Here is a 72,089-nt window from a genome sequence, read left to right on the forward strand (position 1 = left end):
CTGATATTTATTTTTTTAGCACCAATAATTTGAAAAGGGGTTGGCAGCACCAGTGATCCTGCTTCCTTCACTTTAGAAATAATTAACAGAAATCTAAAAGAGAGGAAAAAAAAAAAGGAGCTATTATAGGTAGCTGGTAATTATAGCTCACATTTCTGTTTTGCTAGGCAAACAAAAAAATCAATTATAAGGCAAATTAATTGAGTAGTAAACATTTTTGCTCTTTTATATCAGCTAAGGTTTTTGTTCATCTGTGTTTGAGCATTAATTCATTAATTGTTTTAAACATCACTTCATCAGCAGTAAACTCAAAGCAGCTGACAGTTGTGTTTTGTTTATATATTTGATCAATACAACCAGCTGAAAACTTTCAGATCATTGATCATGTCATGTTCTGCTGAGTAATTGGCCAGTAAAACTGGGTGTTTGCAAACTGATGACTTAGTGGTTCAAAGGTCAGTTCACCAAGAAGCTAAAGCTGGCTAAAACAGACTTTCTTTTCTTCTTTGTCTTCCTCTTTTGCAGGTGGGTCTTCTGGATGATCTGTGAACTCATCTCTAACATTCATGATACTTTTCCTCTTTTTTAAGACAGATTTTAAGACATATTGTTGTTCCATTGATCACCTTAGTCTTCTGTGCATTGTAAAAGTCTAGCAATGTTATTCCAGATGGAGAACATAGTGACATTTATAGGGTTTTTAAATGTTTCTTTTCTGTCCTTTTCAGCTATTTATGACTTTGTCAAGCTTTCACCTTCACAGCTGAAATTTCTCAGATATGATCATTGACCAAAGGTCAATTTTATCCTAGTTCACTTATTAAGTTTGAGGGGGAAAAAAAATATCATCCAGTTTTGTGATCTTAAGTCATATAACAGTTTGCTTTTCCTTACATGAAGGGTTGTGGATTTTTTTCTTACAGAGCTTTAAACAAGACTCATACTTGAAGGCTTTTAAATTTATCTCACAGAACACTTAGTATAGACATGTTCTTTTCAGTGCTTTTTTTACCAGTCTGTTCCTATTCGATAGACTTATACAAATTAAAACCGTCTTTCTTTTTAAATAGTACGGACCTTGCGTGGAAAGAAACAGGGCTTTAAGAAGCAAATGAAATTATGAAATTGTCAATGTTTGGAAAATTGAATTATTTCCTCCCTTCTTGGTGTGTTTCTGTCTCAGAATAGGTACATATAAGCATTTATCTCACTAAATGATGCAGAAACATCATATGGGAGACAAGCACCCGGGAGAGATAACACCATGGTCAAGAAATCATAAAGAGACACAGTGCCTGCCTGAGCAGAATGAGCAAACTCATGGGTGGTTACAAGTATCAAATGCTGTGTGTGGGATTATGGCATTACCCCATAGAATTCCCTGAATCAAGATCAAATGACCAAACTTTTTTTTTGCTTTTTCTAGCCTTAAACAAAAGTTTTCTTAATTTATCTTAGTGATGAATAACTATTCAAACATATTTTTCAAGCTTTAATGATTGTTAAGAGGATAAATTTTAAAGTGCTGTAGGTAGGCAGCAACAGAGATAAGCTACAATGGAAAAGCATAGCACTTTTTTGATGCTGTCCAATGGTAAAGCTATTGTTTTCAGATAGGTTTGTCACTTCTGTTAAAATTCTAGTCCCATAGTCAAATACTTATCCATCATTTTAGTAGATTGTGATCACAACTCTCTTAAAAAAGCAGCTATAATTATGTCTTTTATAAAATCACCTCGTTCCCTTGTAGAGTCACAGGAAGATTTTGAATGATAAAAAGGTAATCTCTAATGTCGTTACAGTGTTCGTATTTTAGTTGGTTGTGTACTGAACACATGCCTTTAATATTTTCTTCTCCACAGAAGCTGAGATTCTATAGCATTGGCTTTATTAGGCAAACGTTCAACTTTTAAACTTTCAAGGTACAAAGTAAATTTAGCACAGGAAACCTGCTATTGCAGAGTTATGGATGGAAATATATATTTCAGCATCCACTAAGCAGTACATACAGGTTACTGCAGAGAAGGGCAGAGCTGAGATATGAAATTTTGTGTTTCAGGTCTTGTTTCTGACATTTTAACATTTCAGTTACAAAGCTCTGTTAATGTCAGTTTTTGAAGGAATATACGAAGTGCCAAATTCTGCTGTGCATTCCAGCAGACATGCTTGCGAGAGCAAAGCAGAACTCTGTATTTGTTTTCAGTGTATACCTCAATATGAAAGACAATTAAAGCTAGCAAAAAACTTTGTTTTCCATGTTTATAGTTATATATTGTAAAGTAAACATCTATCTGCATCTTTCCTTAGTTTTCAGAAATGTGCTCAGTGCCAGATAATTCTGCAGTAGATGTGAGTAGGTACAGATATGTATTGTCCTCTGGAAAGAGCATGTGCCTGATGAAAGATCTAAATGTTTTCCTAATCCTGATATTGATCTTTTGTGTGGCTTTTGAGAAATCATTTCTCTTTTCATTAGGGGCTCTTTTCTCCTGTGTAATGTCTTTCCAGGGACAGAGAAAGATCTGTGCATAACAGCATTATAATCTTTTTGCACTGAATGCTTCCAGTATTGTGGCAGGGAACAAATTGGTATGAACATACTTCTTTGTTTGTTTGTTTTTCATTCTTTGTTTTTTGGCAGTATTATTCCCCATGTATTGTGTTCTCATTCACTGTTTCATCCATGAGCACTTTTCATTTGAAAACTCAGCACATTCAAGGGAAAAAACTGAAAAAGTTTCAAATTAATATCACCATATTTTTAAATAGAGAACAAACCAGTGCCTAGAGAAATTAATGGCTATAAAGTATTCCAGGGTAATAAACAGGCATAGTGATAAACAGAAATTATAAGAATCACAAGATCTTCTCTTAAGAAAGTGTTCCCAGCTTGCTCTGTTATGCTGACATTCTCACTCAACTATTGTAGGAGAACAAAGATATTGTTCATTTTAAACCTTCTTCTTGAATAGCAAAGGTGTGGTTAAGGCACTAATCCAGCTGGATAACAATTACAAGTTCTATAACTAATAGCACATGACAGAAAACATGATGAAAGATTCATATCTTGGATCTGTTTTTGGCATCAATCCAGGGCTGTGTTCTATAACTGCAGGAAAAATACTGAACCTGCAGCCTTTAGGAAACCCTTAGAAATCTTATATATAGCATGAGGACTTGAATAGGAGGAGGAGAGTGAAATAAAAAATCCAAATCCTTCTTGCAATACCTATTAACATCCCATGATATAGATAGTGGCAGTTCAGCCATGTTGAAAGAAGACTGCAAAAGTAGCTTTAAAACTATCAGTTACAGTCAAATGAAAAAAAAAAAATTTGATGGACAAAAAAATTTTATATTATTCATATGTTATTTTCTCCCCTTTTTATTTTATTCCAGTTCATTAAATATTTTGTTTTGGTGAAAGCTAAGACTTGATCCAATTGTCAGTGACTAATGGAAAGCTTTTGCTGATTTTGTTAGTAGAGCCTGTGTCCATATAGGATCCAAAATGGAAACCTTTGGGTATTCTACTTGTGGAAGTGTGTTAGAATTTGCATTTCTTCCACTGTACTCTGGGGAATTGCAGACTAAGATGTTTAAAAGGAGGAAAACAGTGAGCATGGAGAGATGAAGTCTAAAAAGAAATTACTATGGCTTCTAATTTTTTTTCCTTACTGTTGAAAACTGAGATTTAGAACCACGATATTTTGTCAGAATGTGGCATTATGATACATTATTTTTTTATCAAAAAATACCCAGGATGCCAAGAAAAAGAAAAAAAAAAAGAAATTTTGGGTTCAGCACAGGATAACCAATACATGCTGCTTAAGACACTCATCTGGTTATTGAGAAATGCATATTCTAACCTGTCTCAGGCTAAACAAGAACTGGAGCCTTGCACATAATTCATTTAAAGACATCTAATAACCACTTCAGATATTCTTCATTGTTTCAGGCCACAAGTCTGGCTGCCTTTTTCCTTTCAGTCTCAAAGTTATATAGGTGGTATGGATCAGAGGTGTCTAAAGCATAAGATTTCTGCAGAAAGGAAAAAAACTAGCTTTAGCACTCTAGGCACTGACTGAGGAGTGAACCAAAATTGGGACACCAATGACACATGCTTGTCAACTTACTTCTCGTGCACTATTAAGCTTCCATAAGTTTGAACCCAGTGTAAGCCTTGGAGAAGAAATACACGTTACATAAGCTCAGTGGAGAACTTGTTAATGTTTGGTTGTATAATCTGCCAAAGATTCTGTCTGCTTTAAGAACGCCTCAGCCCACATCATCTTTTCATTAACTGGATTGGACTGCTCTTACAGAGCTGGAGCAGGCTCCATGCTAGAATTTGGAGGCCCAACAAAAGTTCCCCTGTCATTCTGCTACTGCCAAAGGCTGTGTTTTAAAAAAGTGCAAAAGACAAACCAAAACAAAACTGAGGCTAAGATCATGAATACAGGCCAGAAAAAGAGTACAGAATAATTGGTAATCAGTAGAGCACAGTCTGCTGGGGAACTTGGAACTCAACATAAAGTTACTCACTCTTTGGCAAGGAAACAACTGCAACCAATGGCAAGGTCCACATGAAAGGTAACAGCTTTCTATTGCTAGAACTTCTAGCCTTGGCTCAGACAGAGAGGAGAGTGATGTGGGTAGTAGCACCATCATTGGACAGATTTTAAATACATTTAATAAGCTGCTATATGTATTCTGCTAGATAGTGGTAATTCACAAAATCTGCTTTTCAAAGGCTAGAAAATAAAAAGTTGCCTTTGTCCCCCTACTCCAATCTATGCCATAGATCATAATATAGTTTTTTAATTACAAAAACACTTTTTTTTTTCTACAGACCTCCGGGAATGTGAGGAACCAGAAATTTTCTAAGAGCTCAGTGTGGATATCTGCCAAATATCCACATCCTCTGAGCTCTAACTGTTGCCTCCTATGGGATATTGATCACTCAGCATCCAAGAGCCTTCGTACAACAACCATTACTAGGTCTATTCACCAGTTTAGTCTGAAGGGCAATTAAGAGAGAATCAAAGGAACCTGCTCTAAACATAGACTTGCTTGCCTGTAAACTTCACTTTTTTTTGTTGTGTGATTATAAAATTCTGAAGTATTTCGTCAGAAGAGGAAAAACATGTATGATTTCATCTACACGATGTCGTAGTTCAGTTTACTCTGCACCAAGCTAAAATATGAGGGAAGATACAAAGAGCTCAAATTGAATGAGACACAGTATTTATCCATGTGGCTTCTTTATTAAGGAAACAACTTCTGTGATGGTAAAAAGGTCAGTGCTGCTTCATTATGCCTACTGTATCCTTTAATTTTTTTTTTTTTTTTCATTTTATGTGTTGAAATCAAGAAATAGAAAGCTATGTTAAATAGTCCTATTGATTCCCCCCCCCCCCCCCCCCCCCCCCCATTTTATTCTATTAGATTAACTTCAGGGTCAGGTATGTGTTTTGTGATATTTCCAGAATAACAGAGTCCTGAGATATCACTGCACGTCTGTAATACTGTTTGGAAGACTATACATGTGTGTGTATATATGTGTGTGAATGTATGTGTAAAACTCAAGTTGTTGGAAAAATAACCTATGTTTACTGAATTTCAAATAGGTATTTGAATTACTTTGTCAAATGAAAGTACAGTTGTACATCTCCTTTTCCAGGTGCAAACAATAGTGCTCATTACTATTTTGCAGGATGAAAAGGAGTACAATGGATAGTGTTTCTTGCTAAAGGAAAAAATATTTACGGGATAATGGTGTAGCACAAATCTTTTGAAAAGTAATATCAACTACTGTCTCTTAGAGTGTGCTGCCATTTAATAGTAGATGGTTCTATATTGCTGATACAGGGAAGTGACTTTTATGTAAATGCACTAATATAATGGGATTTCTTAATCCTGACGTGTGGAAGATGCTTTTCAAGCATATTTGCTCAAGTCATAGTCAATGTCATTAGTCATAGTCAGTGACTTGAGAAACGTCATCTCTGGAAGAAAAAGAAAATGAAAGATACAGTTTCAGTGCTGTATAAACTACTTGCACTATTCCAAGCTAATTCGGAAAACAAATAGTGGGACTCAGCAGGATTTTATACATATTACAAATGTTGAAATAATTTGGTTTTGTCAATATATCCCCAACATAAAATTGGTCTGCGTAGAATCCTTTCCTGATTTAGTCTATGATTGTGTTAAAATAAATAAAAAATATTTTTAAAAAACCCTGAAACAAAGAAACAAAACAAACAAACAAAAAAAAGGCAGTAAAAATTGTTAAGAAATTTTAGGTTATTAGTGTTTAGGTGAGAAAACCTGCATATAAATGATTTTTTTCTGTGATAATTCAGTTTTAAAAACAGGTTTATCTGATGGTGTTGATTTTTGCTTTTTTGTGGTCTTATGGATGTTTCTTAAAGCATTTCCCTTAGTACCAGCATGTGTAATGTCTCCTTCAAGTATATTCTCTGGTGCCTGGTATGTGCACCAGCTTTTCAGGCTTTCCATCTTGTTGCAGCACCAATATTTATTTAGCTATGTATTCTCACAAATATCAGTTTTCTATCAAATTTGTTTGGTTCTGGTTAGTGATTTCCATGGACATTGCGCCTATAAGCATTCAAATATCTCAGCAATGTTTTCATGCTCCCCACCATGTGATGTGATGTCAGCACATGTCTTGTTGATGGCATGTGGGGTCAGAAGAAAGAAAAAACATTCCTGTGCTAGGAAGTATGTAAGTTGTGCTTGTTAGAATGGGAGAATAGTATAGACATCATGTATATAATCTTTCAGCAATAAAAACCAAGTAATACAACAAGTTTCTAAGGGTAATTATGATTTACCTATTAAGAAGGGAAAAGTTTCAGAAACAGCAAAACAGATACTGGACCTATCTTTTCAAATGAGGCAAATTTGACTTCTTGTTATGGGCACTCAAATTATGCTCCAGATGATAAGTTTCTGGGATTTTGAATTGTACCTAGTGTAAAAAATGAGACATGTTGATTTTAAAGCCGAACTAAGTATGTGCAGTGAAGATTCTATGTACATGATTTTGAAGATTTAACTGTGGAGCAAAACAGCCTACAGATTCATGGCATAAATAGGGAAATTGTGCCACTTTCAAACGTGTAAGATTTTGCCTTCTATTTTTAAAATGTTAGCAAGCTTAGCTAAAATCATTCAGATGTGTCTTTACAACCAGTTGCAGCCAAACTGATAAGTAGCAACAGATATTTTCCTGCAAAAGCATATTAAGCATGTGTGCTGGCTTGAAGGCAAAACCAGCGAGAGACTCCAAGTCAGAAAAAACAATTTAATAGGAGAGGAAAAAAAAGTAGAATAAAATAAAACACATGCAATGGTACAAAAGATCACTGACAGAGTCAGAATACAACCTGAAACCGTGGTGGTAGCAGTCCAGATGAAGTGAACTTGTTGAAGCAGTGTTCCCACAGAAAGGTCTAGTAGCTCTTGTCCTCTGGGAATCCAGTGGGTAAGGCTGCCTGTGCTGTCCCAAAGGCCAGATTATATCCAGGTGGGAATGCTTGGCTCCTCCCACTGGGTGGAGCATCTCACAATGGACTGATATCATTTTATCAGTCTTGCAATGGGTCCTTGATTGCCTATTAAACAGAGATAGCTCCTGGGGAGAGTTATCTATGAGTCATGCAGGATGGCATTGATGGGCCATTGACAGAAGATAGTCTGGAGGGAGGGGGCACGGGAAACAGTGGTGCACAACTTAGTTTCAACAGCTCATTAGATGGTGATAGAATACATACTTTGGGCACATTTTACATTGTAACCTAGGACAGCATGTTTGCCAGTTGGTATCCCTGCATACATCTTGAAACTCTCAGTTTCTGGAAAATTTAGACAGCTCTCCCTGAAACACCAGTGAAAGGGTGCTGTCTCAGCAAATAGAGTGCATTCACAAGGGACCAGGGGGCCTGCCTCTACTTCTGGTATTTTTTGTGATGTTTTTCATATATGTTTTTTATGCTTTCATATATGTTTTTTATCCTGATATTTTTGCATGATGGCTCGTTGTTTTTAAGCTTGTTCACCTAAAAGACAGTGATTCAGAAGTATGGAACAACAGGACATGGCAAGATATAAATGATTAGAGCATGGTTTTACATGAAAGGGCTTCTGCCAGGTTTTCTACTGAAGCGTGCAAATTTAAAGCTGTGGATCAACGCCCTGCTCTGCACACTCAGTGTCGTGTCACGATGCAGTGACAGTGACAAACTCCTGAGCAGACAAGCCCACTTAAATCTACTGTATGGAGGCACTCAGCAATAAAGGACAATTGCCTTCAACATCCAAGAACTATCAAGGACTTCTGAAGACTGATGGCCAATATGGAATATCAGTTTACAAACTTACTATACATCCTAATACTGTTGCTGTGCTGAATTGCTGAGGCTTTTTCTGGTTCAGGGAGCGATGTAACACTAGTTTGGCCCTCCACTATAGTTTGTGTCGAGTTATTCCCAGCAAGATTAATTTGTGTGAACTCCCCAAATGCAGCTAACTTGCTCATGACTAGCTTTAGGTCTCCAAGATATTGTGCACATATATCTGGTATTGGAAAGCTCTTAGCAGCTGGCAATCCATCGGCAGTTTCCTCAAGAATATCAAAAAATTCAAGCTGCATGATGCAATTACCAGAAGCAGTGGGAGTCTATTTTATTTCTTCAGTCTTGGCTTTTTTTTTTTTTTTTTTTTTAGCCAGTGGCTCACTGTTATGTCATTCACTTTATGAAGGACAACACTGTTATATGACTGGCTTACTTTTAAATTTTCTTCCAGGAGAATGTCCCATAGCTGTAAAATCTCTAACCATCTGACTGATAGTCTGTTTTCCAGTGCCCATGCTATATACAGAAGAGAACTGATGGTTGTAGATCTGCTTTAAGATGACTCATTACTTGTTTACTTATTCTTTAATAGTTTTGCCCAAATTTCACAGTTTATATGTGCTGCTCAGTTACAGATTTCTGCCTAGTTTTCCTGATGTTCTTAATTTTAAATCTCTTCCAGCATTACAGCTCTCCAGATTTTTACCTGTTACCATCTGTTGATTTTTTACCAAAATATTATTCATCTGTTTTCTAAATGGAATCTCATTGCAGTATTCTGCCTGTGTTTCTAATCTTCCCAAGAACCCTTGAATTATTTCTCCATTTTCAGCAGTGTGCTCAGCTCCTCCTAGTTTAATAGATCTGCAGATTTCATTAATGTACCATTTACTCCCTCTTCTAGCTCATTATCGAAGCTATTAAATGAGATCAGAAGTAATACTAATCTTTGTGTACTGCACTAAATGCCTCCCTGCAAAGTTATTGTTTATCGTTACCCTTCATTGTTTGTCATCACCCTTCATTTCAGTCAACATGATAGTTCATTTCCAATTTGATTTAAGTTTGGGAGCAGAATTTTGACACATTGGTGATGGGAGAAGAAAGGCTAATCAACAATCCAGGAGAGGCTTCTAATTAAGGCTGAATTTAGAGAATCAAGTTTTGAGTTCTCTACTGCAGTCGCGGTGTAAGAGGGTATGGTTTCTCCATAACTTAATTGAGAACACCTTAAGTTAAGTGGTAAACTATCTTATATAAAACAGTATATGGCTAAAAATAAGACATATGACAGTATATCTTCTGCTCTCTATTCATTGATTTTATATTACTATTAAAAAAAATCAAGTTTGTCTGGCAGACTTCAAAGTGTTCTAGTAAATTTGTTTCTCAGTAGCTGCTCTATTATGTTGCCAGAAAGAGAAGCTAAATTTGTGAGTAGCAATTACGAAGAGAGCTCACAGAAGAGATGAACTTCTATCTTTGGCCGTTTCAGAGACATAGAGTCGTGCTTCCAAAGAAGGTATATCTTTCTAGTGGTCCATGCATGGTGTAAAATTTCAGGAACGAGATTTTAATTTTCACCACCCCTTCAAAACTGAATTTCTAAACTGTATAGTAAATACTATTAATAATTGGAATAGGATATATATAATAGGAAACATCAGTCAGGAAAATCTCCTTTTAACAATGTACTATTCCTCTGATAATGATTAACCCCACATGACCTGAAGTCTAACACCAAAATCTATTCTTCTTTCACCTTAATAAAATATCTTGCATTTTGTAAAGTTAGTTGCTAACCTGTGTTGTCAGGGCCGATTACTCCTGCTTTTTATTAACTTGACAAAAAAATCTTTGTCCAAGTACATTTAGATACGGCTTGGTTTTTCTTATATAAATATTTGGCTTGAGCTCATTTGGTTACATATGCACAAATGTAAGGGTCTTAAATGTAGTCTGGAAAAATATTGCCTCTAGATAGGGCTTAGTAGTTCTCTTAAAGTTTTATACCTGTACGTGTTGAACAAAACAGTGGGACAGTGAAATACTGAAATTTATGTTGGGACCAGATTATTTATTAGATGTAGGGAAAATTATCAGAGTAAGAAGCCATGCAAAAGGTCTAGTGAAGATGTAATTTCAAGTCACACCAATGCAGTGAGGAGTGGGTTATGAATCCAGAAACACAAACCAGAAGTGGGATCATGAATGTAAAGACTGGGCTGCCAGAAAAGTTTGGTCTTAGTTGCTATCAGCACAGCTTCTCTGAATTTTGAAGCCCTGCATCTTTCAGATTCTGCCTACTTATCTGACATAACCTGGTATCTCATTACCGTGAATCTGTCTTAACCTCTGAGGCAAATTTTATTCACTCTCCCCCAGATTGCTTATGGAATGTTTTCCTCCTACTCAATCTCTCTCAAAATGCATTTCTGTTGATTCCTGATAGGGAATCAGCAGTGACACTTTTTAGCCTTGTTTCTATGCTTAAGCATTTTTATAAAACTTTTTACTGGATTTTTATTGTTACTATATCCTGTCTGCCCCTGTCCACCTATTATTGAGTTACATATTTATTACATATCCTGTGAAATTGGATTGTGTTATTCTCAGGGAAAAGATTTAACATTACTTACATTTTCAAAGGTGCCTACCAGTAACATTTAATGACTTACAAAATCAGTATTATTACTCTGGTCCACTAACATTTTTTAATCATGATTTAAGGTGGTCTTGGTGAGTTTTACTGTTAACTGTCCTTATCTTGCAGATGAAAGCCTGAGGATGCTGTATCAACAAGAGAACATTGACAAGTTAATTTTATCAATTTTTTGATCATCCGTATAATACACGTGAAGGATATGTATGTTTGCCTAGACCATGTGTCAGCATGTGTTTTGGGAACAAATTAGTATGTTGTGCCTCATTTCCCCCTTTGTTCCTTTGTATTCAAGGGGCTTTTACCTTTCATCTGAAAGACATTTGAGGAAATACATGCCTGCTGTGAAAGCCCAATTTATTTTGCATTGCATCTGCACTGTCTGGTTCTGCAATATTCGTTTTGGAATTAAATCAGCTTCCCTGTGTCTTTACAAAGGAGTTTATTTTTTTCTAAGAAGTTGATTCTTTCATTGTGTGCATTCTTGGCAAAAGTATGTGCATTGACTGTATTAGTGGCTTTCCTCTGTATAGTAAGGTTTCTTATTTTCATTATCAAAGAAAATGTCAGTTATATGTATAATGCTTTGCAGAAGTAGATCGTCACCCAGAAAGATTTTAAAATCAAGTGAGCATAAGTGGAATAAAGAAGAATATATTAATATATTCTTCATATATTACAGTGGTCCAATTTGTGCCAATACTGACCTCAGAAAAAGCAGTGTGGATGTAGTGTTATAATAAATGGGGGGAAAGCACCAGAAAGGTGGTGTTTTTTGTGGGGTTTTTTTGGTTGTTGTTGGTTTTGTTGTTGTTGTTTGGGGTTTGTTTTTTTGGGTTTTTTTGGGTTTTTTTTGTTTGTTTGGTTTCGTTTGGTTTGGTTTGGTTGTTTTGTTTAAAAAAAAAAAAAATAAAAATTGCAGTAGTGCCATCTAGTGTGCCAGGTGTTGCAGTTTTCTGGAGAGGGACAGTAAACTACTTTCAGCCCATCCCACTTGTTACCTGACTCTCCTCCTGCTGCTGCTCCCTTTTCAGTCTGCTGACAGGAGAGCAGTAACAGCATTGACAGAAGGTAGAGGAAGAGACCTGAGGGCTGTTTTGCAGATGCTGATTCTGGCACACATGCCATAAGGTTGTCATTGCTGCTCTAAAAAAATGAGCATCCACGGGGTTTTAAAGGAGAAAGATAGCTGTTCTGTCTGTACTCCCATACAAATCTTGCTCATCTACTCTTTGGCTTCCGCTGCAAAACGTATAATGGCAAAAATATACTTTTTCAGCTACTACAGGAAAGTTTTTTGGTGTTGGAAGAGAAAAAAAAATAGTTTTTTTGCCAGAAAAGAAGAGGGGCTGCTGGTTTTTGAAGCTTATTGGAAGAGGTGAAAATTATTTTTTGTCTGGTGGTTAAAGGAATTATGTTGAACGGGGGTCCACAAAGATCTCTGTGTGAGAGATGGGAGGTGAGAGGCAAGTGTAGGGAATGAAGGGTCAGTTTTCTGATTAATTCTTTGTACTAGGGGGAGCCCTTTTACCATGGCCACCTCAGTCTTTCCCACTGCTGCCTTTTCCACTTTCACTGGTAGCTGACTGAACCTCTCTGCTTTAATCCTGAGATATGCAAAGTGCATGGCTTACCCTTCAGAGTGTGAAGCTGCACAGGGTTTATTTTTGTCTTCCATATAGAATCTGCTTGTAACAAGTGGAAGAGTGATCAAGCCAGATAGTGTTGTCTGCAAATGAAACCAGCATCTCCACAGCACACATAATGCTGTGTATTCACCTGTCCTGTGCAGCTGGTGCTGTAGGATATTGCTTTTCCAGTTGGATTTGCTTGGGGTGCAGCTATAGCAGCACGTCAAATTGAAGGTGTCAATTTTAGCTATCAAGCGTTAAAGAAGTTTTAAGTGAACCAAAAGTCTGGATCTAGGAAGGAGAGTGTTTGATGTTTGGCTTGTTATGTAGACACTACTTCTGATTAACCACTTCTGACCTGAGGAGTAAGAAGAAGGTAAGAGATATTTCAAATCCCAGAAACAGCTAGGTAATGGAAATGGAGCTCGTTATTGGGGAGGGAGGAAGGAAGCAGTTATAAGTAATTTTTTCATCTACTTCTTGTGTATATCCTTTCTGTAGAGCTAGTTCAAGTAGTTATTGGCTATTTTGAAACTGAATGGGAGAACTGACTCATCAGACATTGGTACTCAGAAGTCTTCAGTTAGGAGCTCATCTCCAAAGATTATGAAAAAAAAATAACTGAGAGGTTAACAGTTGGACTTGTGGAGGCTGTCCCCCAGGGACATGTCATGTTCCCAACTGAATAGAGGGACTGGTGAAGGGATTTGCCCAGCACAGTATGAAAATATGTTGCACATTAGTGAATGTAAATGCATAAACACAGGAACACCTACAGCCATCACCCCTCCAAACTTCATCCTTTCATAAATGTGTCTTTATAAACCTTCAAAACCATATAGACCTGATTTTCTCATATTATACCCTGCAGCATACAGGCACTTAACTCCCATTGATTTCAGTACCTAAATGAGAGTTGTAGATCCTAAATTGTCTTTGAAGATGTAGCCTTTAGTTCTTGGTTATTGCTGAAATTGAGAGTACTTGCCCATGCTCAGTTCCTTTTAATGAACTCAGTTCACTTCATCTAATAGACTGCACAGCTCGCAGTTCCCAGGGAATCAATGTTCTGGGCCAGATTATAACGCGACTACTGCAATGCACGTAGTTTTTCTAACTAATTTTTAAAATGTGAATTGTGTGTGCATTATAATTTCCTGCCTTTTGAGTGGCTAGATGTGCAACTTTAATGTTCTCTTAATGTATTTTTAATGAACTTTCTTAAGGCTTCTGAGTGGGGAAAACATTAAAAAAAAAAAAAAAAAATCTATAATATGGTCTAGACACTACTCAAATGACCCTTTTCCTGCAGAAGTAAGAAACTCAACAGGGAATTCCTTCTCCTGGAAGCTTCAGAGCCTGTGCAGCTTCCGACTTAGAGGCATCATGATTGAAGCAATAGTTTTTGTAGAGTCCAAACTCAGTTGCTGTGCATATCACAAGATACACAGTGGAAGAGGCATGAGCTGACAGGCTACTTTATTTTTTACTGTCAGCTATGTATTTATGCACAGCACAACCTTCTCCACTCTGTATATTTCAAAGCGCTGAAAAATCATACCAATTGTACTCTGCATGCTCAAAGTGCAGATTTCAAAGGTTCATGACTCAGTCAAATCAAAATCAATTTGCACCAGAACATTCAAAAGCACTTTTTCTTACTGAGGGCCATTTCTATGCTAAATTTCAACTCTCTGCTTGATTTTTTTTTTCTTCATTTTTTTGGGAAAAGTTGCAAAAAAATTATTGTGATGGTAAAAGTGGTCTTCTTCACTTCTTTCATGTGCCAAATAATGGAACTTCATTAATTCAAACAAAATTACACTTTTTGGTCAGAGACCTGGTCAAGAAAATTTCACTCCCAACGGTTAAAGGACAGCTGAATTAGAGGGAAGGTGTTTTTGGAAAAGTACAAGAAAACTTAAATACTCTGATCAGAAATATTCCTGCTTTAGGAACTTCACTAGTTGGAAAAACATTACATTTCTTTCTGTTGTAATAATTGCAGAGTATGCAGAATATGTATTATAATAATTTATATTATTCATTTGATGGCATGGCATGTGCTGATTTGGTATGTAATTCACATCTAAGTATTATAAATGTAAAATCAGTTCCTCATCACTGTTCTCTACTGACCCCAAAGCTCACTAAAACTCCAGTTATGCCTACGCTGTGGAGTGCTGTGTAGCATGGAAGTTTCTGAGCAAGCTTAGAGGCGCAAGCTTGGTTCACTGAAGGGGATCAGAGCTCTCTGCAGACTAATTGTGGCGTAGCAGGATGTGTTAGTGTATCTAGGGCTTTCTGTTGCCTCGGCTGGATTCCTTCCTACACTTTATCGGGTGGCTCAGATGCTCGATGCTGTACAGCGGAGTCTCTTTGAACAGTGTCAGGAATGCTTCAAAGTGGCTTTGTTTGCTACAGTCCCCTCAGGGCTTTACAGTGGCTAATGACCACTGGAGTAGTACTGTTAGACTCTGCTGAAAATCAAATGCTTCTCCTCCTCCCTCCCACTTCCTTCGTGGAGGAAGGTAGACTAAAAAGAGGGATCATTCAGCCTCTGCTCTAGATGACGATTCTTAACCAACCGAAGGTGTGTTAACTGCCTCTTATGGCAGCTTTTGTGTCCCTTCCTTCCAACCGTACTGAAAAAAAACCTGTATTGAATCAATATGGTGCAGGAAGCCTGCTCTTAAAGGCTTCAAAATTCTAGGTACCATCAAAGAATTACTGTTATTTGTTATTTCCTGCACTTCTCTCAGATGACTATTTATTTCAGCAGTCATGTTTGAAATTTGAAGCAGGATATAGAAAACCTGTAGTATTGTATTTTTCTGAGGAGAGTACAGACAGAGAACCAAGTCTATCATAAAATCTGAGATTAAGAAAAACTCAAACTGCCTGGATCTAAAATTTGACCTACTTTGAAGGTTGTCCCATGTAAAATTTAATTTACTGACCAACCAAATGTAGATGTATGGGTGTTCGTGTGCTGCAATAAAATTTTGTAAAGACCATGAAATGTGACAATGATCTCTGAAAAGCTAGGTTATAGAATTGATATTACAGATTTTAGTAATGCTTTAAATTAAGTGTCTTCAATATGCTTAACCTTGCATTAAACTTAGATTTAATAAGACAGATGTATATTAAGTACTGAATATACTTAAGGGAGCAATCTTGCATTGGCAGGGGATGGACTCAATGACCTCCTAATAGTTCTCCTCCATCACTAATTTCTATGATACTAATTGATTATTAAAACACTTTTATTGAGGATTGATATGTAGCTATTATATAGTTATTAATCTTATAACCCAACTGATATTTAATTTATACATAATTTTAACACACAATGTCATTTTAGTTTTTAAAGAATAACGCTGAAACAGTGCATTCACTGAGACTGAAAAATCATGGTGGTAAATGAGGTTGGCCCTTTTGAGGTTAATTGCAATTTTATTATTAAGTCACACTTTACGGGGGGTTACAGAGGGAAGTAAGTTTACAGAGCTCTCTACAAAAAAAAAAGTAATGTTTCCTTCAGCTGTAGCCTGGCTCAGGAAAGACAAAGAAACTTGTAATGAAGAGGTGCATTTGTTTGAATCAAATATTTTATGTTGCTGGATTTCAGACAACAGCTAAATTTTGAATATTTTAATGGTAATCTGTGTATCTCAATTTTAGAATTGTGAAGAAATGTCCTAAAACTCTGAAAGTTTGGGGAAAATGGTGCAATGCTTTTGAACATTCAAAATTAATTTCTGTGAATGTCTGGCTAAACAAAAAGCAGAAGTTTTGTAGAGCTGTGTTATTAATTCAGTTTGTATATGCCTAGGGCCATGGCTCATAATGGCATTCCTTTCTTTTTAACAAACTGTCAAGATTTTCAAAGGACATCCTGAAAGCCATAAGTGCCTATTTGTTGGATGTATTTCTCATACCCTAAAGGCTTTCTTTGATATGGACTGATCTTTTACATTTATGGATGGAAGTTGCATTAGAAAATGCCCTTTGTGAAAACCTGTAGTATCTCAAGAGTGGCAAACATCTGATTTTTGGCTAAGGAAGTATGAAGAGTGTTAGAAGTCTGAATGGTTTTTTTGAAACAGAATTTTCAAGTAATTAACAGCAAGTAAAAGTATGAATAAATGCAAAACTTAACGCAAATGTATATTAATGCTTGAAAGTTCCTAGTTATTTTAAATAACATAAGGAGTGGGTAGAGAATACTTCTCAGTTTGCCCATGGGATTTTCAGGGATTTGCACCTACTTTGTGATAAATTATTTATTTGCAACATATGTTTTTTGATGTCAAAAGTGTAATGACCATGTTTTGTTTTTCAGGCAGGAGGCTGGAATGCAGATGGAAAGGGCCCTAATGTCTGGGACATATTCACCCATCAGGGAGGAGATCGAGTTTTCAAGAGCCAGACTGGTGATGTAGCTTGTGGCAGCTACACTCTGTGGGAGGAAGATTTGAAATGTATCAAACAGCTTGGATTGACTCATTATTGCTTTTCTCTTTCCTGGTCACGTCTGTTACCTGATGGGACGACAGGTTTCATCAACCAGAAAGGCAATTGTTTCTTAAAAATAGAAGGTTGCAGCTTTAATTCAAGGTTATTGCTGCAGTCTGGCATAATTAATCCAGTATGCTATTCTGCAGTGTAGCTTTGAAATTGCAACTTTTTTTTCAGAGTAATTATGGGATGATTTTTTATAGGTTTGCAACAACTTACTAATTAATATTCTAGATCCCCTCGGATAGCACAACCTTTTGGGATAGGATTATTATTATGTTTCCTATGTATCTTTTTGCTTACTCCAGTTTTTTTAATTGTAACTCTAAATCATTTTGCTTCATCAGAATGTTTATACTTACAGGGACCCTAGCCATGAGAATATTTTTGGATGGCTTACAATAGACAAGTTATCTCATTTGGCAAGTGCATTTAGATAGCTTATCAGTATACTCCAATGTGCTGAACTTCACATCGACTATTTTACACTAAGGGACATACTTTTCCCAGACATTTTTCTTTAGCAAATTAGAGAGGATTCTTCAGACTGATAGGAACTATGCTTAGTTCTCTGGCAAACAGAAGCTCTGAAAAGAAGAGTTTTCACAGTCTCAGCAGGCAGAGTACATGTGTAAAGGGATACAGCACATTAATAAACTGGTCAGTTTGCTAGAAGTCAGATATAAAATTTGTTTCACTTCTGATTATTTTAATTCCATTGGTGTGGACTGGGGGAGAGCTTAAGGTCACTCAGTAGGAAAAGACAGGAAAGGGAAGTTGTGCCTACAGAACAGAGGGAATGGAAGAAAGAAGAAATAAAGAGACTTGTGAAGAATAAAAGCAACTCTAGCTGAACCAGAAATGATGGGAGAGTCAAAGAAGCTTACTGAGATCTCTTGTATGCTGGGAGGATAATGGTCCAAAGAGAAAGAAAGAGAAGTATATTTGAATGAACTTCTGAACTCAATTCTGCTTCCTACTCTTCTGCATCTCAGTTCTACCAAGAAGAACTGCATCTATCTTTATACTTCTAGGGCAGTATTTGCCTTGGCAGTTCCTTTCTTCTCCTGGTTTGAAGATTGCAACGATGGCAGGCTACACAGGATAGAACATCTTAGAAAATACTCTTCAGGTAGTCTTATCTGTACTAGGATGGTACCAGCAGAAGCAATCTTTTTCTGTGAATTTTGGTCATGTAGAGCTTGGCTGTTCAGTAGACAGCTGCCTATCCTCTGCATCCTGCAGATTAAGGTTTTCACCAGAGTGGAGGAGCCTTTGTTGCAAGGTTTCAGAAAAGGGGGGCTGGTAAATCTGCTGTAAACAGACCAACCAGCCCTTTTTTTCCCTGCAGAGCATGCCAGATACATGTGCCAGTATCCCAGAGAGGCTTGAATTGAAGCCTTTTCTTTGCCACCAAAATTTACAATACATGGCCCACTTTCACTGGCACAGCTTCTCTTTCCCTGGGAATGCTTTTTGTGGTGTGTTGAATTTAAATTTGGCTGAGTCGTTGTGGTTTCTTTCTTGCACTGATATTCCTTCAGCTGGGGCTGCAGGCACTGTAAAACCTCAGCAAGCTGCCTACTGAATGGGCTTTGTTATTTAGTTGTCAGAGTGGGAGATAGCAAGGAGACATTCTGAATGCAGTTGGTAAGGAAAGCTAACATTTTGACAAAACTCAGCTGTAATTTCAGAAAATGTTCACTTGATCCCCAGTATAAGCAGTTGCCTGATTAATATTATGAACTTTACATTTAACGAAAGGGCATTGGCAGGACTCCAAGTAGGCCAGCTTTCATTAGGCAGGAGTTCACTTCTCCTGTGCAGTGATCTGTTGAAGCAATTGTAACTGCATAGCATGGAAAGGCCATCATCTTCTATATAAACATTTTTGCAAAGAGCATGTGAAGAATTAGAAAGCTTAAAGCAATATCCTTTCAAATAAAATCATTCGCACCAACTGATTCACTACCAATTTCACACCTAAGATGTAGGACATTTGAAAACCTTTAAAACCATTCTGATTCTAACTTGGTGGAGGTCGGGTCTTTTAAAGCAGTGATGTTGTAGACATATTGTTCCTACGATGTGTCAGGTTTTAGCTTGAAGCTTACACCAAGTTTTTTAAGTATTTTCTTACAATTGTTTTTACCCTAGAAGGTGCCCTGAGCAGAACAACTGAGCTGCTAAACATTAGGTGTCACTGCAGAAGACAGAAGTTGTAGACAAGGGGATATTGAGTCTGTGAGAATTTGATGACATGCCTCACTTCAGCATGAAGGTAGGGAATCAGAATGGGGAGAGAAGATGATAGAAAGGAGAAAAGGACAATCCATCACTTTCTACTGACAAACTGCTCCTTAATATCTGTAATCCCAAAAGTCTGGATTATGTCTACAAAACCCTTATACATACACACACTTCCTCAGAGGAACCTTTTCTTCTGTATTTCTGCTTCTACCTGACTTGCAGATACATAAAGAGAAACTAAGTCAACCTACTCTGGAAGGTATGAGACAACCTGGAGATGTGACTTGACATTCACATTTTTCAGGCATGCAGTTCTATTTCTCTTCATTTTCTAACAAAAGTCATAAATCTCTTCCAATATAGGTATTTAATTGAGATGTAAAAAATAAATGATAGCTGTTTGCACTTAAATGTTACAAATGGTACTATATAATTTATAATCTGAAAATTAGGATGAGAAATGCTAGTGTCTTCTTGATAGGGGTTGAATATGAGAGGACAGGCTCCCGTAGCAGCAAAGGATCTCTTTTTTCCCAGTTTAAGCTTATGTAGTATACCTTGTAGTTTCATCAGCAAACAGAGTTAACACACACCCAGTCCCACTGAAGACAAATAGTGATTGAGCTAGCAGGACATAGTAAGTAATGCAGAAAGATAAAACCACACAATGTGTACCCCAGGGAGATTTAATTGTTGAGTGAGAACCGTGTGTAATTATCACTGTGTGCTGAATAGTACTGCCACTGTATGTAGCTGTATATTGCATATTGTTTTTATATAGATGTATGTGTGTGTAGAGCTGGAATATATATTAGTTTTAGTAAATTGACGATATGGGGATACAAGGGGTGGAATGTCCTAGGGTAACTTTATGATGCCTGTATCCCCAATCGTCTGTTCTGTTTGTGCTGTATATTGAGTCCTGTGCCTTTAAGACTGGTTCTAAGAGCAAAGAGAAGCGTGGAGTTTGTTTTGAGAAAACTGCCTGACTCCTCCACATTCTTCGGCGGACGGGGTGTTCAGCGGAGGCTTAGAGAGACTGCAGGACAGAGATTTTTTTTCCTTTGCTTTTAGTTAGTTTCAGCTAGCTAAGGCAGAAAATTTCCCTGGACTGTTTTTTTTCCTTTTTCTTGGAACTGTTTAAACCTGCTCTGGACTGAAAACCCAGGGGAGCACTGGGGGCTGCACCTGCGGCCCACCGGGGCCTGGACCTCGGCATTTTCCAGCAGCGCCGGAGGGACCGGGACTGAGGAGAGACTGAGAGAGAGCCGAGCTACACCCACGGCAAGGACTTTCTCAATTTGCCATCTCACTTCAAAAGGAGAGGTTTTATTGTTTCATACTATTCATTCTTTATACTTGTATGCACTTCATTTGTTTAGTAAAATAGTTTTTTCCACTTTTCTCCAAAGAGGGTTTTAGTTTTTTTTTCCAGACCAGTTAGAGGGAGAGGCCACGTGGGTTTGCTTCCTTAGAGGGATCCTATACAGAAGTTTTCTCCCAAATTTGTCCCAAACCAGAACATATTTCTAACATTCAAAAGTTGGAGTAACAAGATGTATTTGCTACTAATTGCTATTGCAAATTGCAAGAATTTGCTTTTCAAAATTTAAATTCTAGTGTATTCCTTTCTCTTTTGCATGGGTGCATTCTCAGTCTCAGGCACGTATCTCCTTAGAATTTAATGTGTTTTTCTGGTGCTGCATTCAGAAGGAAAAGCAAACTATATGTGAGATTTATTGTGAATTACTTTGTAAACAATCTCATTGAGTCTTGCTGTGCTAAGGGATGTGTATGCACCTGTTTGTTTAGGAGAAGGCACTGTCTAAATCTGGGGTTCATAATTGATTGCTGCAGTAAATGTTGCCTTAAAAAAGCGATTTGGCAGGAATCCCTAAGATCAGTCATTTGCAGTTGGGTTGAGTTGAAGTCTAATACTGTCCTTTTAAGAAGAAGGTAGTATGGCATTCTGTGTTGGCATTTTCAAACATCAATACACTGTAAGCTGAACCTGAAAATACCAAGGAATATATAATAGAAGTATAGAATAAATTTCCCGCTTTGGATTAAACAAAATCTCTGGTTCAGAAACTGTTAAGAATAATGATCTAAACCATACATAACCTCCTAAGCATACATTTTATTAACCTTTGCAATTTAGTATTCCTCCTCCTAGTTTTTGCTGTGTTTTCTACTTCTGTAGACATTTCTCAGTTCTGTGTTTCAATACAGCAAGGCCTTGGGATAGATATTTCACAAGCACCTATGTCTTACAAGGATATGTGTTAGTCGAAGACCGACAAAAAATTTATGAAATTTGGGGTTCTGAGGTTATTAAACACTTTGGTATATTTAGCCCAAGTCTCTGAAGCAAAGACTGACTGATTTCTACATTCCACCAGCATAAGAGAGACCTATTCCTGTCTGGAGCCTCTTAGCTTAACAAATAATACTTCAAGGCCATTGTTGGCCTTTTCCAATTACTGCACTAAACCAGATAGTTCAAGTAAAAGAGCAAGCTAATTGATACTCTTTGAACCGGAGCTTATGATGTGTATTTCAATACCTAGTGTTTTCTGAAGGTTTAAAAGCAATACAGTTGTGTTTGGATGCAAGCAAAATTAAAAATGCCTATTTAAGGGCTTCAAGTATCCTGAGTTTAAACTTACAGTGACCTCTCAGCAGCATAAAAATAGTCCTTTAGGAAGCATATTCATGTCAGCCGCTGCTAAATCTGTACAGAAGGTGAATTCCTTTTAAGCCTCTAGAAATACATTCCCAGTTACTGGCCAGCTTTAACGACACATCCAGGAAATTGAAGTTGATCTCTGTCTTAGCAAGAGGGGACAAGGAAGGTTAGAAGTCATGAGCTTTTAGAGAGGTGAGCTAATACCTTCTTGCAGTGAGCAGTCTGCAGCAGTGGCAGTGTAAAAGAGATGGTTTCTTGGATAGACTATTGTCAAGCCATTCAAGTTGGTGGCTAAAGAGAACAGTGCTTCAAACTCCATCTAAAATCTAGTAGAACCCAATGAAAAGCCTTAAATATCCTATAGATCTAATGAGTGAAATGTTGAATTCACCACATTGCAAAATGCTGAGTGTCTTTGTCCTGATGCAGACACAGCGATGAACAACAGAACATTCTAGAGGAAACAGCTAATCCAGCTAGCCAAGTTCAAAACATAAAAGGTCAGCTTAGTTACCTTGCTGAGTGTGGCACTGAAGTTTTAAAAAGACACAGTTCTCAAGGAGAAGAATGCTTTCATTAGAACAAATCTACCTGTAAGGCTCTCAATCGTCAGGCTTTTTTCAACTGGCTTGTATCTTGCACATGCAGTCAGGCTGCCATTCAGGCATTTAAATGAAAGGATTATATTTTCATGTGACCAGCACCCATCGGAATTATGTTTTTCCTGTGGAGTTGCTGTCCACTGATCTATTCTGAAAATTTGCATCCTCATTTCATTTTATGTGCCTGGTTGGGAGATTTTGTGTGCTGAGCATTTTTGCCAACTCTGGGGTCTTGTAACAGTAGTCAGCATGCACTTGAGAAAGAATATTTGCATCTCATAACAGAGAAAATGTGCAGTGAGGTTGCTTCAAGTGTTAAAATGCAACAAAATTATTATTAATGCTTTTTTGTTTCCTTTCATATTTTCAGGAGTCAATTCTTACTGCAAAACCAATATTAACGTGGGAAATGGCATCCCGCTCCCTGTGTCAGTTTGGGTTGCCTTAATCCTTAAAAAATAGAGGTTACTGAAGATCCAAAAGCATTGAGACCATTAATATTCATGTAAATTATTGCTTCAGAACATTTGGAGACTGAGTGATCAACGGGCCTTATGTTGCTGCTTTAGGTGGTTGTTAAAGAGGTAGAGCCCCAGTATTGGTACCAGAGCTTACAAGGCAGTTTCAGTGTTTAAAAACTCCTGCTAAACCCTGAGGCAGTTGTGGTAACATTTGGAGAGAATACTGTGGACTTGTGTCTATAGCTCAGATTGATAAACCTCTATGAATTCTGCAGATGTTTTGAGGAACCCATCTGGACAGCACAAGATATTCTACAAGATATAAATAAACAAGTCACCTTGGCATTTGTAATTTAATTTTTTCATGCTGGTTACAAAGAGGAGCCTTAGTGTTTTCCTGTTACCTTTGTACTTGATATCTGTTTTACTATTTGCAATGACACACTGGTGTTATAGCTTTTAAACTCCAGAAATTATCTTTCTGATGCCAGCAGTAAGGCTTTCCTGGCATATATCTACTCCTGGCAAGGAGACATGTGGTGACTGCCAGTACCAAGGGGTTAAGGAGCAGTGACAATAAGCAGATGCTAATGCAAGAAAGATATTTTCGTCTTCTCATTAAAATAAGTCATTTCACTGTCTTCATGGATATTTGCACAGTTTTGCTTTTCCATTGTTAGTCATGAAAGGTCACTTCATGGAAAATTAAGTTAATAGGGTCAGTGCAATTTGGTGAAAACTAGTTTTAGTTTGTAGCTTAGAAAAGATAGAGGGTAATGCATCTGATTTTACGGGCTTTCTTACATCTGTTCTGAATAAAACTTCTGCTCTCTCTTGTTCTAGGATACATATAATAACCCTATAATTTACATCACAGAGAATGGGTTTTCCCAAAGTGACCCTGCTCTACTTGATGCCAGTCAACAATGGGAGTATTTCAGACTGATTTTACAGGAAATTTTAAAAGTCAACATTTAAAATTACGAATACTCAGTTGTGCAAACCTAATATAATTTTATTCTGTGCTTATTTGCATTTGTCAATGACCAATGATTCTTGAAGCTAAAACTTAGGTAAATCAGAATAAAATTATGTGATTAGGAAAAAAAGTTTAGCTGAAAGGAAAACAAGTTGTTTTAATCTTGGTATGGAAACAAAAGAAAAGGTGCTCCATACATACACAGTTCCTAAGCTTGTTTTGTAAGATCAAAGTTCTTCACTGAACACAGCAACCACGTTAAAAAGTGCTTATCATTCATATTTCTTATTGTGCAGAATGTAAAGTTGAGTGCACCTAAAAATCTGACCATTGCATCTCATTATATCCTTACAGAATACAACCTCCCACATGCAGTGAGGTCTATGTAACAACTCCTGTACACAGCCATTAAGTCATTATAACTCAGCTTCTGCCTTTGTGTCAAGGTGGTCAAAACTGTTCAGCACTGGCAAAGCTCTGTTTTTATGCTTTACCTGTAGTTTTTGTATTGGTCCAATTTCCAGCCTTCTGGAAATTTCTTCCTTACCTTCCTTTTGTTAGTAATATACTCTATAGTAATTTACTGGAAGATCTTCTCACTATGTTGCAAGTGAAATGCATTTTAAGATGTCAGTTCAATTTAGATAACAGTTAGTATCCTTGTTGTATTCGTCCTAAGTGATTGCAGTCATGAAAGTCATATCATAGTTCAATAATTTTTTTGTGGCAATTTCCTGTGGCTGTGCTCCTTCCGCACCGGGCGGACGCTGGCCCCTGGCTGGCTCAGATCTGCACAGCGGCCAGGACGTTTTCAGTCTGGATATGCAAGCAGGTTATCTTTACCTGCTGGGCTCAGCTTGTCAGCAGCAGCTGGACCAAGTAGTGTCGTGACAGCAGCGGCAGTAAGAAAAGGATGGCTCTCGGCTAGGCAGGTTAGAAGATGGTTTTATTCAGGCCGAGCTGCGGGAGGTCCACAACTGGTCCAAACTGCAGGCCAGAGAGACTTTGAATCTCCCTCTCTTCATCTTATAAGTGGGGGAGGGTTCAGGGGAGGTTACAACAAGACAACAAATCAGGGGATTCAGGGGGCAACAAGGGGTGTCCATCTCCAAGCCTTTGACCACTCACACCCAGAAGAAAGGAATTCCCCCCGGGTGACCTATCACTCCACGCCCTCCCTGGGGATTTCCCAATCTTGGGGAGGGGTTCCAAAGTGACAGACAGGCTGCCCCAGAGCGGGGCAGGGAGAGGGGATGGACACGGATAGGCGGGGGGTGGGATGATTGTCATACAACACCTTGTTATACAGGAAGCTCAAAAGGGGACGGACTGTTACAAAACTGGGGATACAGTGAACTGAACCATAACATAAGACTTCTTATAAAAACCTAATAAAACAATTCTTGCACCACCACAGCATTTTTTACATTTTCATGCTTAGTTTTTACTTTTGCTGCTTATGTTTTTTATTTTATCATTAATTTTGTTAAAATGTTCACTTATAAGCTTTCTATCTTCTTCCTTTTCATTTAGAGTTGCAATTACGCAAAAATCCATGACAGTTACCTCTTTTTCTACAACTAAGCGGAAGATGCACACGACCTTTTTCAGATGCACTGAAACCAATTGATAGGTCCTCTTTCTATCTGAAACAGACAGGTCATCTGCCAGCTGTCTTTGAAGAGCATTTCCTGGGCTGTTCCATATCTGGCCCCAAGCCATGTCTAGGAACTAATAGTTGGCATTGTATAGCAGTTTTATCAAGGAGTTTTGTTTACTTTTAGGTTAGTAGACAAGATATCTGAATTTGCCTTTTTCTGAAGATGCAAAAAATATAATAAACACAGAATTCTCACTGTTTGATGAAATGGAATTAATTTACCAAATCTAGTTGTTTTACGATGTTTTAGAATGTGCAACAGCTTATCCTGAAGTAAATATTTAGGGTAGGTCCAATGGATCCCGCTTTAATGCATTTGTTGACACAGGTCTCTTTGTGCATATATTAACAGATGAATGGGACTAGCTTGGAGGTAGATCCTTATTGGAAGACATCAAGAGTTGAGTAAAATTTGCCTTTACCATTTGTTCAGTGCAAAAATTCTTTTAAATGTGTATGCGGTCTGAGTGTAATTAGTGCAACCTTGTGCAGGTTTATGCAGCTTGACATTAAGTTTATAATTTTATCCAGTAAAATAGCATGGTGGAATGCTGGCTGAAATGGGTCCCTCTGTACAAAGGTAATATAGTTATTAAACCCATCAGCTTCTTCAGTCTGTGAAGAAATGTCAGTAACATTATCCCCATGTGACTTTGTGCCTGCTACTCTGAGTAAACAGTTTGTCAAGGCCACTCCACCTGTAATGACCCATGAATGAACAATCCATTTCAAGTTTTCAGCTCACATTGATGCAAAGCAGGATACTCAAAGATGTTCAGTTAATTCGGTGCTTAAATGCTTAACCATTTATTAAATATTACATCAAGCATAACGGTTTAATTGCTTTGCATACAGTGTCTACTCTATGATAATTCCTTATCTTTTGAGCTAACTTTTGAAATTATTAGTACAGACTCATTCATGCAAAGGGCTCTGAGAGAGACTATGCAGATTCTGCTGTGGGATTTAAACATCTACTTACTTTTTTGACTAACCAAGAAATACGCATGCTTGACTACAAAGGAGAGTATATCTACAGTTTGTTACTGCACTTGTTATTAGAAATATTTTAGTATGTTGTAATTAGAATGATAATATCACCATTTAATCTTTTTTTTTTTTTTAAATTAAAAATCTTCCTAGTTCTTAAGATATATATTTACACTAGTTATGTTAGTTTTGTCATCCAAAATTTTCAAAATAATAAGCATCTTCCATTTTCAGGATCTTGTGTTTTAGAAAGAGTTGTTCTCTAGTACTCTGAAAATCAGAGTGCTTCAGTGCCCCTCAAACTACATGTCCAAAATTCCTAAAATTTTTACTGTCCTCAGGACTATTTAACTTACAAGATTTTGGAGGGCAAGAGCAGTCCTGAATTGGTACATCAACACTGTCAGATAAAATGGAGATTTTTATTTTTTAGTTAGTTAAAAAAACCAAGGAAGAGCAATGTAAATATGAACTAGGAAATAGAGAGCAGCATGCAGCTACTATAAATCATATCATTGCTATTATAAATGTGTATAACTGCTGCCATGTTGCTTCTGCAATATATGAATAGATAAAAACATCAATATTTTAAGAAATGTGGGTATACATATTTAGCACCTCAACAGAGCTATAAGCATGCATGGTGCTTTAGAGATAAATGAAAGTGATGTCTCCTTACCCCAAGGAACTGAAAATCTAATTTAGATACAGTGCATGAAGAGATGACGAAGAAAAAGCTGGATGAGAGGTAAAAAGAGAACATGGGTCAGAGTAGTCAGATGGTTTTTACTACAGTTGCTCTTCCTTAATTTTATATATGTATGTTAAGGATGACATCTAGGCCAAAGATCAAGGCTGCCAAAAAGAAAAAAAAAAAAAAGAAAAAAAAAAAGGAAAAAAAAAAGATATTTGAAAGTACTTGAAAGCTGAAAGCTTTGAAAAGTGGAGCCTTCTAAAAAAGATAATGTAGTTCTATAAAGTCTGTGGAGGAGAGCAGTGCAAATATGGGTAAACTATTGCCAGCTGATGGAGAAGAGCAATGACTATTCCATAGTCTGGCTGGTAGAAGGTTATTAATAATGCTGATGGAGAGAAAGAAATTAATTAAATGAATTTTAGGTTGCAGAGTGTTGCAAGAAGTAGGTCCTGGAAGTTAGTAGAAATCGAAAGTAAAGAAATTGAGGATGATGTGATGTGATATGAGCAGAGGCAAATAAGAGGGAGATGAGCAAGAATAAATGTGAACAAGCAGGACTAGATTTGGAAGTAAATAGGAAACATACGAACATTTAATTTGGAGTCAGCTAGAAGGTCAGCAGTAAAAGATGCAGGGCAAATAGGAGAAATGATTGTGAGGAGAAAAGGATGGGTAAAGCTTAAGATTCAGATGGTGCTAATTTTCTCCTTAAATATGCTTGAATGAAGCAAAGAGAAAATGAGATACAGAGAATGCTGACTGCAGTGGGAAGTGCAGAGCAGAACCAAAACTGACAGTAAGCAAGGTGGGGCAGTTAAGTTTTTAAAAATTGAACTTTAAGTTAAATGCAGTTCCTTTTGGATAGCTTTTTGTGTCCTTTCTCCCTCAGACGTCTGAGAATTGTTATAAAACCTTTTATTTATTGTTATCACTGTACACTCCAACCTTGCTCTCATGAACTAATCATTTAGTCTGTGTTGTAGATACATACAAGCCTGCTTTTGCTGCATTCCCATGCACATGGAACGGTGAGGTTATAATGCAATACTCTAGTCCATGAAAATACGATTTATTGTTAAATTAAATATGGATGTCATAATGTGAGCCCCTTGGGTCAACTATAAGCTCGAATGTTATTGAAAGAGCTGCAGCAGCAGCTCTGTTTCTTCATTGCTGCTGACAAAAATGCCTCTACAAATAGAATACAACAATGCAGACATATTAAGGAGTCTCTGAGATGTGCTGTCCCTGGCATAACATTGCCATGTGACATTTTCAAGAACTATAAATACATTTACTGCATTATAGTGTAAAAGTTAAGCAGCTTTGCGGTAGTCACTGCAGAAGCATTAAAATCAAGCTGAATTTGTTGTGAATACTATGAGGGATTCAAAGCTTTTTGAAACCCAAATCAACCCAAACTAAATAAACAACTGAGAAACTTAAAATCATAGAGATATAGCTGGGTTAGTACAATATTTTTATCATTTTTTAGTGTAATTTTAAAAGGTCCAGAGGACACAGACTCCATAAAGTTCCAGTCAAATGATACTATTATTAGTCCCCGTTATGACAAGAGCAGATACATTTAATTTCTTAGAAAAAGTATCTGAGACCATTTAGAAATTGAAGTTACAGTTACCGCTTTATAGCACAATTTGCGTGTTAGTCAAAGTCTATACATCATTTTTTCACATCAATCCTTTATTCTGAACATTTTAACCTGCTAAAAATTAGGTTTGTTTTTTTCTTTTTTTTTAACACTCAAACAGAAGTTTTGCTGTGCAAAATTATGAAAGATCATTTTCTTTCTCCAAAATGTCCTGTAATCTGCCTTCAAAATTATCTTCAGTGAAAAAAGGCTCACAGTTTTGAGCTTGTGAGCTCATGCTGGGAAACTTTCTACTGGAATTGAAGCCTGGCCAGTACAGAAGAGGATCTCTGAAACATAGATATGTGAGTGAATTTCTTCATTGTCACTGTTTTGATTTTGATTGGAAAGAAAAAATGAAATGAAAAGACAGATTTATGCATTAGCTGCTAGATGTCTCTGGATTGATCAGCTGGCCCCAGGGCAAAGGACTGTAAGACACAGGAGCTTTGTGTGCAGTGTTGGAAAGAGGATAGCTAGACTGAGTGGTGAAGCAGTTTGTTCAAGTTTTTGGGAACTGGGATGTAGCCAGTATTTCACATCCTCCCACAGTACCTGGGATGTGCTTTGATTCAGAAGTAACCAGCCCCCCAGTGAACTGTTAGTTTTCAAAAGCTTTAGCAACTGCAGCACAAGAATAGCTCCTGCTCTGTAGAGGAGAGATACAGCGTGGGAGGCTTTTGCTACCTCAGAGAGAATAACCTAAGTAATTAGGCACTGCAGATGTTGTACTACTGCTAGATAGCTTATGATTAAGTCCCTGCTAGAAACCTCTTTGGTGTTTTGTTGCAGACATACTATTTTCTTTGCTTAGCACTACTACCAGACTGTTGAAGCAAAATTCAAGAGTTTTCAGTTTTGCTGCTGTTTGCCTTAGCTGTGCAAGCAAAAACTGGGGATCTCAATAGTTAACCAGTTTCTAATCTCTAAATCACACCTATGTGGCCAGAAAGTTAGAGACAATTATTGCTCACTTGCACTTTAGAGAGTTACTGTACAAAATGATTTTTACATGTGCCATCTAATCCCCACATCAGAAGGAGCTACTATAGTTTTTTGATTCTCGTTTTATTTTGTTTGGGTTTTTTTTTAATTGTACAAGATGAAAGACAATGACAACTCCACTGGAAAAACAATCACAAATAAAAAGAAGGGATTTTGGCCTTTATGATGAATAAACCATCTTTTATGAAAATTGTGAATTTAAATTAATCAGATGTGGATAGCACATAGCATCATTGAGTTTGATATCAGTTCTAAACCACATGCTTCATATGGGGTTACCTTTCAGAAGTCACATCATTAAAAATACTGTGGTGGTGTTGTGTCTTTGAGACAGCTTTTAATTTATATCTTTTCTTTTTTAAGATAATACCATTTTAAATAACTCTGGCCCATTAAGTACATTCTAAATTCTTTCTTAGGATTATATACAGGCTCACTATTAGCAAAAACTACATTAATGTGTAATACAGTTTGACTAAGCTTTTCCACATAGTTATATATCTTTCCTGTAATTGAGAGATAAGTTCAATTTATTAGAATAAACATCTGTATTTAGATATCTATCACTTCTAAGTCAAGGATTTATATTCCAGAAAAAGAGATTTTGTCTTTTAATATACAACAGGAAACATATTTCTTCTTAGGGCAGAGCATATTACCAAAAATATTATGAAAATTTGCTGTATTATGAAAAAAAATGCTGTTGTGATGGTACAACTTTTATACCAAGATGTTCATATGTTCCTAAGTACTTTACACCGGGCATATTAATGCTCTGCTTCTCATCTGCTTAAGTGTCTGCTGTTGACCATTTAAGTAGATGGACCTGTGATATGATCACCCTTATGTTCATTTGGCAATTACTGACAAATGAATCTTTTCCAAAGCACATTTTTAGAACTGCAAATAGAAGAAAAACGAGAAGATAAACTTAGTTAGGATCTACTGTATTAAAAAAAGCAACTGTGTTTTGAAGTGCTTGGGTTGGTAGCTAATATATTACTATCCAGCTTCCAAGCTAGTTATTTTTCATTATGTTTCTGTGATAATAATAACTTATCATTTGATTTCATGGGAGTTATTGTCATTCTAAAGGGCTGCAAATTATATAAATGCAGCTGTACAGGGAATGTACAATGTCAAATCAAGTAGTGTCATTGCAGTTCTACATATACACTGCCACAGTGTCAATATAAAAGGAAAGAAAACATTGATCAATAGAGGATAGTATCAGAAATGATTGGACGTAATGCAAACAATGCTCTTATACAGTCTTGTTAAATGAAAATAGACCTTTCAGGCTATAAAAACAGTGCCTTGGATTTGAACTCGTGTGCCTGGTTGTTGAAAGCCACTGCGATTTTTACTGAGCAAGTATATGCCCCTTCATGCATTAACACATACGTTCAATATGACCTACTTTATAATTGCTGTGGGAGTTTGCCTTCGCATTTTTTTTGGAGTTCTCTGTTCAGATTCTCAACCATAGCATTGCATTAACTTATTTGCATTGAATCAATTTTGCTAAGGGTTCTCACATTTTTATATAAGGAAATACTTAACTTTGTTACACAGGGAATGAATTATCTCGATATCAGTGTTAAACTAGGGAAATTGAGGTAGCACAAGTTCAGTGTAATTTAGCTAAGGTCAAAAATCAGATGGGATAATAACAGGAATAGTATCTGGATTTTTCTGCTCTCCTGCTCTGACTCTGTATGTGCAATGTCACATTCCTGCTGCTAACAGACATTTTGAAATAAACATTCATATCAGAGAACATGAACATGTGCCTGAATGAAAGGTGTACATCTGTCAAAAACTGTAACGGGAAAGTCATCTAGTGAACTTGTATAGTAGCTGCAAATTAAATACAAAATGTTACTATTTCAAACATATTAAGGACACTTATCCCTATTGAAGCAAGTCTGATGTTTGAACAGAAGATTTTTGAGGAGTTAATAATTCTATTTCACGGTGGAATAATTTGCCCAGAAAAAAGATGGATGATTATATTTCTTGGAAATAAAAAAAAATCAAATCATCAAATAGTAAAATAAGTGCAAAGCATTATACCTCTATAAAAATGCTGCATCTGTCTGGGTATAACACCATTTAGAATATATAAATTGGAAAACACCCCAAAGCTTTTACTTCTTCATGCTAGAATAAAAAAGACTAGCTACATGAAGTTTCTTAGAGTTCCCCAACAAGTCATTTTAAAGAAAGAAGGAAATATAAGAAAAGGAAGTTCTCAAAAGGAGAATCAATTTTATCATGTTCATGATAAATGCTTAAAAATTTACTTTTAAATTTAATTTTCTTGCGATAATGTAGCAGTTAAGTGTATTTCCTTGTTATTCCCTCAAAGAAGGAACCCTCTATTGGTGTCACTATTTTACTTTGTAAAAGTAACACCTGAAAGTAAAGACCTTCCTAATGTTTATAGTAATTCTATGTTCTATTTCCAAACTGTGCGTCCTGGCACATTTGCACAGTGTAACAGTGACTTGGAAGCTTGAGAATGTAGGGCTTTTGTAATAATCTTGAATTATGGAGAAAATCTGGAGGGAACTGGACTTGTATGGCAAGTATGCTAGTGTTAGGCTCAAGGGGAATTAGAGGGGAAAATAATGCCTCTGCAATGGCTGTTTGCAAAACAAGGAAAGAATGTCTGCAAAGGTTCCTTCTCTTGCATCTCACACCATGCCTCCTCTGTTTCAGTATTTAAAAAGCTTTAAGACACTTCCATGTTAGTCTTCCTTTTTGTTCCCTCAGTAACACCATTGGGTTAGGCCTAGCAAGACTTTCGAATTCCTAGAAACCCTCAATGTCTTTGCAGCTAAAGTGTAGTTCTTTATTGATGTTCTTTGTGTTGCCTAATTTGTTGGTATGGAATAATAAAATTTATATGGACAGCTGCTATGGGACTTTAGTAAAGGGCTTGAGCAAAAAAAAAAAGCTTTGATTTTTCAGAAACAGTCAACTGTATGTGCCTTAGGTGTTTGAATGTTTCTGTAAATAAGTCAGAAACCAACAACAGTATTACGGTAGTTTGCACTCTTCTTTCTTGGAAGTATAAGAAATTATATGAAGCATAATTTTACAAGGAGATTTCAAAATCATGGGTTTTTATACTGTGTATCCTTTATAATGGATTTTTACTGATTACTTGGATGATTTTTTAAAAAGTGACAAACCAATGCTTGTCTTACTACAGATACAGGGACAGTGAAGAGCTCAGGCAGTATATTTTTGCCTGGACTAATACCTTCACTGTAGTATGGAGGATCATGCTGTAACAACTGGAGCTGTCATGCACTTTTCAAGTTTATTCCTCAGTCACCATGCATTGTAAAAACCAAATCTACAGATCCTAAAGGAATGAATAAGCATGGCTGAATGAGGAGACAGAGAGAAATGCTTTAATCTTTGCAGAAGGGGAGAAGGGAGTGCTTTTGGCTTCTGCAGCTTCTGAAAGTCATTTGAAAGCTCTCTCTTGGACTTGCATGCCTTTTATATCTGCAACTCAGACTGTCGCCTCTGATCTCACCAACCAGCTTTATGCTTGTCTGGCAGTCTTTTTTTCATGAGCTACCCCAGCAGTTAGGAGCAGCTGGGTGCATAAGTAAACAGTCTCCAGGTTCTACATCCTTTCCTTTACTCAACATCTTTATAAGCTTCTAAAAGGGATCTTTCACTAAGAAATGCAATTTTCAGAGCTGAGTGGGGAAAAATCATCAGTGTCACGTCTCAGGTGTTGGCTTTGAGGGGTGGGCCTTAGCTTCAATACTGGACCTGCATGCTGAACTTCAGTAATCCAGTGCTTTTTAAATATAGGTTACAACATTGATTAGGGTCATGGAATCCCCTTCCCATTTACATGCTTTTGTGCATTTTTTTTTGTTCCTATTAGACTATTATGGCATTTCTCAGATTTTTTTTTTCTCCTGCTTGCCGTATCCCCATTAGTCCTGTGTTTTCCAGCAGGCAGATGCTGATTTTTCTCATTCATGTGTAATCCCAATGAAATTTTCATTTTCCATATTTTATAGTCTGCTGCTATTCACTTTTTTAAACACAGGCAATAGCAGTCCAAGGGAGAAGAATTCACTAACCTCCTGGGGAAACTAAGAATGATCATAGTCTAGCAAGTCAGTCTTTAAATGTCCTTTGCCCATTCCACCCTCCCCTCTGCTACTTTTTAAGTATTTAAATCTGCCCCCTACCAGTCAGACTTCCTCACCAGATGGTGCCTTCTGACTAGCTCTGCCTTTCTTCAGAGGATGAATAAGTACAGCAAAGAGCATGAGGAACTGGTGAGACAGCTACTGGAATATTTCATCAGTGCTAGTGTCCACTTTTTTAAAAGGACAATGAAAAATGGGAGAGAGCTCAGGAAGGAGCCACAAAAATGATTTGAGGGCTGGAGAAAATGCCTTACTGGGGGACTCTAAAAGAGCTCAATCTGTCTACCTTATCAACAAGAAGATTGAGAGGTGACTTGATTACAGTGTACAGGTACCTTCACGGGAAAAATATACTAGGTACTAAAAGAGCTCTTTAATCTGGTGAAGAAAAGCATAAAAAGAACCAATGGCTGGACGCCAGACAAATTCAAATGAGAAATCAGACACATTTTTTAACAGTGTAAGCAATTAAATATTGGCACCGATTGTCGGGAGGACTGGGTTCTGCACCTCTTGCCTTCACATCAGTGCTCAGTGTAGTTCAGAAAATACACCTTAGTCAAATATGAGTCTTGGATATATACTAGGGAAACTAGTGAAATTTAAGAGCCTATGATTCACTGAAGATAAACCTAGATGACCTTATGATCTCTTGGTTTTTAATTCTATAAATATAGGAGTGCTGTCTGCAATGACTATTCATGAATCATTAAAGAGATCTGGTATGAGGCGTACCCTGGCAGTATTAGACACTGGTTTTATGGGACCAGATTTGCATAAATAATTCTTTTATTAGCCAGAAGACAAAGCTAAAACAAACAAACAAAAAGGAATGAAGTGATCCAGGGTATATGATTTTGATTTTTAGATAATTCTAAGTTATTGTAAATTTTGAAGTCAGGACAATTTGAAAATATATACCTCATTTTGTAAAGAAAAATCAAACTGTTTCTTTGGGGAGATTTCAGATTTGAATATTTATATATCCCCCAAATCTTTCAAATCTTTTGGGGTTTATGTGAGGGTTTTTTTGGTTGTGGTGTTTTGGTGGGTTTGTTTGTTTGTTTGTTTTGTTTGTTTGTTTGTTCATTTTGGTTTTTTTTTTGTTGTTTTGTCTTGTTTTGTTTGTTTGTTTTTCCTGGCTGAAAGAATTCTGCCCTCCTTCACCATAATTGCATTTATGGTATGCTTATTTTCAATGAGAAAACCACCTGAGATTCTTCCAGAGATATAGGGAAACATATTCCATCCTATTAGCTCATTGGTTGTTCTTACTTGTTCTTCTCTCTGAGAATAACTCTCATTTATGCGGGCAGTGATAGGGTTTTAAATGGTGTAATCATATATTGGTGTGAAATGGTAATGGCTTTATCTTTAAAGATAAAGATTTTTTTAAAGGTTAATTATATTCCACAAATTGTTTTAAAAGTAGAATGTTAATATTATTGTAAGACTCCGACTTGGAAGGCAATTTCCCTAATATATCTCATTTAATCTCAATATATTTCCTTCTTTTCTTCCCTACTGCTACTATGTGCTGTGCTATGTATTTTTTCCTTTTGTGTTTATTCATACACCTGTGGGTACCTGTTTCCTCTTCTCCAGCAAGATGTCACTTAGTCAGACTGTGCATATTTATCTTTTCTCTTGGTCTTAACTCATAATTTATTTTTTCCATCTCTTGATACCTTTTGCTTTTCTTTCAGCTTCATTCAGTTTCTCACTTTCTCTCCAAACAAATCATACCCAGAACATGAGACTGTACTAATAACAAGTGTTACAGCTTGGTGGCTGATCTGACAGGAAATACGTGTTTCAAGTAAACTCTGATGCAATTTCAGCCAAGGAAAAGGCAAGGAGCAGTTTCAGATCTAAGACTGGAGAAGTGATAGAGGACAAAATATCAGTCCAATGTAGAAGGCAGAGGTGTATGTTGCATGGCTTAGTGGCTGAAGCAGGAAGACAGAAGGTCTCAAGAGTGTGGCCAACGCAGCTGAGATGGAAAGGAGAGGTGAGGAGGACAGTGTGCCAGCAATAAGCCTTAGCTGGAACCTAAGTTCAAAAGTCTGCTCTAGCCATCATGAGATACTAGGTACAGAAACTTTATGAGGTTTTGCCCACCTGGCACTCAGGAGATGTATTCTCACACTTCATATGTTTTACTGATATTATCTCATGTCTTTTCATCCTCTGTATAGTGGTAAGCAGCAACCATCATCATCCTCTCCACCTAATCAGCTGTAAATCTGTTCTTCTTGTTTTACAGTATTTGGATGACACTTATCTCTTCACATAGGCCGAAAAAAAAGCATCCCATGTTAGTGCAGTATTTCAGTCTAAACCCTCACCTCTGTTGGGTCATGAGCATTCATGATTCAGCCTGGATGTGTCCTCCCTGTGCATACTTTCACACATCATAGGCTATCCCACAGAATTTTAGAACTACTTGAGAAGTTCATCCTGGACAAGGAGAGAGCAAGGACACAGGAAAAGATGAAGGCTAGATTGCCTTTCCTTGTACCCAATGTATGCTAAGCAAGGAAAGCTTTGAAGTTAGAGATTAAAGTCCTTAATTGAATGTCTCTAGTAAAAAGAATTTTTCTGATGTGGCAACTTGATCATAATAGTATGTGGGAAGTGATGATTTATTTCTTTCTGTGGTATCAGGTTTTTGGTGCTTTTTCTATAGATCAGCTGTAATCAAAGGCTCAAATGCATGTATGCCTCTGCACTGGCAGTCAGCCTGAGCGTTTTGCCAGAGCTCATGCCTGTTTACCATTTATTCTGATTAAGAGACAGAATAACACACTCAGTATGTTCTGTGCATGGTCTGTAACTGGAGGTGGCAGTGTTCTGCTGCATCCTTTCCATAGTCAGTTTTAGTCATGGAAAGTCCATTTTAATTCTTTCAGTTGTAATCTATGCTTTTAAATAAGCAAACTGTGTGCACCTGTATGAGAGTTGTAATAGAGAAGATTAATATGATATGAAAAATGTCTTTACTTAAACAAAAAGGTTTTCCAGAACCCTGGTTTTATTAATTTATAAGCAATGCTTATAAATTACGTACAAAGCATACTGTGGGATAGCATCACTTCTGTGTGCAACAAAAGCAAATCAGGTAACAGCAGAGACATCACTCTTTGTCACAGATAGCTGGAAGTGTGACTCTGCTGCATGGTTGCTATAGTTATGCAAAAGACTTCAGAACAGAAAAAGGAAGGTGGACACTGTGAAACAAATGCCTTGTTTTAGCCTCCTACCAGTAATAACTACAGCCTTGCTGCAGAGTTGATATTTTATACTTTCCAAGGGTGAGAAGCAGTTCACTCTGTAGAGCAGTGAACACTTTCCTTGTCCTGCAGAATTTCATTAAATTTGAGAGGGTTTAGAGAAGCAGTGGAGTGGCTGGACATGAGCTGAAGAAGACACTTTGCTGTATCATCCTACTCCCTTGCACTGGTCCCAGCTGCAAAGATGGCACTATATTTGTATTGATTTTTTTAACAGCCAAACGACTATATGTACCTGAATCTGTAAAACAACAGAGTATTGATCTATTATAGAAAATGATCTGGTTAAAGCATCTATTCTCTGCTAGTCTGGGGTGCAGAGAGACATCTATTTCCTAGTGTAGCCTGGCATATCTGCACTACAGCCACTAGTTTTCACCAACTGGGTGTAAATTTAAACCACCACTCCTCCTTAAAATAACCTAATATTGCTTAAATCTTGCGCCAGCCATTGCCATATATATGTGTGTGTGTGTCTGTGTGTGTGTAGGTGTGTCTGTGTAGGCATCTGAAACAGAAGAGCTACCAACAGACTTGGATTTTTTTCCCAACTAGCAATTTGTTTAACAGGTCTGCACTGTAACTCTGAAATTATTTCACTTGAAAGGACACTGTGGATGTTAATTAAACAGATTCTTTAGGGTTTTAAAAATTCCTTAGGGGCTTTAGACACAAATCTGTTTCTATACCCAAAAAGTTTTTCTTGTCTTAATCCATCTATTTTGGGGAAGCCAGTGCATGTGATGCTGGACTGTTAATAGTGCTTCTCCTTCTCCTGTTTCTTGCTTTAAGAAAAAAAAAAATTCTTTTTGATTGGTGATGAGGTAAAATTACACTCATATTCAGATGTTTCTTTTACAATGAGAAAATTGAATTTGGAACTGAAATTGAGCCTTTTTGTTAGTTCTGACATACCTGATCAGAGTGTGGTTTGTGTAGTGTCAGTTGGGACTCCAAGTGTGATATGGTAAATCTGCCCTTCCGTTACACAAGTGCAACCTTGAAGTCTCCGTTAAGATGGAATCCGTGTAGCTGGGACAAAGTTTTTTAGTTTACCTGAATGTGTATTTGACATTCTTGTGAGTGGAATTGTTAGACAGGGATCACAGATTACACTGAGATGGAAGGGACCAGGATCATTGAGTCCAACTCCCAGCCCTGCTCAGCATCATCTCCAGGAGTCACACCAAGAGTGTCATCCAGATGCTTCTAGAGCTCTGTCAGGATTGGTGCTGTGACCACTTCCATGGGGAGCCTGTTCCAGTGCCCAGCTTCTCTCTGCGGGGAAGAATCTCTTCCTGACATCCAACCTAAACCTCCCCTGACACAACTTCACGCCATTCCCTTGGGTCTTGTCACTGGTTACCAGGGAGAAGAGAACAGTGTCTGTCCCTCCTCTTCCCCTAATGAGGAAGCTATAGAATGCAATGAGGTCTCCTCTCAATCTCCTCCAGGTTGAAAAAACAGTGACCTCAGCTGCTCCTCATATTCCCTTCACCATCTTTGTTGCCCTCTTCTGGACGCTCTCTAACTGCTTAACGTCTTTCTTATATTGCAGTGACCAGAACTGCACACAGGAATTTTTATGTGAAGATGGCTGAACATATCACATAGATAAAGTTCCATATTCCAAGACCAGTAGGAGATTTGCTTCTAATGTCAATGCAACCAAAACCTAATTTCATACAAAAATACATTCCATTGAGTAGGAGGTTCTGAGTCCCATCACCCTTCACAAAAAGGCATTAATATTTTTGGAATCTCAGTGGATGTATAGAAAACTTCTTTAGATGTTTTCAATAGTATTTCCTAATCCTTTCCATACAGAGAAATATAAATCAAATATTTAGACTTTCAGAAAGTGTAAAAATAGTGATGCTGTATGGCATCTTTATGTCATACATCTGTGTCAGCAACCCAGATTGGCACTTATATTACTAGAATTTTGATTACCTTTCTTTGGTCTTTCTCCTGAGCTTTTTTGTTTATGTTGTTGAAATATAAGTCTCGCTCTTGTCTAATTCCATTATTCAGGTCAATTTTTTCCCCTTTGTGTTTCTGTAAAATTTGCTAACTCGGTCTAGGTATGAGTCACAGTCATACACCTGATATTAAATTAATGTTCTTTTTTATTCTCTGTATTATTAAACATCTATTTAAATCCATATATATCATCTGCCTGTACATGCCACTTGCATGATTGAATGTTTTTTGGTTGTGAGACAGATTCTGCATATTGTAATACGTCAATTCCAGAACTTTTCAGAAAAGTGTATTTCCCAGTTCTCATTTTGTGGTCTATGAAGAATCTTATTTTTTGAATAAGTATTGATTGCATAGTACAAATATATAAGCCTTTTGTTCAGAAAAAATAAACATGGTTGATGATGAACAAGAGCATAAATGGCAAACCAGTAGGAAACAGGTATCCAAATACCTGCAACTTAGTAATTGTCCTCACTCTAAAATTAGGTAAGTGAAAATGTTTATGTGCAATGACTTCTGTAAAACCAAGATCAAACCAAGATTTGATATTTTCATTTTAAGTATGGGACACTTTCTCTGGGTCTCCTGTCCTCACAAATTTCTGTGAAATTTCTCTTTCTGCGAATACACAATTCAGTATTGTCATCTGTATTGATAAGTGTCGGGTTTTTTCCCCGAGATTCAGGTGGTTTTAGAGTCTTTTGCCCTCTGCAAAGCTCTGAGCCAAACACAAGAAAGAGACGGAGTCTTCAGGTTCTGATTTTTCAAGGTTGCACACTTCGTTTATTATTTCTTATCTTACAATTTTCTCAGTGCCCCACAAAGGTCTTTGCAGCTGCTCGGGCATCTGGTAACTCCTTGACTCCTCGATTCCTCGACTCCTTGACTCCTCGACTCCTCCCGAATGGGGCTGTCGTTATCTTTTATACTAATTGCTACGTATTTTTTATTTATCATTACTTGCCAATACCTATCACTTATACTAAACAGGTCATCTCTACTTTGACTCAATCTCTTTAAACTACTTTGTGCCACTGTCACTGCTGAAAATGGAGTGAGGGAAGAAGAAAGAAGAAGCAGGAGACAACGCCCCAAATCCTCCATCTTGCCCCCATTCACTTCAATGCCAAAAACCCAAATCTACTGTTTTTTCACTCTGTGATAAGCTAAACTACTACCTTTCACACTCTAGTGGCCTGCAATCCCTCCTGCAGTGCAGGAAGCCTTTCCCATGGACTGAGATCAAAGCCAGTGTCCCTCTGGGCTCTGGGCCGGGGTCCCAGACCCTCCTGTCCAGGTCTCCGACCCTCCAGGGCAGCCAAAGGAATGCCCTGGACTCCAACAGATAAGGAATAGCCAATATCTCCTTACAAGGACCCAAAAGGGATGAGAAGAGATCAGGAGTAAACAAGTATTTTCAGCAAATACCATATACTATCATTTTGATTGTTATACTAAAGTCACATTAGGCAAGGGAGGTAAAACTTTCTCTCAGATTAAATGGCTAATGTAGATGAACTCAGGTTGTATTTGATCCAATGTTTGTTAAAAGTACATCTTAAAAGCTGGGAAAATTTCTGTAGACACACTGAGGCAGGGAGAGCAGAAAGTGTTTTTTACAGAATAATGACAATCAGGTTGTCATGGTGGGACACAGTTCAGCTGTGAGCATTCCTACACCATCTCTCATAAATTAACCCTCCATGCTGGTACTCATTAATGGAAATGTCAAGGTTTGGGGTTGGGTTTGGGTTTTTTAGTTTTTGGGTTTGTTTGTTTGTTTGTTTTGTGGGGTTTTTTGTTTGTTTTCTTTTTTTTTTTCCCCCACAACTGTAAGCTCTACTATGGATTTCTGCACAGTCAGAGCTTGAGGTTAATCTCTTTATCCATGCTGGATAAAGGGCAGCTACATACCTGTTCTGAATATTCATGATCCTGGCCATCAGTGGCCATATCTGGAGCACTTCTCAGTTAAGAGACAAATCCTGCAGTTATGATAAACAGGTTTATTACATTATATCCAGGGGTTCCCTCCATTATTTCCATTATTAATATGCCAAGTAGTTAGTTGATAATGTTTGCTTGGATACTTAGGAATCTTCTTGCTCTGCAGATTTTAGGTACCATAAAGTAGTCACTTTCAGAACAACACTTTGAAAATGCTGTTCTTGGGAAATTTTCGCTATTTCTCACTATGTGTCGACTGATCTTCAGTGTTTAACTTCACAGTGCAATGTTAATATGAAAGGAAAAATAGAGGAAAGTGGAAAATACTCAGCAGTTTGAAATCTCTGAGTAATCACCAGTAGACTTCCAGTATTTCATAGCCACAAAGGAGATTGTCTTGTTGCTGAATAAACTTCTAACATGATGATTCAAATCTGACTCAATGTGCTTAAAATGGCCTGACGTTTACCCAGTACCACCAATTACAAAACTCCTTCTTACCTGCCTGGATGTGCTTGTTGTCTATCAGATAAGTAATTTATTCAACTGTTTTCATTCCTATGAAGCTATATAACTGCATAAAATGTAATTGAGATTTTTTTTCTGCCTATCTTATGCTGTGACTGTTGTAAAATAAAACATTCCCTGTATCTACCATCACAGACCTGGAAGAGTGGTCAGATGTAGCCTCTGAGAATATATATGCCTACTCTATGTGATAATCAGGTTCAAAATTCATCTCCTGTTCTTTTATCATTTGGGGCAGGACTAGATAGAGATACTAGCTTTGCTTCAGTCTGGAAAGCAACATTCCCATGTTACAGCTTGCTACAGCTGTACATTTTTAGATGAAAATAATTAGAAATTACTGTATAATACATTGCAGTGGAAAATCTTATATCATGTTCATGAAGATATAAACAGTACTTCCACAGAGACACAGTTTACCGCCATGGTATAAAGTAAATATTTTTGATAGTGTTACAAATATTCAGGGTGTCAAAGTTTTTTACCATAATGGCTTAAGAGTATACTTTATTTTGAACAAATAAACTTTTTTATATTTTTCAGATTTAGTCTCAAAATACTTTAGCATACACATATGCCAAATTTGCTGATTTAGAAAGGTAGGGAATTGCCTTAAGGAGCAAGTTTTATAACAAATAGAACGGGAGGTAATACCAAAGCAGAATAAAGGTCAGAGCAGATTCAATTCAGTCCATAGCAAAAGAATTTTGGTAAAATTAGGCAGAGGAAATAGAAGAACAGTGATGGAGGTAACAGTATTTTAGAAGGAAATGCTTGCAAGGAAGCAATCGAAGGAATAGTCATGGTTATAAGAATACAACCATGAGGCATGTGCATAAAATGGTGATAAAGAGCAAAGCTGCCATGAAGTAAGTTGCACATTCATCCTTAGGCATGCAGCATCTAAGGAAGCCATGAGGAGTCCAGGACACCACAGAAGCAAGGCTGCAGGCAGAAACCCAGATTTAAGAGTCATTAATACTGGGAAATAAGTGGGTCCAGGACAGCTGGCAAAGACATCCAGACAGTGACTTGGAGAGAAAAGGGAATAATGACAGAGCCTTGAGAGATGCCAGCAGAAGAAATAAGGATCCATCAGCACTAACTCTAATTCTGTCAACCAGATGAAGAAACAGTGAGTTGGTGCCACATAAACCTAAGGGTGGGAGTTTCTTATGGAGTAATAGGCGGCCTATGGTGTCAAAGGTAACAGAGCTATCAAGGAAGAATGAGCACAGAGAAATGACCCTACAAGAAATAGGCACTTAATGTGAAGGATGACAAGACAAATTAGATATCTGGCAGTCTACCTAAAGCAACTCCTTCAGCTACTGTGACCACCTACATTGGCAGAGTAATTAGAAGATCTTCCAAACAAAGTGATAAATGGCCTAATAGAGGCAGGGAGATCTATGCCTATTTATAATGTGCCTGTCACCATTGTATCCAGACATCACAGCAGCCAGTCAAAGATAGTCACTATCCAGTAGTGGAATATTTCTTCTGTTATGGTTAGAGGTGTTTAGCATGAAACCATATCCCAAATAAACAAAATTTTATCAAGGATGACAAAGGAGAGAAGGCTTGTCTATAGTGATGTAGTGTGTACATCTTCAGGCTAGGAAGCATTCATTCTTTGAAGCTGAAATAATACCTTTTACAGAAATTTTTTATGGTGGTCCACTTCCTGAAGAAACAAAAAACCAGGATGACTTGACTAGCCAATGCAGACAAGAGCTAGTGCACAATGTAGCAAGTAGTGTTAGAAAATCCTGCTTAGGGCTTAGAAATAATGAACTCCTAATGTGTTTTTCTAATCAGAGTGTCAGCATGAAATTCACTGTATTTGGAGACCATTCTATTACCAAGGCAACAGTATATAAAAAGTTCACTGTGGGTATGATTTTTGTGTCTCATCTTAGAATTAGATTTGCTTTTTCCCCTTCTTTTTAATAGTTTTAAATAAAAAGCAGTACAAACAAGAGGGGAAAAATGCTTATCACATCTGTTCCAACCTCCTTGGACCAACAGACATTCTGTCAATCTCACTTATGTTTCCATGCAACACTCTTTTGAACAGAGGTTTGATATGTAGTACTTTTTTTCCCCCAAGATTTAGGCACATCACAAATCAAACATACGACTTGTTTCCCTGTTTAGTCTACTTAACACAGACAGGAGTACACTGCAGGTTCCTCAATGGCTTATTTTCTAATAAAAGCATAATGTTGTGCAGTTCACATATTAGAGGCAGATTTTTGTTAGTTTTACCCAGGCAATATTTTTCTGTCACAAAACCAGAGCCATATTTCCACTACTGAATCCACATAAATGTAGCAGCTGTGGCCTCAGTGGTGTTTTTAGGGACAATTTTTTTTTTCCTGTTTCTCCCTTTGCCTTATGGTAGCAACATCCTTTATTCTTCAGAGATGGGTTTTTGCTGTTACATTTCTTTTTAAAAAATGAGCATATGTATAATAAGTGACATGCAGGGTTATATTTCTAGGAATATGGAAGAAATAAGCAGTTTAGATTTGGTTTATCTTCTTAGTTAAACCAGTCAAAAAAGAGTCCAGGCTCTCTCCTCTTAATTTTTACCTGGTTTTGATTATCCAGGTTATATGAGCATTGTAAAGTTTCTTGTAATTTCTCTTCATACTTTTTCCAAGAAAATCTCCAAATAGCTATGCAGGCAATTGTTCCTTGTTAATTTTTGTAATTCTTGTCTCACATCCACCACCATATTTATGTAGGTAGACAAATCAGGTATGGCCAAGCCTGTGACACAATACCGGGAAGTGCAATACAGTCTGGTGTTAATGAAAGAACAAAGACCTGAACAGTTGCCTTACTTATCTAACAAAATCTGTACCACAACATTCGTGACATAGAGAAGTCAAACAATAATGTGGTTATACTAATTTGTTTCATGGCATATGCATATTACTTAAATAACAATTTGCTATTAGGGTTTGTGTGGGGGCTAAATCATGCATGCTGCTTGTCTACTGTGCTGCAGAATGTAACTGGAAATTGGTTTGTAGCCTTGTACTTAATATACACACAGTGCATTCAGTTTCTCACATTGAGAGGAAATTGTAAGAAGTTCCACTTAAAAAAATCTAAATTATCTGCTTAACTCATCTTGAATTTCACAACACTAAGCCATCACCCAAATTAGGCTCCGAAATGTCTTGAAAAAATTGTATCTGGGAGGAGAAAGAAACACTGTCTTGCACTCATTAGCTTACAGGACTGAGGTAGAAGGATGCTGCACAGATTGGTTTTAATAGATAAATCTGAAGGAAAGGAAGAGAAGCTGTGTTGGGTTTGTGCAGCTGTGTTGGGTTTGGTACTGGGGAGGCTATTGGGGTGGCTTCTGTACTAAGTTCCCAGAGGCTTCTTCTACATCCCACAGAGCCAATGCCAGTCAGCTCCAGGATGGACCTGCCACTGGGCAAGGCCAAGCCCATCAGGAATGGTAGTAATGCCTCTGTAGCAACATATTTAAGAAGGAAAGATATTATTGTGCAGATATAATTGCAGCCAGAGAAGAGTGGGTTGAAAATATGTGAGGGGAGCAGCTCTGCAGACACCAAAGTCAATGCAGGAGGGGAGGAGGTGCATGAGACACCAGAGCTGGGACTCACCTGCAGACCATGGTGCAGACCATGGTGAAGCAGCTGTGACCCTGCAGCCCATGGAGGACCACAGGGATGCAGAGGTGTGGAGGAGGTCCATGCCAGTGCAGGTGGATGCCTGAGAGAGGGCTGTGAATCCCTGGGAAACCCATGCTGGAGCAGACTCCTTGCCAGGACCCACAGACACATGAAGAAAGCAGCCCCTCCTGGAGCAGGTTTCCTAGTAGGACCTGTGGCCCTGTGATGGACCCCATTGGAGCAGACTGTGCCTGAAGGACTGCACCCCATGGAAGAGTGACCCATGCTGCAGCAGTTTGCGGAGAACTCTCTCCTGTAGGAAGGAGCCCATCTGGAGCAGGCGACTCCCCTCGCTGAGCAGCAGTAGGAGCAAGGTGTGATGAAGTGACAGTCCCCATGTCCCTGTCATTCTGTGGAGAGGAAGTAGAGCTTGGGAAGGAGGGAGGGATGAGAGGAAGGTGGTTTTAAGATTTATTTTATTTCTCATTATTCTGCTATGACTTTGTTAGTAATAAATTCAGTTAATATCCTGAAGTTGAGTATGTTTTACACATAGTGGTAATTGGTGAGTGATCTCTCCCTGTCCTTATCTCAACTGATGACTCCTTCATTATATTTTCTCTCCCCTGTCCAGCTCCAGAGGAGAGTGATAGAGCAGCTTTGGTGGGTGCCTGGAATCCAGCTAAGGTCAACCCACTACAGAAGTTTAATGTCCTACTATGGTCCTCCAACCTAAACTATACCAGAACTTGTGTAAGTGTAGAGAAGGGGAGTTGAACAACTCCATGATTAAAACAGTACTGTATTTGAGTCTGTTAACCTTACTGCCAATGCTTTATGAGCACCAGGGAAAGACTAATCCCCTGATTTACATAGGAAGAAAGGTTATAAAGGGTAAGTGTTGCATTTTGGAGCACTGACTCATTTAAAACTGGAATACAAAAATGTGAACCTATACACATTGCACATTGAATTTGCAGGCTGTATTTCAATTTTAACCATTTCTTGTGATGACATCCAACTGTTTTATATGTTTTATATGATATCTCTGAAAAATTAGATTAAATGCTCCCTCATTCCCAGAGAAATTCTGTGAGAAAGAGCAGCAGAAGATTGGAACAAAACCCCACTTTTTTGAAATGCAAGGATGGTACTGATGTGGAGCCTTGTAGCACCAGTAGCAAGTCACTGCCCTGGCTCCTCACTTTCTTTAAAGAAGAAGGAAGAAACAAAAGAAGTTTTTCTTAGATGAGTATCTTAGGAGTATTTAATTTCATGGAGCAACAGCCTGCCTTAGGTGCAGTCCAAATAAACCTCAACTTAGAAGGGCACAGTCTGAACTGGAGTAGGTAAAAAGTTTTCAGACAAAAGTCGTGTAGAAATGTGACAATCTATTCCTGTAAGATCATGGAATTACAGAAGCATCTGGGTTGGAAATGACCTCTAAGATCATTGCGTCCAACTATTAATTTATATCACCCGAGTCCGCCACTGAACCATGTCCCTTAGTGGTACATTTACACTTCTTAATATCCTCAGGGGTGGTGGACTCAACCATTTCCCTGGGCAGCCTGTCCCAATGCCAGGCCACCCTTTCATTGAAGGTGTTTTTCCTAATATCCCATCTAAACCACCCCTAGAGCAACTCGAGGCCATTTCCTCTCATTCTAAATATAACATAGACTCAAATTTTCTGTTAGAGACCCCTAGCTTTATCACACTCTAATTGTAAGAGGTTCATTGCACTAACTGACCTGCTTCTGACAATGGAGAGGAAAAGTTTAACTTTTTTTTTTTTTTTTTTTTTTTTTTTTTTTTTTTTTTTTTTTTTTTAATATAAGGTATCTACAATAAGAAAAAGTCACGTGCAAAGTCTGTAACTTGTGAGGGGGAAAAAAAATCACAAAGCTCTGATGCTTAGATTAAAAACAAGTTGTTTTACCTTTATATACAATGCTTGCAATCTGCAGCTGTTCACAAAAGACAGGAAGACTTAATATTTAAACAAGTAAGGTTGTTGGCTTTGTACTTTTCTATTCTTACAAAGGACGTGTACTTTACCTCTGGCAGTGTTACATCAAGGTGCTGTCCTTGAATCAAGACTTTCACATTTTGGTATTTGAGAGCAAGGAAAAGAGGAAAAAGTAATAATATTTTGCTTTTACTTTGAGGAGAATCTTTCATGCTTCTTTTTTAATGTGATCTTCTAAGACCCAGGATGCTAAGTATTGTCTCACATTTTACAGATGGGGAAGAAACTAGATGAAAAATAAGTACATTCAGATCTTACACTGATGGTTAATCTTAGAATTGCTCTTTTTCAGTAGCTGGCATATGTCACCGCTATGTAGTTCAGTTTCTCATGATCTAGGAATTAACTGAGATACGAGCTGCAATGATACTTCAATATTTGGCCAGCCTATGTCCTAATGTTAGGACATTAGGATCTTTTATACAATGGATATCAGAATTGTTCTGGGACAGAGCTTAGACTACAAAACGGTGGATGCTCCATCCCTGAAAGTGTTCAAGGCCAGCCTGGAGGGGGCTTTAAGCAACCTGATCTAGTGGGAGAGATCCCATCTAACCCAACCACTTTATGATCTTGTGTTTGTTTAAGTTTGGTTCTTTTGCAGCTTCAGCCTTAGGAGATCTTCAGTGGCCCATGCAGCACATGCTGGGAATCCTGCTGCCTCTGTGTACAGCAATCTGAGTGTACTAACAGCACAATCTCTGTTAAAATGGATATACCCGGTACTAAAAATGTGCAGGTATGCGGATAGGCCATCATAATACTGCACTTGAGAGAAGCTCCACTAGATTATTTTTGAGTACTTCAGCTTCAGCCAAAGAACCAAATCATAATCTTGCAGCTAGCATCAGACTTCCACTATGGCTATTTACACACAAGTTTGTCTGGAACAAAGCTGACAGGAGAGGATCCTAACACTCAACTTCAAGAATAGGACAGAATCAATTAAAATAAAGGTTACTTAATACAACATTTATTAGTAACTGATCATTACGTTAGCTGTCTTTACAATCCTGTTTTCTTACTGCTTAAACAGTGACATCCCAGTAAAGGTCTAAAATCTACTTTCATACTATTTTTCTAAGGCTGGCTGCTTTATTGGTAGTTTCAAATCCAGAACCCTAAGTGTGTTATGTTTTAAATTAGGGTCTCCCTATATGTATACCATCTGCTTGTGAGGGATGACATCAGCAAGAAGTCAAACATACCAATTATTTTCCTGCTGGCAGTTAGGCCCTGCCATTGTTCTAAGGGAATATTTGCATTTCTGGAAGGTTGGAGTTTGATTAGCAACCCCTATGTATCAGACATAAACCCTCAGAGATTGACTTGGTTTATGGCACCTTTCTGTAGTTGTCTGTGTTCACCTCACCTCTCATGTTACTCTTTCAAACAACACCTTCTCTTATCTGCCCATTGCTGTAGCCCAGTGAATATATGGAGTATATCAAGTATTCTGCATGGCACATATGATGTCTTCTGTGGAAAATATTATATATTTCCATTCAGCTGTTGCTAAAAAGCTGTAGTGGTCTTGGTTTACCAATCTGAGTTTCCCGCCAATGCACCAATTAATGTAGTGGGTCTAGAATTATTTACTCATTTTCTGCTGCAACATAAGGATTAGGAGAGGAGCAAAGCAGGCTCAAAACCTCAAAGGTTATAAAGAAAACTTTATTAACAGAACTAAAAGAAAAATATTAAGAAATCAGAATAAACCTTCAGAACACTTATCCTCCCTCAACTCCACTTTCTTTTCTCACTGACAATGTAAAGCGACAATATTTGGTATTTTCAGTTAGTTTACCACTTCTAAAATAATCTTTCTTCAGTTCACTTAGGGAGAGGAGTCTCTTCTGCCATGCCATGGAGACTTTCCCACAAGAAACAGTTCTCTCATGGTTTTAATTTTCACAAATATAGCAGCCTCTCAGAAATCTGCAATTGTGAAGTCCATCCCACAGTTTGGTAGTCTTCCCACAACTACCATCATGGGTCACCTCAGCTTATTGGGGTACAATTTTAAGGATGAGCTGTCTTAGTAGAGAAAGCAAATGTATCTTCTTTTATCTCTGGGAACAGAGGTTTTCTTCTTCCATCCACGGGGCAAGGTTTTTCATCTCTCTCTGTTCAAGCTTCTCATTGGATCATAGCTACTTCAATATCTGCTTGGTTCAACGTGGGTGCCTCTGTTTGTGGCTGTGGTTAGAATGCTACATCCCCCCAGTGCATTCCATGAGTTAAAAGGAAAAAACCCCAAAAGAGTCTGATGTATCAATTATATCTTCACCACAGCCTTACGAGAGAATTTCAGCCCAAGACTAAAGGAACCCCTCATACTCCTCCCATTTGGGATTTGATTCCTTCTTCACTGAATTTGGTTGTTGTTTTTTTTACCCTTTTCTTTTCTCTCACTCCAGAGAAGATTGATGTCTGCAAGTTTCATCTGTGCACTGAAGGAGTTTATATCTTGCCCAGGCCTACAGATTGCCATGTGATCTCTGCCAGATGTCAGCCGCTCTGCTGCATGGCTGTTTTCTGGCCCCTGCCACATTCAATTCCAGCTGCAGGGCTGCTTTCTGCATGGGGATACAGGGCTGCCTCTGTTCTCAGCCGCGTGATTTTTCCATGGCCCCAGCAGGATGGCTCAGCAGATCACGGCTAGATTGGGGCCTGGCTCAGCTCCACAGGAAGCCGAGCGGAGCGGGGCCGGCCGGCCGTGGTTGGGCCTCGGCGGCGGCAGAATCTCAGCCGAGCCACACTGCGGGCTGAGCCGGCCAGGCCGCAGGGCAGAGCGGGGCCCGGCCTGGCCAGCGCTGCAGCAAAGCAGGGCCCGGCCCCGCCAGCAACCAGTCACCTGTTCGAAGGCTGGAAGCAAGAGTTTTTCCCGGGCCTTTAAATGTGATTTCACAGAGGCACATTTAGCTCTCTTAAGTGGTTTAACAGGGTGTCATCTATTCAAAACTAGCCAGCTGATTGGTTCTGTCAGGTCTGAAGGAAGCTGCCAAGGTCCTTACAGGTAATCGCTTTCGTAGCTCGTGGATTTTTTTCTTAAGTAAAACCCAAACTATGTTAAACCATCGCAAAAGAGAAAAATTCTTATCAGATTTCCAAAATAGCAATACATGAAAATAACATGAAAAATCAGCCTGCAGGACTATAGAGGGACCTAAGTGTACTTTCATGTTTATGTGTTAGAATGTTGCTATAATGGTACTTCCAAGGAGAATCAGTATTCTTATTTGCGTAGATTATAGTGTGATCGCTAAAAAAAATCCCAACCTTATTCCTATATCAAGGAACCACATGAGCCTTTGATAATTTTCTGGAAAAGAAACTATTCTAACTGCCTTGGTTTAGAGAATAAAACTGGCCATGGCAACAAATTAAACTGGATCTTCTGGAAAAGATTATTAAGGTGAATAGGAATAATTTTTTAACTTTTACTTGATAAGTTTTAATTTTACTTTTTTGTTGTTTTGAATTTTTAATTGCTCAGCAAGAAGTTTTAAATTATATTTGTTTACAATCAATATGTTATATATTTTTATCCATATTTCATAAGTTGTCTTGTTCCATTTTATAACATATTGCCCATTTACCTTTCTCTCCTGTGTTTCATATGAGGCAGTTATAGTCTTTCTTCTAATTAGGACAACTGGGCAGAATATACTCTATTCTATAAAGAATATTTGCATGTTTTACAACAGAACAAATGGGCAACACATTTTTCTTTGCAGAAATTAATATTCTTCATTGTAAACAATGTAATCCATCATGTTTAGTTTATGTGGTGAAATGAATATCCTGATAGTATGAAAGCTTACTGAAAGTGCAGTGACCATCTGCATCTCTCTGTTGGGCTTTAAAGGCCAGTTTTCCCTTCTAAAGAATTATAATACAAAGGGCAATTCACTAATTAGTACTGTAAATTAGTGTTGCCATGAGGTTAAGAAAAAAACTAACAGCCCCTGCAGTATTTCAATTAATGTTATTTTTAATTGCTTGTATTAGCATTTGAGAACAAGATTGATTAGCTTTTGACTGTCAAAGAAACAGAACTTGAAGCTCTTAAATACTGAAATGGAAGTTGTTAATTATGCTTAAAAATCCATAGATACTGTACATGGAAATGTGGAAGGTCATCTGAGTATCAAAGAGGGTATGTTTCTGTTCTGTTTAAATAAAAATTTAAAATGTTAGCATACAGCCACATGGATTTCTCATGCTCTCTACCAACTGATCATGCAAATTAACATTTCCAAAATCACTCTAAAAACAAAACAGCTTTAATAGTGCATCTGTTTATAGAAAGTAATTTTAAGAGTTGTTTAACTTTAAAGTGATTAGTTAATTTTCAATTTGTGATTAAAATGGGAAGACCTGAAATTTCTCCTAATGCTGTTGAGAGTTTTCCTCTGTAGACCCCGATTCAGGAGAAAGCATCTGTTTCCTATGTCTCAAAGGCTAGCTCTGAGACAGGACTTGTGCTACTTCATTCCCAGCTTCAAGGTCCTGCCTACAGCAGATTTAGAGACCTCAGAACAGGACACAGAAAAGCCAGCAAGCAAGCAACCTTCCAGTAGCAAGTGCAAAAGGGTCCTAAGGTGAGCTATGCTGTGTAGAATTTTATAGAGATGCTTTTGTCTAACAAGGTAGTCATAGGTTGCTAATCTTTCCAGAATATATATGTAGTTGTTTAAAAGATTAAATAATGAAGAATTAAATAATTCTAGTTTAATAGGTCCTGTTAGATGAGCAATCTGGGAAGAAGCGCAGCTGGATTCATGTCCTTCTTCAGCTTGAAAGATTTTAAATACATCTCCCAGGGTTGTATATTAACAACCAGACCACTAAGGAGTGGGGTGGATGGAACAACAAAATTTTTTGCTTCTAACCAGGCCAGTGAAACTGTGCTGTTTTGGTTAATGGTTGGGTTTGATGATCTTATAGGTCTTAAGCTGTGCTAAGGGAAATATAGATGGATATTGGGAAAAAGTTTTTTACAGAAAGTGGTAAAGTACTGGAATGGTCTACCTGGGGAGGTGGTGGTGTCACCATCACTGGATGTGTTTCAAAGAAGATTGGATGTGGCACTCAGTGCCATGGTTTAGTTGAGGTGTTAGGGAATGGTTTGGACTCAATGATCTTGAACATCTCTTCCAATCTAGTGATTCTGTGATTCTGTGATTTTCCAGCACTAATGATTCTCTGATTCTGTTCTATGGAAACATGAGTGATTGAGTAAACCTAACTAGTTAGCCTTCTTTAGTTCTGCAGTTCCTGAGTCCTGACTGTATCTGGGAAGAAGAGAGGTATATTTTCCAAATATATAATTTTGTCTGTAGGCCTTAAGCACTTTATAAAGTGTTGCATAGTTAATGAGCCAGAATCAGAGTTGATGAACAGTGTTAGCTCCTCATGAAGTGCACACAGACGTCTGCTTCCTTAGTGGCACTTGGATGTGCATTTGAGAGTTTTGCTGAACTGGAACCAGATCACAAATGGAGAAGAGCATGTAGTTCCACGCTTATTTTATCAGCAGTTGGGCCGGTCTAAGAAAGTGACATCTCCCTGCAGCTCACTTGGCTTATCAGCCACATACTTTGTTGAATACCATTATCTTAACCACTGATGTGGCTAAGAATTCTCCTTTTTCCACCAGGCTAATTATTTTTCAATCTGATTATCATGGTTGGAAGATTGTAATCATCAACCTATGGATATGGAGGCATACCATGTCAGCTTCTGCTTTGAAAGCCAGTGGAATTTACTGCTTTTGGTAAGTTGGTCCCTTTGCTGCATTGAGGCTCTGAAATGTCAGCTGGGAGATCATCTAAGCATAGATTCTTGTTGGCCTTAAGCATAGAACAGGTACCAGAGAGAGCTGGTGCACACTGGGATGTGCAAATGGGTACAGCTACCAATGTATGAAGAACTTCAATGGCTATCAAAATTTGTGGCACTTAGGAAATTCATGTCTGTAGCTGAGGCAGCAGCCAAGTGTCATACTTGAAGTCTGACTGGAACTTCAGGTTTTTCTAAGTCCCCATTTTTATATATCTTGAACATAACACAAGGAGGACCTGGTTCCTACCACTACAGTAACAAAGAGTGTGGTCACAAGGACCACAATTCTAACTGACAACATTGTCCTGACTTCTGTGTACGTCTTCTTTGTCTTTTGATTCACATCTCCTTACCTACCCCTTTATTCAACTCATACACTTACAGGAAAAAATTATTGCAGGGTGTAAGTAACTATATACTAGCTATTCTAGAATACATGTAATATGAGGGAACTGCTGACTAGCTTCTTACTGCTTTACATCTTTTGACTAGATAATACTAGAAAGTGAAGGATGAAAAACAAAGGAAGATTAAGGTAAAGAAAAGAAAATTTTAAAATGAGATTAGATAAATAAAAATAGAATTTTATACTTTTCACTGTTGGGAAAGCAAAATGAAAGCACATTTTAATTGAAAATTTTCATTATGGAAAAGGATTTTTCATCTGCAAAACCCTTCATACAAAAAAAAAAAAAAAAATTCTGCTACATGTGTCAAAACAGTGTGTCAACTCATCAGAGGACCAGGAATTTTTTTTTAGAGGCAATTAGAAGGTGTATTTTAGAGCTAATTTGACTATCTAATGAGAATATCACAAATGAAGTGATTCAAGATAGCTCAAGTACTAGTGATCACAGTTTGTCAAGGTCAAAAGTTTCAGTTATTAATATTTACATATATATAAGTAGGCAAATAGTTTATTCAGAGTTAACACTTTAAAGAAAGCTGCATTGTAGTGACCAACAAGGCATTATCATACCAATCTCTTCTAACATGCTGTTGAATTTCTAACTCCAGTACACATGTCAGAGAAACACTATATTTAATTTCTGGAGAAACAGATGATAAATCAAACTAAATGGAATTAATAATGCCTGATTACTAGTTGTATACTTCACCTGGAGTATCATATTCAGCAGTGATCACCATACTTTAGGATATAATTGCTCTTCCTGGCTTATAATACAGATTCTGAAGTACAATAAACCTTGAAGAAGACCATTAAAAAGATAGAGAGTAAAAACAGTACTTTATTTTTAATATTTGAATAAAAACCTCAAGGTTCAAGGTAACCACTTTGCATAGCATTTTAGGAAAATTCAGACAATTAACTGTGTGACTGGTGTAAACATATTCTGCTGATCTATGAAAAGCAAAAGTAGCCTTAAAAAGTTTTAATTTCTTTTTCTCTTCAGGGTTGTGACTTTATGAGAATGTGGTTTTAAGTCTGCCTGAAAAATCACTTTTTTTTTTTTTTTTTTTTTTTAATTCTTCACACTGTGGCATCTTTTACTTGACTTATTTGTGTTGTAGCATGATTTTTGGCTGAAAAGAAAGAAATAGAAAAATCTTTCCATTCATTTAAAACTGCTCTGGGTACGCACAATCTGATTCTTCATTACCTGTCATATAAATCAGCTTAGAAAATCTGATATTGAGGAATGCTACAAACTTACAAATGGATATTGCCAAATGCTGCATAATTGGTACACCATACTTGAAGTCTTAAAATACAGAGACATTGGATTCCTGAAGACTTTATAAAATGCACATTACTTATTTTAAAATATTTTTTACTCAAAGAGTGCCTCTTGAAGGATTGATAAGTTAATTCCTAATTTATTATGTCAGTGAGGAGATTCAGTTAACAACTGTGTCTTATTTTATCCATTTGTATTGTGCCGAAATGTCTACCTACTCATATGTGTAATCAAAATCAATTTCTCTATGGTCTTCACAATATCTAAGTACCAACTGACGGTTTTACAAGTGTAAAAATCAGAGAGAGAGGACATTAGTTATAATGCTAAATATTTCTTTCTGCTTGCTCTTCATTAAAACTAAGGCTATAAAAACACTTCCTTAGGCTAGACTTGAAGATTAATTTCTGAAGAACTTTCTAAACTCATTGCTGTTAGAAGAGATGGTCCAGCAGTTAGGGATGTGATTGGCTTGCCCATCACTGAAATTTTGATATGTATACAGCCCTAATCTTTGCAGACATTTACTTTTTTTGCTAGTAAGAGGTGATCTCTGCATTAGTTGCTCCACTGCGTGCAGTGATCACCCCATGGCTATGTGGGTTCTTTTAGCTTCAGAATGACACCTATCCAAAGAGGGAGAGGAAGCTTAACTGACTGTCTGCAAAACAAGAGAAGGAAGGTGACATGTGGTAGCAGCACACAAACAGATAACACAGAGACAAGAGGTCTGCAGTGCAGAGTTGCTCCCCAAAAACCAGAGCAGCCTGTTTATTCTTTCATTTTTATACATTTGTGGGTCTGGTTGTGGACTGGATTCTGGGGTTACTACCCTTCCACCCCACTGGCCAGACCAGCTGTCAATTACATTATTTTCAGGTTAGAAATATGTAAACAAAGGACAGGGAATGAAAACAAAGGGTTTGTTTGTGTTCTCATGCATGAGAAAAGCTAAACACTGCTCTTAATATTGTGCAGAAACTAAAGAAACTGACTCCATCTTATGAACAAGTAGAAGGCTTAAAAAACCTCAGAAAAAACAGCGTGACAGTGACAGAGAAAGAGAACACTCTTGCCTCTTTTATGAATGAAAAAATAGTCAGACCTGTTCTGCAGGATAATTTTGTTGGTGCTTTCTGTGCAACAGTGCTTGAACAGCATGGTTTCCTCTGCTGAGATGCTGTTTGCTCCCAGATTTTGCCCTGACAAGTGGAAGAATGCTGTTCTGAAGAATGAACATCCACAAGTTCTACTGTATAGAGCATATCAGTCAGACACAAGGAAGGTCTCTGCTGAATATTACTGCTAGGATAACAGGAGCTAGGAGCTCACTCTAGGAATCTTATCTCAGGTCTTTTCATGCAGCAGGATTTACATAACTTTGTTAGCTAGTGTCAGACAGAACTGAAAACACAGGTAGTTTTGCTATTACACCAGAAACAAATAGGTCTGTGGTGGGAACTCTATATTAGATTCCCAGTTTTCTTGTAAGTGTATTTTTATACAGTTCTTATTATTTAATGGAATGTAAATTGATTTACTTGCACTATGGAAATAGTGAGATAACCAGGTCTGAGAATGAGGTTTATTGCATTTTCGTTTTTTACAATACAATAGGTTATTGAAACACTTCTATATCACACAAATTCTGACAAACCATTCTCATATAGTCCTTTTTACTGTCAATCTTTACCTTACTGTCCATAAATTTCATTTAACCCTCTCAGGACTGTCTTTACTATAAAACAAAGGTGCTCTTGTCTGAAGACACTGAAAGCCTTCATGCACCAAGGTATCACACTCAGAAAATCACAGATCCATTTTTAAACTTTTCACACAAAAAGTTTGCTACAGTTTCATGCTCTGCAGGCCCTGGTTAGCAGTAATGGTTTGTTCTGTATAATTCCTGTTGCACTGTAAGAATGTTATGTACCATGTAGGACAGGAACTTGGTAATTCAAATGCAAACCTATCCCTGAGCCATTCTTCCAGAAATGGTGTGGTTCTGTTAGGAAGGTTACCTCATGGAGGTGGAAGAGACTGTTAGATCCCATGCACCCATTAAAATAATACGGCCACAGGAAAAATTTCAAGATAGAAGCTTTTTATGGCAAGAATGTATGGTAATAGCCCTCTTCAGGCAATGAAGGATATAGGAGTCTGTTCCTGAAGTTTACAGAGCTTCCTTAGTAAATTTTTGTGTTAGCAGTAAATTCTGGGTTGGATACTAATTTGTTGCGTTAGAAAACTAAGCCAACGCACAATTTTGTTCTTGTTATGAAAACAGGGAGAATAAGGTCTCCATATCAGTGCTGTGGCAAGCTGACATCCAACAAGATTTATGCTGTTTGAAAACCCTGTTCTTGCTGAATGCATTGATATGTAAGTTCACTGTAATTTACTTGGAACTTTGCTGCTACAAATAATGATATTCCTGTTTTGATATGACATGAAATTTATTTAATCTGGTACCTCATTTTGAAATACATTCATTAAAAATGTTGAATGGTGAAAAATCTGTCAGCATAAATGGTGTTCATTTTCAATGTGACAGTATTCACAAGTTCCAAGAAATAGAACTGTTGAATAGATAATGTCACATATCATAGCATTATTCAGATGGTGTGATCTTTTTATTGATTGGACAGCAGTTGCAAATTCAGAGCTTATGCTACATTTCACTAGTATCATGACAATGAAGAACATGAGCAATGATCTGTCAAATGTGTGAAAATTGTGCCATGAAAGTAAATAAAGACACAGTTTATAATTCTCCGAAAGGAAAAGGATAACATTTGTTCTGGTGTTAAGCAATAATGAAACAGAGGTTCTGCTTTGTGCTTTAAACATAAAATGGGGTTAATATGGAATAGCAGTTCTTCCATTACTGATATTATGGAATAGGTGAAATGTTTAGCTTCTGTATAGTGTAAAAAACCTGCTTCTCAAGCAGACAGAGACAATTGTATTGCAACTGTGGTTTGCAATCTCTGTACTTTTATTAGAGAGGAGGCCTTTTAAGACAGGAGGCCGTTTACCCCAGATTTTTTGGTTTTAAATGCTGAAAGCTTTTTAAATAGCATTTTTTCCTAGCAAAAAAATGAACTTGGGTCATACATGAGATGCTCATTGTATCTTGAGTCCAAAGAGCCAGACTAACAATTTAACTAGAATTCTTAAAGCATCTGGGAAGTCCCTAAACACGGAACAATAAAATGAGTAATACCTCTTTGCATAGGATTATTTGGATGGTGTGAATAGTGTTACATCAAGGAACATAAGTAGAATTTTTTTCTGTATCTTTATATTCTATGCCTCTCACCAGAAGGGGCAGAAGAGGGAGCTGTTCAGGTGTATGAATATAGATGCTCAATGGCATTTTAAATGCTTCAGGGTATCCATGAAGCCCCCAAATGTCACTTTAGAAAGTCAAAGTCTGTCAAAGATCCTCTTTAATTTTTGCCAGCCCCAGAGAGGTGTCTAGAACACTAGATCACTGCAGTGGCACTGTGTTAAGGCTGGTGAATTTCCCTGGGAGTGTTTCTGGGATTTATGGCGTTTTTAAACAGCAAGGAGAAAGAAGTAATGAAGAAAGCAAAAAAATGTAGTCAGGCCTTGAGCCAGAGGGTCAGGGACTTGGCACTTGTCTTATACTGTGCCCTGTTACTGAAGGAACGTCTGAATGTCCCAGTGAGATAGGTCTTTGAATCCTCATGTTTAGGCATACAAAATCCAGTACAGTTCTTGCTTCAGCGTTCAGTTTCATAAGAAAAAGTAAAGCTTGGAAGAGGAGACAGAGATGAAGGCATCTACACCTCTTGGGCTCTCAGGAGCAGAGGAAGAGTCAATGTCCTTGCATACCTCCAGGCTGTATTTTAAGAGCAGTTTCACAGTCACCGTATCCCCTCTGGAGGGCACTCTGGAACAAAACTGGAGCCAAAACAAGGGATCAAAGAACACTTCAAGAAAGTGGTAGAGTTGCCTTAAGTTGTGCCTTCACTTTAGGCTGTGTAACTGCAGTCTCACTGTGTGTTGCACCAAGCTTCGCACTCCACTGGTATTTCTTCCTCCCTGTGATGATACTGTTTGTTTGTCATTGGTTTTATAGAAGGGACTGGTGGCAAAGAGCTTTAAAAGTGTTTTGATGTCGCCTTCCACAGAAACAAATACTGACAGATTATACCTGTGAGAATAGTTTATGCAAGAATTATGAAAGCTCAGAAGAACCAGCACTCAGGTATGTAATAGGCTTAATTATTCTCCCGGTCTAGCCTGGATCTGCATTGTTTGTTCTATATATTTGTTTATTTTAACTTGTTAAATTATTTTCTGAGTTGATTTTTTCACAGCAAGCAGACAGAAATATCCATATGCATATTTTCCAAGAAAAACTGTGCACAAGAACCTGTTGTTTGATCAGGTTTTGTGCATGAGGCTGCCACCATTGGCACAGTATCTTCTTGGAGCTGACAGGGCAAGGGAAATATTTCATGCTTGTCTGTTGGGATTTCTTTCTCATGAACATTGCTACCTTTTCATTTTCTTTTATTTGGACAATTCTTCTAATCATCCAGATTTGCATTTCTTTTGCGTGTGCTCCTAGACTTCTATTTGTATTGTTCTTTATTCCCATGCACTTTGTAAAGGTGGGAGTGGAGGTGCCAAAATTGATTGATTTCCTCCAAAGGGCAGCTCACAGAAAATGGTTGGAAGGGATCTCTGGAGGGCAGCTCACAGAAAACGGTTGGAAGGGATCTCTGGAGGCTGCCTGATTAAAAAAAAAAAAAAAAAAAAAAAAAAAAAAAAAAAAAAAAAAAAAGTCTAAATGGAATTCCTTGTGTTTGAGTTTTTGTCCATTGTCTCTTGCCCTGAACCAAGGAAAATAGCTTGGCTTTGTTGCCTTTGCACTCTTTCTTCAGGTATTTACACACATTGATAAGATCCCTCAAGACACCTCAAGGTTTCTCCAGGTAGAACAGTCCAGCTCTCTCAGCTATTCCTCACAGGCGAGATGCTCCAGTACTTTCATTATCTTCACTGGACTGCAGCCAGTATGCTCATTTTGCTACTATACTGGGAAAAGAGCAAGGTCCCGTGTTCTTACTTCTCCAAATTCAGGAGCAATGGTGGACGAAATGCTCCTTAATAAACTTCTGTTAATGCCAATCTGTCTGCCCTCAACATAGAGTTGCCTACGACAGGAGCATTGGGGATGGACTTCAGACAAACTACATTGCCTTGGGAGAAAAAATGTGTCTAAGAAACCTAACTGCAGTAATTAACAATATCAGGTTAATGGATAGGCAGGATCAAGTTTCACCAGAAAGCCCTCTATTCTCCCTTACCCTTTAGAACTGTATCTCAGTTACTCCAACACAAGAAATAAGGCTGAAAGATATTATTCATATATATCGTTTCACTGCCTGTCATTCCTTCTAGAGTGGCACACTGCTGTACAAGGAGAACAGATTAAATTACATGACATATATTTGTCGATTACAGAGAACCAAAATAAGCAATTAGTCAGTTAGGTATGTGTTACAAGTGCTTCTACTGAGTGTTTTAAAAATGAAATTTTCCATTTCCTGACACAGTCAATAAGTTCTGCTACAACTGTTCAAATCTTTTCTAGAGCAGTGAAATAGGAATTCCTCACTGTGTGTCAGCAGCCCTGTGTTTCTGCTGCTGCCACCCCCCGTGGTCTGTCCTCAGTATTAGCAGTGCACCAGGGAGGCTGAACAGCAGCTTCCCGGGAGCAAGAAGGCTGCAAACCTCAGCAAAACCATTCAGCCGTGTGTGCCCTGGAGTCACAGCCATGGAACATGTCAGGGAAGCAGCAAAACATTGCAATTCCTCTACAGGATATCAAGGGGTCCTTTATCTTGCTGCAGTCATTCATAGGCCCCTATCACATTCAGATGATGGCAGAAAATCATTGGCACTAAAGTCCCTACTGTCCAGCAATGACAAAGAGAACGTCACCGTGTATCAATTGTCTTGTAGCAATTGTCACTGAGTACTGACAGCATGCAAAGTGCACTGCCATTCCAATTATTAGAAGGTCTCTTAGTCCAGCCTGGTTTTCCCAAAGGTAATTGATATCAATTTATTTATCTAGTTCTTTCTAATTACAAGAAGAAGAAAAAATGGCCTAGTGAGATGCATTGGCATTTCACAGTGTTTTCAGGGGGAAAAAGTCCCCAGTAAAGTAGAGAAAATATATTTCTGTAGGAGAATGGGATAAGTCATTCCCTATTGATTCTAAAACTTCATATGAGGAAAGTTTTGCAGTATTTAAAATGAGATTGAAGAGTGAATGCATTGGATTTTTTTTTATCTGTATTATCAAAGTCTGGGGTTGGTTTTGACTCAGTCTTTTTTTTTCTGATGAAATGTTTCATGTTGTAATGTAATAGAATTAATAAGATCTGATACACTGACTTTTAATGAAATTTCATTTTTCAAAAATAGGCTCATAAAAATGTCTCCATAATAAACTTCATTAGAGAAAATAGAAGATTGTATTATTTCATCATTAATACAAAGAGATGGATAATTAGGAGGATGCGATATGCATATTGAGTGAAATCAACACTCCTGCAGAAGGCTGAAGGATATGGGCCCCATGTGACAAGTAATTTCAGCCAAGGAATGGGACTCCAAGCCCCATCACTGGAAGGATTTCTAAGGATATAATACTCAATACTCTTCAATAGTACTTTTCCAACTCAGTGCTCTACTGTCTCTCTCCTCTGCCTTTCTTAGTTTTTTGTCTTTGGTGATCTGCTACCATTTCTCTGTAGCTTAAATATCTTTGTATTAGCCATTTTGTTTCAGTTGCTACCCCAAAAAACCCTAAATGCTGCATTTTCTATGTTCATTTATTCTCCCTTAACTGTTCCTTTTACTAAAGATCCGCTTTCTTAGTTTCAGTAATTTGCATTACATTTTTCTTCATTTTCTCCTGTACTAGCATATCTTCATGTGTCTCAAAAAAGGTATTGTCCAAGTCTTATTTCATTATATAACTCCCAGTTACATCAGTTAATGCACTGTGCATGTCAATATCTTTATTAACCATATTTTGCAAAGGAAATGGTAAAAATCCTCTATTTAGCCTGAAAGCAGATTATTTGTCAATGTAGTATAAACTGTGTTATTCAAACAACCATATAGATGACAGAGCCAGTTTCTGTTTTCCTGGAGAATGGAGCAAATTAATTTTCTGATGCAATCAGAATGAAAGGTAGTTTTTCAACTGTTGAGGGTGAAATTCACTCCTGTTCACAGGGCCTGTACAAGGACCCTGTTTAAGTTTTCCTGATGCATGAGACCTTGTATGGGTAATCTACATTGACAGAAATTTATAGACCTGATTTCTTCAGTCTATTATATTAGTACAGTTCTGAATAGGCTAAAGCTCTCACTGGTGGATTTCCTCCTGTAATTCCATTCTTTTTACTTTGTTACCAATTTTATGATAGTTATTAAATTAGTCTTGTCAAGGATGGTAGTTTCCCAACCTGTCCTAAAATATCACTAACTTGTTTTAAAAAGGATAGCCAATATATTTTAAAATAAATGAACTAAATGATGCTTATATTGACAATTAAGATTCTCAGTCACCAAATTTTATAGGAAGCTATATAATAATGAAACAGTATAACAGGATTTGCAGGAAAAGTAGCTAGTAAAACATTTACATTTCAAGCCTAGAAACAACAATGGTATTTGGAGAAGTATTACTTGCTCTTCCTCCAAATTAAGGTGCCTAAGGTGACTTCTGAAATTCCTTGACTGATGGATGCAGAATGGTTTGGTTTTTCACTCTGAAAGAAGTCTATCATCTAGTGTGACTTTTTGTGTGTGTTTTGGATGAGGTGCTTCTTTTGTTTTTACACAGTAGTTTCCATTCCAGGCAGCTGCAATAAAGTACCATTCTGTGCACCATTCTTATAAAGCCTGGGCTGGGATATATTCCTCAAGAAGACACAAGAAGCCAAAGTTAACTTCAAAGGTCAGTGAAACGTATTCTGACCACGCATTCCCTGAGCTGGAATTTATAAATGAGCCTCTCAGCTCCATCCTGCCACCCAAACATTCTGTAGATCTGCCTGTGCCCCCTCTACCCAAGCCACCTGTAGTGGTTGCGGCCTCACTGGATAACTGTAGCCTTCTGCAGACTGTTTCAAAAGCACATCAGTGGTTTAAGATCAAATTAATATCTCCCCATTTAAAATTATGACATTGTGAAAATTACGTTTTCCAACCTATGATTAGTGCTGTGAGTTGTTCCTTACCCCTTCTCACAAATAATTTTGCTCCCTATCAGATACCAGATGGCAGTGGGTTTCATATCCGAGTTCAGACAAAGACTGGTACCTGACGAGCAGTCTCAATGATTGAGTGTGATGCCTTGAGTTTTAGCTTTCCTGTTTTCAGATTCTGTGCTGCCTAGGGATGTAGTTCTGAGCCTTATATTAAGTGCCAGTATGCTCTCTTCACAGGGTATGTGGACAAAACAAATCCTTTTCCTGCTGAAGACCAAGGACAACCTTCAGCCCAGCAGCATAAACAATGGTAGACTGAAGGGAGAAACAAGAAGGATGAGACCTTACAACCTAAAGCTGTAATCAGACAATTAAACCCCAATATGCAAATAGACCAAAACTTATGACCAGTCACCCATTTTGTGACTATTTTCAGTCCACCTTGGGTGTAGCCCTAGTCAAGCTCTTGTCCTGATCAAGGTGTACCCTTAAAGTCCTTTCAATAAATTTCTACTTTATTCTTTAGCTCTCTCCAGTCTCTGTTTCAGGTCAGCCTTCCCAAGGCATCAAATGCTTGTAAATTTCTGCCAGGAAGGTGTTCATCCCTTATTCTGTGAATTTGCTTCATGCCAGCCAGGGTCTCCTGTCTTCAGTTCCTGCACCACAACCATGCACACTTTGGTGTGCTGCTGGGTGTTTGCGTCACCTCCACCTCCTTCACACAATAATGTACCACCAATCCTGCATCTCACCAGGGAAGTGAGAAGTGTTTTAAGCCAAGATAAGGTTAACTTTTTGCACTAGCCAGGAGAGCGAGTTTGTTGTAATGCATTAATTTGGTTTATATTGTGTTTCATCGGATTTGTAATCACGTGGTTTGTCCTTGCTCAGCTGTAACCCAACTCTGTTCCCCTCCCACTTTATCCCTGATTGGGCAGTGGCTTGTCCCTGCCTCTGGGCCCTGTCCCCTGGGGAAAAAGCCCCAGCACGGGCGGGTCCTAGGGCTCTCTGGCGCCGGTGAGCCACTGGGAAAGATCTCCAGCCAGGCAGGGCGGGACTCCAGAATAAAGCTGTTATATCCCACATGGTGAAAGAGAGCAGACTCTTCCCTTTTACCATCGGTGGTCGTCTAGTCTCATAAAGAAATACGACAGGAGTTGCTGAGGGGAGGTGCCAGGGCCCAGGTGTTGTTCTATACCCCCTCACCTTATTTCAGGGGACTGGGTGGGCAGAAGGAACTCTCTCACTTCTGAAAAGGGTATTCTTTCTGGTCAGGAGAAAACGTGGCAAGGAAGACAAGAGTTGGTATCATCACAGGCTTTCCATGTAAATTGGATTTTTTTTGTCTTATACCTCTTGTTATTAATATTGTTGCTGTCAGTGTTAATTTTCCTATCGCCTCATTGTTTCCAGTAAATTGTTCTTATCTCAGCCTGTGATCTTTGCCTTTTGTGCTTTCAATTGAAGGGGAAGGGGGAGTAAGCAGCAGAGCATGGTTTTAGCATGAGTACTAAATTGGAAAATACCATTCCCAAACCATGACAGAAAGTATGTCCCTCATACACCTGCAGTGTCCTAATTCCTACAATAGGATCTGAGGAACGAGAGGTGGAGGCATGCTTTGAGCTCTCTGACTTCCTGCTGGGGGCTCTCAGTGGGGTCTATGCCTAAAGGACATCCCCTCTTGCAGAACACCCTCTTTTTGTGGGCGCTGTGCAGAGTAACTCAGACTTCTTCCTCCAGGCTCCAAATGCTGCTGCAGTGGTTAGGTATCTGGAAAGTAGAGAGGCCTCCCAATTGTATGTACTTAAATTATTATTAAGGTCTTCAGTCAGTGGTATGGTCAGCTTCATACTGGAGGCAAAGCAGACAGAGGTGGCACCCGGGCTGTATCATCTAATCCACTCCAGCCACTCTCCAGGACAGAGCCAGGACAGACAGCATGGGTGAGCTGCTGGTGAGGGGCCTGAACTGCACCTGCTTCTTAATTTCAAATCATGTCAGTCATTTCTTAAACATGGTCCTGGGTTCCTCCACTGTTGGGCTGCTTGGTTTCTACCTCAACATTAACAGCAGTCTGAAGACCGTATCCACCCCAAGACAGAAATGAAAGACGGGAAGTCTAAACCATGCTTTAAAAGTGTCCTCAGATGTCTCCTTTAACCTTAGTGGGTGTCTAGCTGAATAGCTTTAATTAGGTGTCTGATTTTAGGTGATGAGATTTAGGTGAGTCGTGCTAAGCAAACATTTTCTCTCCATGAGAATTGTGTAGCAGTTTCCTCCACAGCTTCTGAACTGGGTCTCATGTGATTTTCCACTCTTAACTTGGTCTACTTACCCATCTTTTTAAGGAACTATTTGTTCCTTGTACCTTCCATGCTGTTAGCAATCAATTTCATACAGATTTTAAAACTCTTGGGGAAAGACCCCAAGGCAATGGAGGCTACCACTCCATGCTGAGATGTCTCAGGTCTCTTTTTAGCATTTAGAAGCATCAGTCTACTCTACCTGGCTACAATGCATAATTCAATTAGCATTATCCCTTAAATGCCTGTCTGCTGTTTTACAAACTATTCTGTTTACTCCTGTGATCCCCTTATAGAGGCGTTTCCTATTGCCATCAGTCTGTATCTTTTTATGTCATTTTACTTCTCTGCTAGAAGCCATATAATTCTTATCTGCTCCCATAGTACATCATCCAATCCTCCTTCACCTTATATTATATGTTGCTATCAATATATTTTAATCTCAGTTGAGAATATTGTATCATCTTTACTTTGCTCTGATGAAAGAAATGTAATATTTTGGTATGAAAACTACTCTGTAATCCAGGTGAATATACAAGAGATTTGTTTTCTGTATTGAAAAGAGGTCTCTTTTTTTACAGTATCTTTAAATCAGAAAAGATACTACATTTTTAAAAAAAATTTTTTTCCTTTAAAGGATTAATTTAGTGCTCACAAAAGCTGCCATATTGACAGTTCTGAGAAAAGAAGCCTTTTTAATTGGCCATGGAGGAGATAAGTAGCAGCAGTGTAAGATTCCTAGACTACTATGCATTCACCTGAAAAAATCTATGATCCTGCTCCCATTAAACTCAATAGTAAAATTCCCTCAAACCTGGTACTTCATTTGGCTTCTAAGTCTGCCCATGAAAATAATCCTTATGACAATGGTAGATGTGCCATTCTTAAAACTCTTCTCCAACTGGAGATACTGTGAGTTTGCTCTGAGAACTGAGTACCTTTCATGCAGCCACCTCTGTGGCTGCTATCAGTCTATGCCAGGTTCATGTCAGTGACATAAGGAAGAGGGGGACTATAGCTCTTCACTGCTCTCTCAAGTCCCCCTGATGGTATTAAGATTGTGATGGTATTAACTGTGCATGATATATTATAAATCTCCTTCGAAGTCACATTTTAGCTCTAAAAGGCGTGAGGGGCTTTGTCAATAAATAGATGTATGGTGTCTACCACTGTGGTTTATAAATGTTATGCCCAGAAGAAATCTTCTTTTTTAAACAGATGGATACTTTTTGCTTGATTCACTAATGTTTTACAATTAACTAATTAGCAGGTTTATTGCCAAAATTAGCAATAAAAAGTGCTAAGGAGTTTTGACCAAAGCAGTCTGGCAATTACATAGATACAAAACAATCTGCCTGATAGTTTGAGGCTAAACGTTCCTCAGATTGGAATTTAACCTGCTGTTTTCAAATAAAAATTGACAAATGGGAGACTAAACCCTGTAGATTTTCTCAACCATTTCATATTTGAGAGCCCCAACCTTAATTAGTATTAATTATAGGTAACACAACAAAAGTTTGAAGGACTGATTATGCATTTTCCAGAAAAAAAAAAAAAAAAAAAAAAAAAAAAAAAAAAAAAAAAAAAAAAAAAAAAGCTGTTTAATATCCTACACTTTGATGGACGAGCTTCTTTCAGTCTCCTCTAATTATATAGTTTTGGGTCAGGAATCTTTGTGCTTTTTGTGCTATAAATAATGTTGGTTTTAAGGGGCACCATATCATCTAGAAAAATATATCACAAAGGACTTTTAAAATCTAATTATTTAACATTACTGCAGGTCAAGAAGAGAAGGGGGAATTATTGTAAAAATAGACTACTGACTTTTGAGTAATCAGCTGCATAATTCCTATGTAGAAATCCATCCCTTTCAACTTGACACCACAAAAATGAAAATTAACAAACTCTATATAATCAGAGTTTTAAAATATATTTTTCATTTTGTAGATTTATCTCTAGGATTGTTTAATAGACGAGGACCAGTCACTCCTGACCATGAAGGTTTCAAAAGAAAATATATACAAAAATACAAAAGGAAGTAATTTTCATCTCAGGAATAGTTCACAAGTCTATCTAGCTGGTGTTGTGTCTATACATCCATATAAGAACTCATTCAGTAATCACAGAATCACAGAAGGGGTCAGGTTGGAAGGGATTACAATGAGTTGGCTATCTGGTCCAACCTATCTGCTCAAGCAGGGTCATCCTAGAGCACGTGGCACAGGATTGTGTCTGGGTGATTCTTGAATATCTCCAGTGAGGAAGACTCCACAACTGCTCTTGGGATGCTGTTCCATGTGCAGTCATATGCATAGTAAAAGAAGTTCTTCCTCATGCTCAAGTGGAGCTTCCTGTGCATCAGTTTCTGCCTGTTTCCTCCTGTCCTATTGCTTGGCACCACTGAGCAGAGCCTGGCTCCATCCTCCTGGCACCCTCCCTGCAGATACTGACAGACATTGATGAGCTCCCCTCTCAGTTGTGTCCTCTTGAGGCTGAACAGGCCCAGCTCCCTCAGCCTGTCCTGAAACAGTCCAGTCCCTTCATCATCTTTGTCACCCTTCCCTGCACCTTCCAGGAGCTCCATGTCTCTCTTGTACTGAGGAGCCCAGAACTGGACCCAGCACTCCAGATGAGCTTCACTAGGGCTGAGTAGAGGGGCAGGGTCACCAGCCTTGGTCTGCTCTCAGTGCTCTCCCTGATGCACCCCAGGTACCATTGGCCCTCTCGGCCACAAGGACACTGCTGGCTCAGGGACACCTTGTCCATCAGGAGCTCCAGGTCCTTCTCTGCAGAGCTGCTTTCCAGCAGGTCAGACCCCAGCCTGTCCTGGTCTGTGAGGTTACTGTTTCAAATGGTCACTTTCTGCCCATCTCCAACCTGTCCAGGTCCTTCTGAACGGCTGCACAGCACTCAGGGGGATTGGCCCCAAAGCTTCTTGCAGCTTTATGTCATCAATGAACTTTCTGAGGAGGCATCTGGACCTTCATCCAAGGCATTGATAAACAAGTTAAACAATGATTTATTATCCTATCCATTGTGGCCCATTAAGTTTTCTTATTGACATTGCATCTTGCACCCTGTTTATGTTTTCCTTTTCGGATTAGATCTCTCTTCTGAAGGTAACGTTTAAACTGACATTGCATTCTATTTTTAGTAGAATGGAAAGAGAAGTAAGGTAACTCTGTTACCAAGAAAGGAATTTATAAAATTCCATTTTTTAAAGAGACAAGAATATATGGTATTAGATCCTTCCAATAGCTAAGTAAAAATTACAGCCCTGTTTAAATTGATGGTAAGGAAAACTGTCCTTTAAATGTCCAGAAGAATAAAACAGTAATTTCTTTTAGAATAATGGTATAAAGCCTATATAAGATGGATTTGATAAGACATGATTTGTTATTTGTTTGAATATAATATCCATACTGGAAAGTTTTTTGGGACTGTGAAGGTTGTTATACTTAGCTATTGTCTTAAATAAACGGGGGTTTTTTTCCAATTGCTGCATTTTATTTCATTGTTATGCTAATTTTTATTCATTTCAAAGGGACTGTTCCTTTTCTGACTCATAGTTATGTGAATGAAATATAGATGTACATTCAGTTTGGTTTTAAAGACAGCCCTTAAATTTATACTTTACAGAGTCAATATATTTGTTTATCTTACTTTGTATAGTAGCTTGCACCTTTTAAGAAGTTAATTTTATTATGGATTCAATTAATGAACTGAAGCATATTTGCAGTCATTTATTCACCATGAGCCTCTGTGTCTATCTGAGGACACTGCAAGAGAGGTTATAAAGATTGGGGAAGTTTAGAATTGCTTCAGATTGTAGAAATTTTCTTCCTTGAATTTCCTAGCATTACACTGGTCAGAATAAGTCATAAGGAGCATATGTACTTAAAGGGAAAATATCAATTTATATCAATTTTTTTTTTACTGTTGGGCGCTATCATTCCCCTAGAAAGTGGTGTTATAATAACAGAAACACTGAAAGATTTAACTATAGCAGAGCGAGTGGACAGTGCTATAATATACAAATTATCCTATTTGATACTTGTTAACAAGCGCAGTGATCCATGAAGAAGATTCTTGAGGTTTTGTGTCTGAGTTTAAACTAATGGTTTGGGAGTAGAGTCTATTAGTGTGTGCCACATAGCTAGCAATTCTTTAAACTCAACACAAACCATGCGCAGGCTGGGCTTTGCAATGTGCCTAGTTGTGGGTGTGATCAGAGCCAATGCTTTCTTCTGCATTTTCATTACAATAGCTCATTGAAACACAAGTTTGGAAGATGCTTCTTCTGTTTACCATATGCTTGATATTCATGTCCCCAGGTGCAGGGGAAGACAAGCAGCAAGAGAAAGGGTACCTTAACAATATTACTACCTTTTTCAAATATGAAATAAGAACATACCTAAGTTTTCAATCTATCCGACCTTCAAGGTATCAAAGGATCCCCAGCACATGAGCATCTGAACCTTTAGGGGCAGTTGATGAAGTCACATGCCAGTGTGGCCTATGGGACTGTCCAGTGATTCCCAAGAATGGTAGAGATATTTTGTGAATGAAACAGAAGTCACAGAATGATGATTTGAGGATCAGAAAGAAGTAAGGTTTTGACCTTGAAGAGGTTTAAGAGTACCTTCTGAACAGCTGTCTGGGACATAATTAAAGGCATTTTAACGTGATAAGCCCTGAAGAATGCAAACCATCATCTGAGCACATGGAAGAGCAAAAGATATTGCTTTTATAGCTGTGGAGCTTATGGTCAGAAGTGATATGAAATATTAGAAATGTGACAGTTTTATAATAATTTTATACTCATTGTAATAATTTTCATTAGCAGCTTTTTGCCAGTGAATCTCTGGAATGGTATTAAGTATTTCTCACTTCAGCTTACCCAGCAATATTAGAGTGTCTCTGTGGGCTTTCTTTTTTCACATATCTGTGTGCTTACAAGCTGCAAGCAAACAGGCATTAAAATGTCTGCTATTCAAGCTAAGAAAAGAATGAGGAACAACAGTTCCCAAAGACGTTCTGTTAAGATTCTACGTGAAGAATACACTCCAAGATCTCCTGAAGTCTCTTATAAAATTACAAGTGTGGTATTTCAAGCAAGAAAATAAGTCTTTTTGACTTCTGCAAACTAATTATTGCCACAAAATGGGAAGATGAGAAGAAAATATGTAGATGAAGAAAATCAGTACATTATTTTTCTTCTTCTTCAAACTCCGAAGCAGTTTAATCAATACCCCCTGGACCACATAGAGGTCACATTGTAATATAGCTCTTCTGTAAAACACAGGATGGACTAAGTAATTCAACCTGTGGGTTCATCACGATGAAATTGAAAACCAGTGATATATTACACATGAATTTATCTTCTCCTAAGAAGTATGTATATGTCCAGAGCAAAGAGAACTCCATGTAGTTGGAACAGAATTGCTTTTATTAGTATCAGGGAAGTGCCACAGTTTGGCTGCCAGTTTATGACTGATAGCTTTGGCTCTCTGAATGCCTCTCTTCCTTTAGTTAGGGGATAATTTCTCACAAGCTATATTAGTATCTGGTTCCTGCGTTTAAAATTCACTAAGCAGTCTGATATATGACTATAGAGCTAAACAACAGACAAAACACCATGCATTATGCAATTAAAGTATTTGCTTTGTCTCCTTAGATAGTTACTTCTGCGTTAATTTGACAGAAAACTCATCCTCCACATACTCAAACCAACTCTCCATTTTATAATAATTCTGATTATTTATCTTAATAATCATCATAGCACATTTAGTCTAGATCTGTCTGTTGGGAGAGATTACATTTATAAATGTAATCACATACCTTTCCTTTTGGAATATATATGGCAAAGCTGTGTCCAAAACTCTGCATGCAGCACAATAAATCTGTTATTCTCACCATTCCTGATCTCCCACCTAATCAATGAACTTTATTTAAACTTTTAGAGACATCAAGTCTTGGGCTATGAGCAAATATGGTGAAGTTAATATAAAAGATTTCTTAGACAGAGGTAATAGTTGCTGGACATCTATGCCTCAGTTGAACTGTGAAGTTTTGCAAGCAACTCAAAACAGTACATGATGCCTTAAAAGCATTTTCTCTGGGTTGGATAGCGAAAGCAA

The 72,089-nt window shown here is 37.8% G+C and overlaps 1 long non-coding RNA gene across 1 annotated transcript; it reads left to right on the forward strand.

The window, feature by feature from the left end:
* Window positions 1-434: 434 nt before the first annotated feature.
* On the forward strand, window positions 435-18,434 carry LOC120753573 (uncharacterized). The gene is made up of 3 exons (XR_005701159.2): window positions 435-525; window positions 4,853-5,299; window positions 17,029-18,434. It is a non-coding gene; the product is annotated as an uncharacterized LOC120753573 (long non-coding RNA).
* The last annotated feature ends 53,655 nt before the right edge of the window (window positions 18,435-72,089 follow it).

Source organism: Hirundo rustica, chromosome 5 (assembly GCF_015227805.2).
Source record: "Hirundo rustica isolate bHirRus1 chromosome 5, bHirRus1.pri.v3, whole genome shotgun sequence".
In the NCBI taxonomy this organism is placed as follows: domain Eukaryota; kingdom Metazoa; phylum Chordata; class Aves; order Passeriformes; family Hirundinidae; genus Hirundo; species Hirundo rustica.